Source organism: Tiliqua scincoides, chromosome 1 (genome assembly GCF_035046505.1).
Source record: "Tiliqua scincoides isolate rTilSci1 chromosome 1, rTilSci1.hap2, whole genome shotgun sequence".
NCBI lineage: Eukaryota > Metazoa > Chordata > Lepidosauria > Squamata > Scincidae > Tiliqua > Tiliqua scincoides.
In genome coordinates this window covers 55,466,610-55,538,698 of record NC_089821.1, presented here as the reverse complement: position 1 = coordinate 55,538,698, position 72,089 = coordinate 55,466,610, and the positions used below count along the sequence as shown (strand labels likewise).

At 43.9% G+C, this 72,089-nt stretch overlaps 1 protein-coding gene across 2 annotated transcripts; it reads right to left on the bottom strand.

Moving 5' to 3' along the window:
- Positions 1–21,646: 21,646 nt before the first annotated feature.
- On the bottom strand, positions 21,647–41,335 carry IGF2 (insulin like growth factor 2). 2 transcript variants are annotated; one of them, XM_066632247.1, is made up of 4 exons: positions 41,098–41,335; positions 30,057–30,219; positions 25,278–25,447; positions 21,647–24,399 (listed from the first exon to the last, which is right to left on the bottom strand). In XM_066632247.1, exons 1-4 carry the CDS (start codon positions 41,194–41,196, stop codon positions 24,160–24,162), a joined length of 672 nt encoding a protein of 223 aa, XP_066488344.1. In that variant the 5' UTR covers positions 41,197–41,335; the 3' UTR covers positions 21,647–24,159. The 2 variants fall into 2 exon arrangements, with proteins under 2 accessions (XP_066488344.1, XP_066488338.1); XM_066632241.1 differs by lacking the exon at positions 41,098–41,335 and adding an exon at positions 40,006–40,067.
- Positions 41,336–72,089: the final 30,754 nt, after the last annotated feature.

Below are 72,089 nucleotides of genomic sequence, written 5' to 3'. Positions count from 1 at the left end.
CCAGTCCAACCCGCTGGCCTCTGCCAGTGGAACACACATTTCACTCGCACAACTGCCAAGATCCTTGTGTGCATCATTGCTGACAAGAACAATGAGGCTACCAGGGCAGGGCAGGGCAGGGCAGGTGACTCACAGTTGGGGGCAGGCAGTAGGAGGGAAGGGGAAGGACTGAAAGGAATGGGGGCCTTTCTGGGTGGACAGGAACCAGGGGCAGATGAGAAGGGGTGGATCCAGCAGCAATGCTGCATGCCTGATCTTGTCCCCGCCTTTTAAAACTTCCCCATCTCATTCCTCTCCTTGGGAATAGGTAGGTGTGGCTGCACGTAAAAATCCTTCTGCTTGGTGGCAAGGGCATGAACAACAGAATGGATATGCTCTTGACCCCATAGATTTTGGGGGTAAGGAAGTGTAAACCTTTCAGAATTGTCACACAGGGCCTCAGAAGCCATGCCCTCTCCCCTTTTAATCTGCCAACCCACAACTTTGGTCAGCCTTTTCATCTCTACATAGATGACCCCTGACAACCTTCCTGCTTCGTGTTGAGCCAGGAAGGTAGTAGAGGCAGGTGATGCAGAAGAACACTTGGCATCAGCAACCAGATGACCCCAAGCTCTGGCTTGGCATTTGGCACCTGCCTCCTTTAATCTGCCCTTATACTGTACTCCTTTAATGGCGCTGAATCAAAACTGTGAGTAATGTGAAAGACCAATCCCTTAACAATAGTCTCTAATAATTTAATAAACCACTTGGTGTAGGCCTATTGACCTGTGCCAATGCTGGGTTTGCATTAATTAAACATATAAAGGGAAGGAAGCTAAACTGCACAACTTGGCTTTTTTCATGGCACTGGAAAACCAAAACCAGCAGGCTGGTCTTATCACAATGTACAATTCAAGGAAAATGAAAGGGCATTATTCATGAGGGTGGGACATCTGAGTGCTGATTCACCATCCCCACCCAAAAACATGCCTTTTATTTCAAGTGCTACAGCTGCTTTTAGATGGGTCCTTTTTTATAGCTAACTTCTTGGCCAACATGCTCCCTGCCTGCCACAAGTTATTGTTGAGGTCAATGGCTCAGATTTATTTAAAGATTAGGTTCCCTGGTTCTAAGAATAGGATCTGCAGTTAACATGTGCTGTAATAAAAATTATAAAGCCCAAGAGCCAAATGAAGTCAGGCTCCACTCCACCCTTCCCTGTAGCAACACAATTCCAAAATGTTTTTCGGATTTATCCCAAGCATTTTTTATGAGACAGAAGGGTCCAAGATATGCACAAGAGCTAGTCTAGTCAAGTAACATGACCTTCACCTATCAGTTCTAGTATATACATTCATAAGTCACCATCATAAGTGGTGTAGCTGCACATTTTAAAGTACAGATGCTCATCATAACCCCCCATTTGTTCCAATAAGATTATAACAACAACAACAACTTTTAAGTTTCTGCATTGAAATGTTGTCTTTTCCTGCCACTTTTTTTTATTTTGAAACTTACTATACATTTAAAGATCTAGCTCAGGGATGTCAGGCTTGTTTCATACAGAGGGCCAAAGTTAGCATTCATTGTGACTGCTAAGGGCTGGAAGTGACATTATAAAGCAGAAAGTGACACCATTCAGCAGATGATGGCTAGAAATAAGCACTTCATTCTCATATAGATACTCATTAGCTGCAAATAACAGAAGAGAAAAGGTGCAAATCTTGTTCATATTTTCAAGATATGAGAGAGCCCAATTATCATGCTTGGAGAGCCCAATTATCACAGGGGCTGGATAAATGGCTTCCAGGGGCTGCATATGGTCAGTTGCGTAGCTGAGGGGAGTCAAAGAGGTCACAGAACCCCGGGTGGCACTCTTCCAGGGGTGGCATTGCAGCCTCCGCAATGGCTGCCCTCATTCCGATCAGCATGCCGCCTCATCAAGAATGACTGCAGGGGTGGGCAGGTTCTCCTCCCCACCCCCAAAGCCTTTCTCAGCTTGGTCAGTCAGAGTGAAGCCGGATGCTCTGACTGCAGCAAGAAAGGCCGCAGTAGGCAGGCAGAATCTGCCTGCTGCAGTCTTTCTTGGCACATTCAGTCGGAGCGAAGCCGGCCACTTCCAAAGTAGCACCTGGCTTCACTCCGACTGCGCCGGTAGCAATTGCAACGATGTCATCCCATCACGGCAATTATTTCTGGGTCAGAGGGCATAGTAGGCTGACCAGTGTGCCCCCGGGTGGCACACCGGTCAGTAACGCAACTGCATTCAGCTTACGGGCCTTATGCTTGATACCCTTGAACTAGCTCATTTCATCCAAACTGTTGATGTGGGTTGCAGCAGTTCTATACCAAATATATATACAGTCATCTCAGTTCCCACCTGCCAATTTGTAGTTTTTAAAAGAGATGGTTTAAAGGAATTTCAAGATAATTTTGAGAATATGCAATTTTGGCTTTATGCTCGGACATAACCCATACGCCTTTGTTTTGTTGCCCCCATCTGGAATGGCTCTGAAGAGGAAGAGCCGCTTGCATGCTGTGGTCAGTTTCCCTGCAAAACTTTGTGCTTTGCACCCCCTCTAGCTATGCCACCGACTTATCCTGATGTAAGAGACGTCTAAGAGTCCCACTCTTGACTACATCTCTGGTCACAACTGTGCACCTTTAACCTTGAAAAACTGAAGAGAATCAGCAATTGATTACTTTCAGTACATGTAGCAACTTATATGAAACACAGGGTGCTGCCTATTTTATTCTGAGTTGCTTGAAAATAGTTGTTTTCAGTGACAGCTTTGTTGGCTACCTAAACCTTGCATTACTCTATTTGAAGTCCAAGCTTATTTTTGAGATAAGCCACTGTGGCTGCAATCCTAACTACACTTTCCTGAGAGTAAGCCCCATTGAACAAAATAGGACTTACTTCTGAGTAAGTCAGGTTAGGATTGTGCGCTGTATCTCCATGTACACTAGCACAACAGTTCCACCCACTGTAAAAACCTACCTACTGATGTATGTGCCACAGATGCCAGCACAATGCCAGAAAAATGTTGCACTAATATAGCTGGACATCACTTGGACACCAGCCACTGAAGAGGCCAAAACAGGGAGGATTTAGGGGTATGACACAAGAGGGATGAGGAATCAACATACACCATATCCTAACCTCTGTCCAGACTACAGACACATCTCCAGTGCCAGAAAAACATTATATCGATGGCAGAGCTGGCAGAGATAGGAGTAACCTCTTAAGGAACAATGGAGAAAGGAAAAGCAGCAGAATGTTGCACCTCCCCTACCCTACCTACTTACCTACAACAGAGCATAGGATACAGACTACATATGGTAGCCAGCCACAGAACACCAAAGCCAGTACTAAAACCCCTGCTAGGGAGACTGCATCTCAGATGAGATGTGTGGCATGGGGCTATACATGGTCTCTCAAAGGGGTAATTTGGTGGTGGGATCACTTGGTGCGCAAAGGGAGCACTTTGTCAGCTTGAGTTCTGAGTGATGCAGAACCACAGCTTACATGTTGGTTCAGGGAGCAGGTGCAGAGCAATGATTCAGCAGAATCAGCAAGCACCTGGGACAGGCACACCCTGGGTGTGACCAAGCCAAATACTGATTGGCTGAGCTGACTATATGAAGATAGTCAGGAGGTGCCTCAAGTGCAGCAGTAGGGGAGTTGATGGAGTAACTGTGAAACTGCTGCTAGTGACTGAAGAGACTGGATACTGTATGTATATGATATTACTGACTTATGGACTGAACCTTTGACTGTGTATTATTGGAACTGATTTGGATTTGTTATACTGGAACTGACTGCTCTCTGTGCTGACTCTTGGACTGTTAAATGACTACTCTATATATGATATCCCTTGACCAATACAACTGCTGAAAGTACTCTGCTGTAGTTGAAGTGTTGCAACCTGCTCATATTGGGACAAGACTGGGAACCTACACCAATCCTCTTATAATTTTATACAAGCCCCCCCTTAAACCTTATCACACTTTGCAGTTTTCTAGCTCAGTGAGACTCGGGGTGTAATTCAACAGCAGGTGGCCCTCTGCTCAGAGGCTCTGCAGCTTCCTTACTCCATGACTGCTTGGGGTCTGTGGGGGGGGGGGCACTTCTCAGTGATCACCAGCCCCCTCTTCCTTGTTTCCTTCAGTATATGTGGCCAGTAGCAGGTGGACAGGAGGGGCAGCATGCTAACAGCTATGCTAGCAGTTGCCATCAATGAAGCATGGTGTGTGTGGGGAGGAGTGTAGCTACCTGGTTGAGCCAGTACAGTCAATGCCTGTGTCCAATGCCAATCTGTGCAGTGCTGCATTTGGACTTACAGCCTCCCAGCCAGGTGTGCCTGTTTGTGGTGATGCAAGTTGTTAAATGTCAGAATGAAGCATGCATTGCTTGTCTTCTGCTGTGGCTGGGTAGCTAGAGAGAAGATCTTTTGTCCCTGCTGTGGTGCAACGCTAGCTACACTGGTGGCTACAGGGGATAGGGTTGGGCCGTAAGGCATTCTTGGTTGATATTAGAAACTGCTGCACAGGACAAGGTGAGCCTTACACATGTGGGGCACAGCTGACTAAGGAGAACTTGAGGAGCATTTCACTATCTCTTCTTGCAATGTGCATGATTTTCAGTGTAGCTGAAAGTTAACTGACTTTCTTATTTCTTAGTGGCTCCAAAGTTCCAAGCTCCAAAGACTGTATATAACTGAAGGATAATTAAAATCCATTTCTGCCTGGCCCACAGGTGTACACATTTGGTCCCTGTTGCATGTATGCAACACTGGGCAGAAATGGCTTTAAAAAAATATTCTCCTTTATATAATGCTTTCAATATGCTTTGTCATTAAATATTTGGATTTATTTTGTATCACCTGCATATTTGTTGACTCTGCTGTTCATATCCTTCCCAGGTCAATAATTAGTATGTGTTGAACAGCACAGGTCCCACCACAGATCCTTGGTGCATCCTGCTGTTTACCTCTATCCATTGTAAAAACTGGCCATTCATTCCTAACTCTTGCTTCCTACTGCTGATTCATTAAGTAATGATTTCTGAGCCTTCCTCATAGGGCAAAATTGCTTCATTTCAAGACCTTTAGTGGGAAATGGTTCCAATGCCTAAGTGAATTTAAGTTCACTCTATTAACCTATTTGCCATTTTTTTACATGTGTATGGATACTAGGCTCAGGGTGCAATCCTAACCCCTTACGTCAGTGCTTTCCAGCACTGGCGTAGTGGTGCCAATGGGACATGTGCTGCATCCTGTAGTTGGGTGTCACTCACGGAGGGCTCCTCAGAGTAAGGGAATGTTTGTTCCCTTACCCCAGAGCTGCATTGCCCTTATGTCAGTGCTGGAAGGCACTGACCTAAGGGGTTAGGATTGCACCCTCATATATATGCAATGGGCACACTAGCTTTCACACAAGGAAAGTACCACACTGCAGATGTCAACATGTTCCAGGGAGCATGACTATGATCCATGGGGGGAACCAGGTCATACCACCAGTACATGCAACAGCAAAGCAGAACCAGCCACATATCTTGTCATGGAAGCCCAGTGAGTCACTACTGGGCATAATCCTAACCAACTTTCCAGCACCAAGGTAAGGGTAATGCAGCTTTGAGGTAAAGTAACAAACATTCTCTTATCTTGAGGAGGCCTCCATGATTGCCACCAGATACAGCACACGCCCCATTGGCACAGCGATGTCAGAGCTGAAAAGTTGGTAATGATTTGGGCCATTGCACCATATCCACTAGGCATGTTGATCTACAAATAGAAATTGTGGTAAGAACATTCATTTTAGCATGATTGTAAATCTTGATTTTACACTCCGTTTCAGATGCGAAGCCATCTTGAGAATGCAAAGGCTCCAGTATAGAGCCTGTGTAAATATGCTGGGTTTTAGAATAATACTTTTTTGTATTTACAGCTTATCAAGTTTGAAAATACACATGGTGACATTTCTGTGGTCCTTGAGGTCAGAGAATACATCTGTAGACATTAGAATAAATTTTAAATGATATTCTCTCATATGACACTAAATTATAAAAGTTCCATATGTCATTTGCTTAGCTGAGGATACACCAAATCGCTATTCCTCCTCCCTGTTCCACACCATACCTACCACATGGGGGAGGGACCTAGCATGGAATATGATACTGTATGGAACACTGTATTGTACTTTAATCCTTGTATTTTAATTTGTTTTTTGTTAGCTGCCCCAAGCATCTCATTTTTATGGAGGAAAGGTGGGATATAAATATTTTAAATAAATATGCTGACTATGTGAGTTATGGATGTCTGTCTCAAGGCTTTCACATAATCATAGTCAGGGCCCATGAGAAGGGGGTAAAAGGGTTAATTTGTACCTGGGCCAAAAAGGGGGTCCAGGAGCCAAAGGAGGGGGCCCAGAAATTTCCTGGGATCTTATATTTTCTATCTCACCTGGACTTGCTGCCCATGTGGGATGCTGGGTGCATGATGGTGGCTGCTACCAAAAACCATACATGCTGGGCCAAGGAATGCATACATGACACTCCTGAACACAGTGTCAAATCTGGGAGGAAACTGGCTTGCTACAGTAGCTCTTTGGTTGTGGATCCATGAAGGAGTGTATGGCAGCTCAGGGACACAGCTGTGGGACTATAGCTGCTGCAGAAGTATGTTTTGCTGCAGATAGGGCACTTTCTATTCTAGTGCGAGCCTAAATACAATGATGCTAATTTTCTGCAATGATTTTCTATATTAAAAAGATTTTAGAGAGGCTTAGGAGTGTACTTGGTTTTCCATATTACTGAATCTAGGTATCCAAGCTACATGGGCAGGTGGGCTTTGCATTGGGAGGCACAGTAGACCTGGGCTCCAAAGACTTTTCTGTCTGTCACCATTGTCTCCCTGCCTTGTTTTGTCTCTTCCCCATCCCTGTTCTGTCCACCCTGGTCACCACCCTTTCCCACTCTGTTTCATCATCCCCTCCTTTGGGAAGGGGCCCAAAAGAAACTTTGTGCCAGTGATAAAATTCCACTTGGAGGCCCTGGCTGCAGTATGTGCTTTGGTCGATACTGCTGGACAAGCAAGAGCCAACTGATTCAACCGAGATATATTCTGACTTATGTACAGACCCCTACAACGTAACCTGTGTGTATATAGGGAACTTACACACCGATTCTATGCTTCCCAGCGCTGCAGACTACAATGGTGCCAAAATGGCTGCCGCTGTGTTCTGTAGGGCCAGGGAAGCTGCCAGAAGTCTCCTTGCAGGAAGGGACATTCATCCTCATACCTCGAATGAAGGTACAGGAGATGCAATTTTGATGCAAGGCAGGAGGTGCAATTTTGACCATAATAAAGTGGAATTTCCCCATCTCCAGGACAAGCTAAGATTGGTCCCTTGTTCTTCTCTGATTTTGTTTCATTTTATATGTTAAATTCTTCATATTTGTATTGGCAACTTTCAGTCTTGAAAGACTATGGTATCGCGCTCTGAAAGGTGGATCTGGCACAGCGTCTAGTGTGGCTGAAAAGGCCAATCCGGAGTGACAATCCCTTCCACACCGGGAGCAAGTGCAGTCTGTCCCTGGTCTGTCTCCCTGGCTATGGGCCTTCCTTCTTTGCCTCTTAGCCTCAGCCTGTTGGTCAAGTGTCTCTTCAAACTGGGAAAGGCCATACTGCACAGCCTGCCTCCAAGCGGGCCGCTCAGAGGCCAGGGTTTCCCACTTGTTGAGGTCCATCCCTAAGGCCTTCAGATCCCTCTTGCAGATGTCCTTGTATCGCAGCTGTGGTCTACCTGTAGGGCGCTTTCCTTGCACGAGTTCTCCATAGAGGAGATCCTTTGGGATCCGGCCATCATCCATTCTCACGACATGACCAAGCCAACGCAGGCGTCTCTGTTTCAGCAGTGCATACATGCTAGGGATTCCAGCACGTTCCAGGACTGTGTTGTTTGGAACTTTGTCCTGCCAGGTGATGCTGAGGATGCATCTTCATATTAAAGAAAAACAAAAGGATATAAAGAACAGCATAAGTTGTCGCTTACTGTTTCTGAGGGCTACATCTTAGATCGACAATGAGCTCAGCCTAGGAAAGCAAGCTGCCAATACAGCCATGCTACCTCTGCCCCCTGTCCCCTAACCATTCAATAGGATTTACCACCTCACCTCATACAAGGAGGGGTGGGGGCAAGGGTAGTCATAGTGGAGGAATTCTACAGCTGGCCACAAAACTTTCAAGAGGAGAGTAACTATTGACCTTGACAAGACGGTTGGTGAGGCAGACTCACTGACAAGATGACAGCAATGAAGAGTAATCCATTTTGCAACCAGATATGACAAGAAATGACTCAACATACCAGTGCTTGGAATGGGTGACTTGATTGTAATTGTGAAATTAAAACTGTCCCTTGAGTACTGCTTGCTGTTGCAAATATGATTCAACGCACTGGAAATTATGGCATTAACTCTTAAACAGCATTTCTCAACATTTGTCCCCTACTGTGCCACTTCATATGGTCCTCCAGTTGGAAGTACCATCAGAAATAACTGGTGATGATGTCATTGCCAGTTACTTCCAAATTGGGAGGTCAGACACAATGCAACAAACACTGGTAAGAGGCTCAGGGCAGCTGGAGAGCAGTTCTGAGTGTGCAGAAAGTGCACACTGGAGCACTGCCTCTCAAGCTGAACCTCCTAGTGCTGCTTGTCATTACATTGCAGGTCTTACTGGTGTCTGGGGTCCCACCAGACACCACCTCAAATACCTCCGTCCTACGAGTACCACTAGTTGAGAAACATTGCTCTAAAATCCTCTTATATCAAATGATCACAGCTTTTTGGGTTTTTTAACCAGTAAAGTTGCAAGTCAACAAGAAGCACAGTGAAACATCTGACTGACAGAGATCCTCCTTCACCCTTGCACTTGGGACTTGCAATATATGGAAAAAGAAGAAAAAACGAGATTGAGGAGACATTACATAGCCATGGCCTGTCAATCTCACACACATGCATACACACAGAAACATGTTGGAAATCTTGTCTTCTCTGTGCAAAACTTCAGTTTCAGGAGGAAAAACTTGTTTGTCCAGCAAAGTTAGGTAAGGAAATTCTGACAGTGGCAGCATTTGACAACATTTACCGCAGTCCAAGCAGCACACCAAAATGTTCCTTCCAGGGCACTAGTATATCCATATTTCAACAAGTTGCATCTGCATTTTTGGGAATGAAGAGATCACCCATAGTGCCATTTGACAGAATGAATCGTCAGCCATGAAGTGTACCTGAGCTTCCCAATGCATGTGCTCTAGTCAGGCAAGCATTTCTAAAAAATCCAAAAGTATGTTCTTAATTCAGATGCTTAATGGCATGGATGCTGGTTCGTAAGAAGGAGGAAACAGCATGGCTTCAGCAAGTACACAGTCAAAGCAAAAAAAAAAAACCTTTCAAAATACTTGCATTTCATAGGCAGGATTCCATGCCAGCAGAGCTTACAAAAACCAACAATCTGTCTGCCAGTTTCTTTCTGCCTGTTTTATGACAACTCTTCTTTAGTAGCTACAATAACAGCACAAGGGTAGGCATGGGTCTCCCTGATTTCAGTGGGACTTACTCTCAGGTAAATGCATATAGAACTGCAGCCTGAGACATATAATGGACACCATCAAACTTAGCACACATAGCATCTGAATGGAAGGTTCCAGGAGATCAGCCACGATACAGCTAGCCAAAAGTTATATAATGGAATTAGCCTGACAAGTATAGAGAAAGTTTCTCAAAGTTTGTAGTGCTTCCTTATCAAATAAGTTGTTTTTTTCAGCGGATTGTCAGCAGATGAAAGGAAGTGGTTTTGAAGCTGTTTTTGTGAATACTGGAATACACACCTTGGCAAGTGTAGTTCCTGCCTTACTGTAACGCATGTCACCATGGCAAGAAGATGACCTCAAAGAACTACTGCAGCATTTTGCCTGCTTTAACTGAAGCATATAAAGATGACAACTGAAACTGAGTAATAGTGTTCTACACAATGTAATCAGACTGTCATTTTGAAGTGCTGGATGACATATCTGAACTTCATGATCTTTTGATGCTTTCATCCATTCCCCGCCCCCCCCCCCAAAAAAAAAAAGGTAATTACTTTCTGTTGTCAGGACCCACTAGACCTGGGAACTCTGGATCAGCATTCTACTGCCTCATGTGGTTGGCTACCCAAAGCTATAGGTCAGAAAGTTCACTGGGTATGCTGTGTGTGTAGGCTGCTGAGTGCTTTGCTCACCCAGAAAACTCATTGCTTCCCTTGACCTGGTAGGGCTAGTCCAACTTCCTGGTCAAACCAAAAGTATGATATGCTTCCATGAGCTTTTGAAATGTGCTTGCAGAGAGAGAGAGAGAGAGAGAGAGAGAGAAGCCCACAGCTGCAGGTGATGAAAACTACTCTGTACTTTGATGTGCTCAGATGCAAACAGGTGCTCAGCTGTTGAATTTGATTTGCACATGTATTACTTTGATAAAACTTCAGAAATTACAGTTCTGTTGATTTGCAGTTTTCAGTGCATATGTGTAAAAAAAAATCTGTTGTATCACTACACATTATATTTTAGTGTGGCTACTTGCATTTTACCTGTACTATATTTTTAATACCTTTACTGAGAAATGATTCTTTAACAATCAAAATGATTTCCTTGTATACAAACTTCTACTTTTTTAGTAAGCTGAATGTGTTGATTTACATTTGTTCGTGTGTGTGTGTGTGTGTGTGTGTGTGTGTGTGTGTGTGTGTGTGTGTGTGTGTGTGTGTGTGTGTGTGTAGACATCCAACACATATATTAGCATAATTACATAAATATAAATAAGCCAACTTCTGTGTTGCACAGAATATTTTTTAATGTTTTCAAATACCTTAACTTCAGCTTGCCCCAGATATGACACCAAATGCATTCTAATATATGATGTGCAAAAACGTTTAAATATAAAAAATAACCACAACAAACCCAGCCATTTTTATGTGGCCACCATATTTGTATCTGTGTACTTTTCAAGATGGCCCATATCTGAAATTGATTGCATACCTATATTGTCTGGCAAATGCTAAACATATGAGTGGAAGTGCTATCATCCATTATATACATCCTCTGTCATATAATCCCAATTTCTTCCTCACCTAATGTTGGCTCTCCCCTATTGAGTCTTTATTTTCCTTTCCTCCTCCTGCTCCTCCCATCTTTGAGGAAGCATTAAAGCATAGGCTTGTCTGTGTATGCCATTAAACGCCAAAATTTGGGGATTATGGCACAGTGGCACAAAGCTTTTATTGTGCAATTTTGCAACCTTGAGAAATGATCTAATTGTCATTTCCCTCCCACGCCCCCAAACAAGTTGTTGGCAGAGAGGTTTGTTTAATTATATAACCACAGATAGCATGACTCCTAAACAGATCTTTGGAACGGCTTTTATCTCCTCTTATTATGGGTAAACAATAAATTGGGCTCAGCTGACACCTTGATGCTGTTACAAGAGCAGAAGCACATGTATTGGCAAAAACAAGGCTTTTGTAACAAGTAATGGCAGCCATTTGATTTGTTTTAGAGATCAATTCCATTTGAGGCAATAGGGCTTACTTCTGAGTAAGCATGCATAGGATCATACTGCACAGTGCTTGGCTCTTCCACTGAAATTCAGCAAGGCTAAACCCAAGGAGACAACAAACAGCAACTGTGCCTGGATTGTGCCCATCTTTTTTTTCCCCCTCTTGATATGAATTTAACATGAAATACTACATAGCATTTTTAAAAACACAGCTCTCTTGAAATGGCACAATAAAACGTGATCTGCAAGTTATTTGTGTCAGGGTTTTGGGCCAATTATTTTATGTATTTATTTTTCATGTTTTTATGCCACCCTTCCTCCAAGGAGCTCAGAGATGTATACATGGTTCCTTCCCTCCTTGTCCTCACAACAACCCTGTGAGATAGATAAGACTGAGAGATTGTGGCTGGCCCAAGGTCAGCCAGGAAACCTCATGGCTGAATAGGGATTTGAACCTAGATCATCTAAGTTCAACTCCTGAACCACTACAATACACCATCCCACACTACACAATCTGTTTTCCATGCCAACATAGGGTGCAATCCAACTTGTACTGAGGACTAAGTCCACTGAACCTAATGGTGGCTTACTTTTGAGCAAACATAGTCATAATAAAGAAACGTGCAGGGTGTTGCCACGTATCTTTTCTCGAATCCAAATAATTGGCTCTCACACACTTGGGATGTTTAGCAGGGCATCCAGAAGCAAAAACATTGCTCCCCGGGAAGTTCACCCCAGTACATTTCTTTTTAAAAATTGACTAGTGACTGTGATGTTGAGCTCTGTTACCTCCCTGGCTAAGCAAGAGAGGTTCTTTACAAGCAGTAAGCTGAATAAACCTAGTGAAGGTTTTGTTTTTCTGGCCAGCTCAAAATGCAAGATGGTACTTTCTGCTTTCTCAGACTGTTCTCATTGTATCTTCCAAAAGTAATTTGAAAGGGAAAAGAAAAGTTTTCATGGTTTAGCAATCAACTCTCCAGGTTTTCCTAGAAGCACTGGCATCGCTAGGGGGTGCAGGGGGTGCGAGCCCACCAGGTGAAGCGCTGTTGGGGGGTGACGCACCACACACCCCACCCCCTGCACGCTTACTAAGTGCGCGATGCCACAGCCACAAACCTGCAGCCAAGTTCCTGCCCTTCTGAACTCAGCTGCAGTTAGATCTAGCGTTGCGCACGAGCCTCGCATATGCGCATGACGCTAGAGGCACCTGCAGCCGAATTCGGAAGGGCTCGCAGGCACCTCTGAACTCGGCTGCAGTTAGATTTAGCGTCGTGCATGTGCGTGAGCCTCGCGCATGCGCACGACACTAGAGGCACCGCCAACTGCACAGGAAGGGGTGCACTGCACATCATGGGGGTGACGCGCTGGCCTCCCGCACCGGGTGATGCAAAGCCTAGTGACACCACTGCCTAGAAGCTCTAATATGCCAGAATTCGAAGCTTTCCCAATCCAGGTTTTATTTAGAACTCAGGTTCTCTGTCTACAGGAGCTTAGACCAAGCACTGAAAGTAGGTCTCACTGCATGAAAACTTGTTGCTATCCTTACTGGTCAATAAACTCATTCTTTTTTTTTTCTAATTTGCTGCAACTCGCGCATTGCTAAACTCTTCTTTGCGCCTTCTGGTAGTCATGTCATGCCAAGCTGTGATGGAGCTGCTGAGTATAAGATACTTAATAGCAGCTTTCTCCTGGACAGTGGCATGCGTGAACATGAAGCCCCCAAATAGAACACAGCCTGCCATGTCACATGCTGCAGCTGGTGAGGTTCATTTAGAACTACTCAACATAACATATTTCGGAACCAGCTACTGCAAAATAAATTAACACTGTTGCGGCATGAGAGAGCTGTGATGGGACAAAGGCCCTCCGGCTGTTGATTCTTCGGTGTGAAAATAGTTGGTGTTCCAAGTACATTGAAGAATGTATTCCTTGCCTTTTCCTCTTAAAAAATAAGATGCTCAAGGCAACTTATAATAACTGTAATGAAATAAAATCCAATATACTTGCAATAAAAACAACAATAAAATCATAATGTGAAAGGGGACATGACAAAAAGCCACATTCATATTCCAAACCATGTTTCATGCGTTTTCAGTATGACACACTTTTAAGAGTAGGTCTGGAAAGCGATAGTATCATTATAATTTTTATTCAGTGAAGCTTTTTTATGCTGACCTGGTGCTTTTTTATGAACTTGTTTTAATCAGAATCCGTTTTATTGTGTTTTATTGTTTTAATTGTTTTATCATATTTATCAATGTTTTAGTATTGTTTTATTGTTTATTTGTAAGTAGCCTGGAGTGCCCTTAGCAGAGTGAGTGAGTGAGTGAGTGAGTGAGTGAGTGAGTGAGTGAGTGAGTAAGAAAGTAAGTAAGTAAGTAAGTAAGTAAGTAAGTAAGTAAGTAAAAGCACAGCTGTGCTAGTTGTGTGAAGGCCATGAAATCACAGTCTCATTCTTAATGACTTGCAATACAGTGAATAAGAATTTATTTAAATGCATAATATTGCAATACATAAGAATATTTAAATCAAGAACTGCAACCTATGGCCCACGGGCCAGATACAGCCCACAACCCAAAGTCATCAGGCCTGCATGGAGCTCATCTTCCCACCCAATTTGCCATGGGCTGGACAGGGGATGGCAGAGCTGCCTGCCCAGGTTCATGGAGTCCCTGTGCTGCACAGCATAGGTACTCTGCGAGCCTCGGCAGGCGGCTCTGTCGTGCCCTGTCCGGCTCATGGCAAGCTCAACTCTGTGCAGCTGCTTCTGGGAACTCAGCAATCTGAAAGTTCGGCGATGACATGATGATGTCATCCCCAAGCATCTGGCCCCTTTGCCCCAAAAGATTACTTACCTTTTCTCAAGTGCTCCAAGCAATTCACGTAGCTTTTTTTCTGTAAATCCTTCCAACAACACAGTCCTGGAACGTGCTGGAATCCCTAGCATGTTCGCACTACTGAAACAGAGACGTCTGCATTGGCTCGGTCATGTCGTGAGAATGGATGATGGGCGGATCCCAAAGGATCTCCTCTATGGAGAACTCGTGCAAGGAAAGCACCCTACAGGTAGACCACAGCTGCGATACAAGACATCTGCAAGAGGGATCTGAAGGCCTTAGGAGTGGACCTCAACAAGTGGGAAACCCTGGCCTCTGAGCGGCCCGCTTGGAGGCAGGCTGTGCAACATGGCTTTTCCCAGTTTGAAGAGACACTTGGCCAACAGTCTGAGGCAAAGAGGCAAAGAAGGAAGGCCCACAGTCAGGGAGACAGACCAGGGACAGACTGCACTTGCTCCCAGTGTGGAAGGGATTGTCACTCCCGAATCAGCCTTTTCAGCCGCACTAGACGCTGTTCCAGAACCACCTTTCAGAGCGCGATACCATAGTCTTTCGAGACTGAAGGTTGCCAACAACCATATCCAATGTCCCTCCAAGGTCGGCCAGTATTCTTTCCAAATTAGAGAAGGAGGACTGAAGGTGAGAGATCACAGGCTTGTCCAAGGCAACCCAAAGGGTGCATGGCACAATAGCGAATCTTCCACATTCATACCTCACACTTGTAACCACTGCGCAGACTACACTACCAACTCTCTTCTTACCGTAGCACATTATTGTGAAAACTGAGCTTTTACATGAAAGAAAGAAAGTAAAGCACAGGCACTACATCTTTTGCTAAGGGTTCCGATGTTTTGTAAGGGCTTTTGATGGACTTCTGAACTCTGCTATGCACATTCCTAGAGCTACTGTTACCACTCTGGTCCCTTTTCTGTTCCTGGCAGTCCTGACCATGGAAGGGCATCCACCAGGTTATCAGTATAGCCTGTGCAGTTTACAATACCACCTTTCCAACTGCAGAGTGGTGAGGGAAAATATACCTCATGTATGGATTCCAGCTTCTCTCTTCATAGATCTTCTCCCTTTCCTGCACTTGTTCCCAGGGCCTTTGAGAGGAATTTTATCAGGGGGGTACAGAGTTTCTTTTGGGCCCCTTTGCAAAGGGGGAGGGGTGAAAGAGTGGGGGAGTAAGGTGATGGGTAAGCAGAGTAGGGGTGGGGGGCCAAAACAGGGTGGGGGAGAGGGTGAAGACAATTGGAAAAGTCTTTGGTGCCCAGGTTTACACACCCATGTGGCATCAGCAGCTAGATTCAGTAACATGGAAAACCAAACACGCTCCTAAGTCTCTCTAAAATCTTTTAAATATAGAAAATCATGAAGAAAATTAGCATCATCATATTTAGTCTCACACTCAAATGGAAAGTGTTCTGTGAGTACCAAAACTTGCTTCTGCAGCAGTTGTAGTCTTGCAGCTGTGTCCCTGAGTTCTCATATGTTCCTTCATGATAAGCAGATCCAAAAGTCAGAGCTACTGCAGCAGTATAGCTTCCTCCCAGACTTGACACTGTGTTAAGGAGTGTCATGTATGCATTCCTTGGCCCAGCATACATAGCTTTCCAATAGCTGCAGTAGCTGCAGCCACACACTAATGGTAGTGTCCCCAGCATCCCCTGAGGGCAAAAAGTCTGAGTAGATAGGAAATGTCAGATCCCAGGAAAGTTCTGGGCCACCTTCTTTGGCTCCTGGGCCCCCTTTTAAACCCTGGGCCCAGGTACAAATTACCCCCTTTACCCCCCCCCCTCTCCTAGGCCCTGCTTGTTCCCCCTTCCCACATACACACAGGCTGGCATTTTTGCACCACCCCATCAAATGTGGGTTCTGACGGCTCATTCTCAGAATTGTACTGTCCACACTAATCCACAGAGAACTGGAAGCTGGAGCAATAGTGTAATACCTATACAATCTGCCTGTCTCGTTTAGAAAAAAAAATTCCCCTCAGATGTCTAACTCCTCATACTGTCTTGCAAAAGGAAAGTATAGCTTTAAATACAAGTGTGATCAAAATTTTATTTGGTAGGTGAATGATAATAAATTTTGGCACTTAAGGAAACAATATAAGGATATACTTTATGGGAGACGATACTTTTTCAAGATATTATTGATTACAGCTGTTAATGTACAGGAGGCTCCCATATTCATGAATCCTGTATCCACAGTTTCACATTTCCGCGGATTGGGTCCACAGTGGCTTGCACTGTATCCAGCACAGAGTTAGGAGTAGGCTGGAGGTCACTTGGGGTTAATGGGATATTTTCCTCTTTACCCTGTGTCAAGCCCTAACCTGCTTTATGGGGCTTCTTGAATAAACACCAGCAATTTCACTGGTACAGATCTGAGCAGCCTGTGAAAGACTTCCAGGTCTGAGAGTGGGGGTTAGAATTTGGCACAAGAACATAAGAACAGTCCTACTGGATCAGGCCATAGGCCCATGTAGTCCAGCTTCCTGTATCTCACAGCAGCCCACCAAATGCCCCAGGAAGCACACCAGATAACAAGAGACCTGTATCCTGGTGCCCTTCCCTGCATCTGACATAGCCCATTTCTGAAATCAGGAGGTTGCACATACACATCATGGCTTGTAACCCGTAATGGTTTTTTCCTCCAGAAGCTTGTCCAATCCCCTTTTAAAGGCATCTAGGCCAGATGCCGTCACCACATCCTGTAGCTCAGCATGTTAAGCAGGACAAAGCTACAGTCCTTTTTTAAAAGCTAAGATCTAGAGCAGGGGTGTCCAAACATTTTGGCAGGAGGGCCACATCATCTCTCTGACACTGTGTTGGGGGGCTGGGGAAAAAAAATAATTTACATTTAAAATTTGAATACATTTACATAAGTATACATATTAAAGATGAACTTATATGAATGAATGAAGGTCTTGCAATAGGTATAAAAGGCCTTGCACAAAGCAAGGCTGGCCTTTCCTTTGCTGCTGCTACTGCATCACAGACACGAAACAGCAAGCAATGGAGGAAGCCCTCATCCCACAGCTCACGCGAGAAGTCAAACAACTGCTGAGAGCAGTTGCATCAGGCCAGTGTGGGCTCCAACAAATCTCCAAAGGGCCAGAGGCTCACTGGAGATTGGGGGCTCCCTGAGGGCCGTATTGAGAGGCCTCAAGGGCCTCATGTGGCCCCAGGGCCAGGGTTTGGGCACCCCTGGTTTGGAGGATAAAATATTGTCTATGCTGGCCCAGAGATTTTCTACCGACCTTGAAATGGAGGTTGCAGCAAATGTTCTGTGGGATGGCTTCTCCATGCCATATGGATAATATCTGTTAAAATGCCTTAATTAATCTTTGTTCAGTCCTCAGAATTCTTCCTGTAGAAAGATCTTCAGAATGAGTTTAGGGATGGAATGGAATTCCATTCCAAGATGGAATTTGTCCCCACACAAATAAGGTACAAGGCTCTTAGGTAGACTCAAAAAGAGCAACACCTTTATTTAATATAACAGAAATATAGCAGTAATATAACATTGGCTTTACTCTTCATCCTCCACCAGCAATTTGGGATGTTGGCTCAAAGGAATGTGTCAAGAAAATGCTATTCTTTCTGCCCATCGACTGGCCTTTCCTAATTCCTAGCAGCTGACCAGGCACTACTTGGTCCCTACTTCTCACTGACAACCTGAGGCATGGTTAACCCTTTTCTGCCCAGCCCACAAATGTACACATTTGATCCCTGTTGCATATATGCAACATTGGGCAGAAATAACTTAAGAATTCCCACTGATGGCCTTTGAAAGTGTGATGCTGCCTGTGCCTAAAGGAAGTGCCTCTCTCACACACTATTGAGCCTCAAGTGACTAGCAAGGTACACTCCCTTTGCTCTTTTGAATGCCTTTGAATGTCCACTGATCTTCCCTTTACCTGAACTGTTCCTGTTAATTGCAACCAAAATGCTAATGACACACAACCTCTTTGCAAACAGAATGAAGCAGTTGAACACCCGCCCCTCAGCATTAGCCAATTTAGTAAGGGAGCCAAAGAATCTTCTCAATCCTGAAAAAGCAAAGAATCCTCAAAAAGTACTTGCTTGGTGAGTGGATGGGCTGCATCTTACCTCCACTGAAGACACTAGGTGGGACAACTGTCCCAATGGTCACTCAGCTCTGCCCCCAATATCCTTCAGATTGCTTCAAATATGCTCCCATTCATGTACTCTCCAAAGAAAGTAGGGCAGCCCCCTGAGCTTGGAGAATGGGCAGCAATGTAGTCAGAAGGTTCTGCTTCAAGAGTTTCTTGGCATTCTTGTTCATGAATATACTTCAAAGAAGAGGGCTAGAAAGATGTATTCTCAACCCATGAATCAACAAAGGGAATTTGGTCATGCCTTAGTAGTAAAAATTGATATCAGATAGCACAGATTGGATAGGGCCCAATCCTATCCAATTTTCCAGTGCCAGAGCTGCTATACCAATGGGGTATGCACTGCTTCCTGTGTTGGGAAGTCAGTCATAGAGGCCTCAAGGTATGGGTATTGGGGCTGCATTGTGGTTGCACCAGTGCTGGAAAGTTGGATAGGATTGAGCCCTAAGTGCTTTTATAATCTCATGTATAATTAGTACCTGTGGGCATCATCACACTTAAAGGCTTTCCTAACATATTACAATACAGATTTGGGGGGAGGGGGTCTGAATCTGTTAGGATCAGCTCTCATCCAGTGAGCCACGTCACTGAGAATCCACACAGTATTCAGCAGTTAGTGGGCAATAATGCTTAGTTCCATGAAAAAACCTTTGTTACAGCACAATCCTATGTATGTCTGCTCATAAGTAAACCCCACTGAGTTGAATTGGATAACTCCCAGATAAGTGTGTATAGGATTGCAACCTTAAAAGATAATGTACCTGGGCACCCCAATCCTATTTGGGGGCATAGACATCAGTATATATATCCAAATGACAGCATGAGAGTCACCCTTTCATTCTGTGGGCTGTAGTTGCCAGGGCCAATAGCCAGAGGCTGTGAATGAGCAACAATGGCCCACTGAACCTTCTCCATCTTGCACTGCTGCTGGCAAGTCAGCAGAAGCAGAACAGGGGAGACTGTGGGATGTTCTGGCTGGGAAATGGGACAAGCCAGGGGTGGAAGGGAGATCTCAGCAGCAGTGGCACACACCAAAGATCCTAACTCCTCTTTCTTGTCTGGACCCCCCCCCCCAGAAGTTCCTTGGACTTACACCAGCAAAAGAGCTGGCGTAGATCCAAGAAGACCTATTGAAGCAGGTGGCCTATGGGGAAGTAAGTAAGAGTTTTACTTACTGTTCGGCTGTCGATTCACTTGCCCACCATTGCATGCAGCATGCACTCTGTCAGCACCACTGCATCATGCAGGCTGGCAGGAGATAGGACTGGGCCCTATGTATGTGCTAGTAGCATTCTGGAGGTCTGTATGGAAGTAAGACGATATGTAGCTCAAACCACCAGCTCTTGCTGGCCCAGCACTATTGTGCATAGTGCAAAAGTACCATAAAGGAAGCACTGTTCCTGTGTGAAAGTGCTTGTGTAGCTGCCCATAAGTCTCATATCTGAAACTCAAGGAGCCAGTGCACAGGCCAGGCTATTTGATTAGCACAATCTTAGCTCTTTGAAAGATAGGTCAGATTTCTAAAAAGTAATAAAATGTGGATTAAAATAAACCAGATTTTACAAAAAGTCATCTGAGGCCAAGTAACATGATAGTTGATTGCTTTATTGATACTGTATTACGAATGAAAAGTACAATAGGTGCAGAATTCCGGGCAGTTTGACTCTTGCATATTGAGTGCACACAAGTGAGATATTTCAAGATACATCAACACCCATTTCCCCCCTTCCCCATTCGCCCCCCGCCATATAAAACTTGAGCAGACAATAATACATACAACAAAACAAAAAAACCATTTTTTTAAAAACAAAATACAATTCTTCCCTTCATTTAGTGCAGAGGCAGCTAGGTCCATCACCAAAAGACTGAGCCTTTGCAATCAGGCAGGATGAAATGAATGAAGCTGTTATGGGACAGTAAGACAGTAGAACCAGTTTGGGAGACCGTGCTCCATCCCTCAGGTGCTATGGCCATAGCCTGAAGGGTGGAAGAAAACAGACCAGCATGTGTTCCAGGAATGTTTTTGTGTTCTTTTTTAAAGTTGGCTCCCTCTTTACCCCACCCTCCAAGATACTAATTTGTAAACTTTTAAATGCCACAAGAATCAGTTGTGCTAAGTCAGTAACATGATTTTACATTAATGTTCACTGGATTGTGTAAAATTAGTCATCTCCTCTTCCCTGGAAAGTACTATCATGACATTGTTTTTCCTTCCATAGGAATTTATTTCTATGATGAATTTTGTGGTACCAAAGAAAATGCACCAAATGTCATGGCTTTGCTTACTACAATAGAAGGCCTGAAGATATCAACATCCTTCTCACCAGTCACTCAAACACTGCATTTCTTAATAGATTTTTCAGGTCTGTCGTGCCAATTTATTTTCAGCTTAACCTTTCCAAGGCACCTAGGTGGTTTGAACAGCCAATTCAGTATTTCAATATTCCTAAAATACATATCCCAATTGCATTTATGCATTTATTTTGCATAAAGCAAGTCCCCCAATCCTATGCATGTTTGAAGTAGTCCCACTTCATCTTATAAGGTTTTTCTCAAGTACATTTGCATAGGATTGACGCCTTTAAGAGTTAATGTAAGCCTAGAAAGGGCAACCAACCAAGATATACCCATTTCTTTATAGTTCTGAACATGCTAGAGCTTCAGGAATCCTCTTGCACACATCATATGCAACTTAGCTTCCTGTATAGGGTTGAGGTTTGGATGTACTCATGGAAAGAAAATCAATGAGGGCTCTGTCTTGAATCAAAACCAGGCCTCTTTAGCTAGACCCTTCCTGGGATTTATTAACCTGAATTTTGGGCCTAGCATTCTGATTAATTTGGCCTTGCATCTGTATTTGCTTAACTTTATGAAAAAATAAGTATGCTAAAAATTTGACCTCTACCTGAAACTAAGGTAAGTGACTGCAGGGCAGAGAGGGGGAAACCATAGACTGGGCTCTTCTAGAACAGCAAGAGGGGCTGTGAACCAGCTTCCAAGATACAAATATTCCAAAGCCATTTACAAGCATACACTTTTTCTTTGCGGAGTACTGTATTGCACCCGCCCGCCCACCCATCAACTACTAAGAATTCCCCCAGTTGGCAAGCTCTTAAGGTTGTATTTAACTTTACGGACATTCCATTGACTTTTGACTAATATTCCGTAAGCTCAAAGCAAGCACATAACTTAACTGCTTTGCGATATCAACGGCCAACTCTCTTAAGAATATTACAAAACCGAACCCAGGCAAATGCATAAGTTCCTTTTGCTCTTTCATCAGTGTTATACTTTGTTCCCTCTTCTACCATAGCATGCATAAAAACAATGTTTTTAATAAAAATTGTGGGGTCTTTTTGGTAAGGAGCATCTAAAAAAAAATGCTTTGTTTTGCAAATACAAATTTTAAAATGACCTCTTGTTCTTGTACCACTTTTACTTCCCCATCACTTCAGAACTGGTTAATAGGTTTATTGCTGTGTTTTGTAGAGTCATGGAAAACAATAAGAACAACAACAACAAACCCCAAAGGCTTCATGGCTCAACAATGCAAAGGTAACAATTTGTTTTAAAAGCTGAAAACAATAAAAACCTACCCTTTCTTTAAAAAAAGAGAATACAATTCAAGTAGTCTTATGTTCTTTATATGTACAGATATATAAGGCAAAGTGGGTACAGAACTGAATAATGTCTCCCTATTTTCAGCAATGGAGTATATAGGATTCAGAGTATTGGTTTCCCCTGTTCATATTGGTTTGGAGATTCAGACAGGTGATAATGTAAAAAAAATTGTCACCTTCTGCACACCTCTCCAATCTAGTCTTGGAAGAAAAAAATGCTTTAAAGGATTTGGCTTTCAAACTTTGTCAATTAATTAGCTCAGATTCTAGTTTTGCACTCTCAAGGATGGGGATATGGAAAGGTCTCTTGCACCTCTGCAATTATGAGGCAGTGCAGAGGCGGACCAAAAAACTTCCCCACCAGAGATGCTATCCTACTCTCTCCCTCCCTTGGAAGGCAGGAGGAAAGCAGGGTATTTTTAGTAGGTTACCTGTTATTGATGCCATCATGGGATGGCATAAAAGAGCCCTCAGAATAATTGCACCTTCTCTTTTGACATGGAAGGAAACAAAAGAAGCAACAAGATGAGGAGATAGTCATTTGAGCTATTCTCCCTGAGGAGGCTCATTTGAGCAACAACAGCAATTTGCCTTTTTGTCAAATCTGAAGCCTATGAATATTCATTTAATTATGGTATCAAGTCAGAGAGAAGGTGGCAGAGAGAGACCAAAAAGACAAATCTTGGTACAACAATGTGGACCCTCATTCTGCAAAGGCTAATAGGTGCTCTTTGTACAGTGAATAGTTCCATGGAATAGAATGGGATTACTCACAAAGTACATGCATGCGCCTTTGCAGTAGGCATGCTCTAGATTTTCAACATCACAGAACGCGTGAAGGGCTTAAGGAAAATATTGTTTTGTTCTAAACTTCATATAGATGTACTTATGTGTTTCTGCATGTGCGTGCGTTTTATGTATATGAGTGAAAGGCAATTAGCTCATACGGTCATGACCAAGCTATATTTCAGAAGAGAAAAAAAAAGAACACACTTATCACACTTTCCTAAAACGAAAAGCTAAAAATTTCAAGTTCAGTATTCGAGATCTTGTCCTTCCCACCCCACCCTCTTGTAATTTTCTGGGTTTGTTTTCCCCCTTCCAACTTACATTAGCACCATAACAACATTTAAACATTACAATCCCTCTTCAGTTACTACACAAAAAATGGTCCCATTAAAAATAGTGCTTTTCTGCCAAAAAAAAGTTATATATAATATATATTTTATATAATTCAACTAAATCCGTGGCAAATGTGCAATGCAGACGCCTCCTCCATTAAAGTGAACCTATGTTCACACTTTCTCTTCTTTCTCTCACTTCATCGGTGATTTCAAAGGTGCAAGTACATTTGGAACTGTGTAATTAAAGAAAACAAGAAGGTTGCAGGCCTCAACAATTCTTCTCTGGTTTTTTAAAACGTGCAACCCTCCCTCCCTCCCTCAAACATATACTGTGGTTGTGAATTTAATTAAAAAAAAAAGTGGGGTGGAAAGGAGGCCAGAATTTAAAACCCTCAGATGTCACCACTCCCCTTTTCACTTTTATTGTCAAAAAAGACACAAATTGGGCTTCTTTCGATTTCATTATCTTCTCTCGCTCTTTCTTCTGTGGTTGGAAAATGGACTGAAAGGCAGTGGCCCAATATTAAATAGTTCAAGTGCCTTAACTGTCCCTTTTAAGTAAAGGCTGTAAATACTGGGTAGGAAAGGAACAAAACCAACACATAGAAGATTAAAAAAAAATTAGGAAATGCCACAGAAATGCTGCTGCTGACGTTGTAATCCTGTTCTTTCTATGTCAGTTGTTTGGTGTTACGGTGCCCCTTGTTGTCGCTCCTTGGTGCGCAAGGGCATTTGCCCTCCCTCCCCACCTTGGTTTGAGAGACAGAAAAGGGTGTGGGGCCAGACCTGGGAAATGCATCCCATGAGACTGAAAAAAACAAACAAACAAACAAAGAATCCATTGCAAATTGTTCATCACAGTTCACTTCCGGCTGCCTGATGTTTCTGAGGTGGTTTGCACAACAAGAGGTTTCTGGGTAGGCAGGACAACCAACGGATGATGGACCTTGGCTTCCTCTGATTCTTGCAGTCCTTCAGTTTGCCATCGATACCTGCGGGCACGGAGGATGTTGGGGACCCCTCTTTGCAGACGCTGCGAGCTTTTCTTTTGCCATATGTCATATTTTGAGTACTTGGCAAGAGATGGCTTTTCAAAAGTATCCTGAGGAAAATATGGGAGAATGAGAAAGAAAGTGAGGGTCTGTAGGCTAAGAAAAGTTTCATCATTGATAGTCTGCACTAGTAAACTCACCAGTACAAAACCTGACCAACTTTTGGCTGTGACATCAAATAATTATCTACTCAGCAAGGTGGTTCCTTTTTTGTGACATCCCCCCCAAATACCGTGGAATTTTACCTACACTCCAGTACAAGTTTACCTACACTCCAGTATGCTTCATTCAACCTGATGTATTACATGTAAAAACATTAATGTGCTTCTGAGTGTCTGACCAAACAGAACTGCAGCAGCTCCTCACTACTTGCCCACACAGTGGAAAACACATACTGGCTAATAATGTGTAACATATAAATGGCACACTAAGTTAAATAAATCCCCCATAGCTACAAAGAGTCAGAAGCAGAGGCCAGCAACATTGTTTAAGGGTCAGAAGACAGTTATCAAACACTCTTGGTCCAATAACATTCTACACTAACACTGAAATGTTTTGCACAGACACTTGGATGTACATGATATTCAACTCAGTGGAACTTCATTCAGGTAAATATAAATAGGATTAGCAGAATGTAAAATTCAGCTTTCTAGGAAATGGCACAGACAGTTTAATCTATGCCCAATTCTTTTTCCCTTTTTGGTTTTCAGGCTTTGATGATTAGCTCTGTTATAATTGCTGATCACAATTGCTAGAGCTTTTCAAAATGGATGTTTGAATATCAAAAAAAATTATCTATATCTCATAGAGATGACATTGTTTTGCTGTAACTGCAAAAGCAGCAGATGCTGGAGATAAGGGTCCTGTTGTCCCATGGGATTTTTTTTCTCTTAATGCACCCTGTTATTCAGATAAGACCTTCACTTACCTTGTTTAGTGCTGGTAAGACTACAACAGAAGAAGATGATGAGAGGTCGCGCTCCGATTTGACAGATTTTGCACAGTAAGTTTCCAAGAGATTAAGATCACAACTCCGGAAGCAGCATTCCTCCACAATGCCACGGTTAAGTCTTCCTCTGTTTCTGCCCACTGGTCTACCTGTGATAACAAATATTTCATGTTAAATGTTAGAAAAAATATTTTAATGGAGACATTAGCTTTTTTTTTTGCACACAGCTTATTTTTAACTTAGAAGAAAAGCAAAGGTATTTATCTCTTGATCAGATGCACTTTCCAAATAGCTCACTTTTAACACTCCAAAGAAAGTTCTGCAGGAAGTGGAAACATTTTATGGAGTAGTTTGGACAGTCCAGAATCAAATACATATTGTGTGCACAGCTAAAGGTTGCATATTCTAGGTTCTGCACAATTCATGTCCAGGGTGCATTAAGAGAAATACCATCAAGGCTGGTATTTCAGCCTTTCCTCCCTGAAATAAATATTAACTTTTTTACATGAGTAATCATCTGCTGCTTTCCCCTTTCATGGCTGGTGTCAAATATCTACTGTGATAAGCTACATTTTAAGGGACATGATCCAGCAGATTTGGCTTCGCCCAAAATCCAGTATAGCCTTTCATGGGAGATGCGGTTGCTTTCTCCCCCACCCCCCAAAAAGGAGGAAGAAGGGGGCAAGAATATTCCACATTTGAAATTGGCATACCAGCTGAAAATGAATTTCTAGTTAAAAGGTTTATAACCCTGATTAACTTGAGCACTCATTCCAGGTGCAGTCATTACACTATCAGAGGTGAGCTTCCCCAACTATCAGGAAATGAGTACCCCTGCCAACTGGGTAAGAGGCACTTTTTCAAGTGGATGCTCCTCTTTTATTTAGTAGGGGGAAAGTAACTGGCCTGCCTCACCCCAGCAGTGTCTCTTCTCATGGCTGTCTGCTGGTGTTCTTTTGCATCTTTTTAGATTGTGAGCCCTTTTGGGACAGGGAGCCACTTACGATTTGATTTTTACTTGTAAACCGCTTTGTTGTTGAACTTGTTGTTGAAAAGTGGTATATAAATACTGTTAATAATAACTAATAATACTGAGACACATGTGTCCCATGCAGATAAACTGTGAGATTATCCTTCTATATAAAGAAGGTAGTGTGAAAAAATAAAGCCTATGGTAGGACCATGGCATAGTGATACAATAATATGTAGCATTTATTATAGCTTCTTCACGTGTTCAAAACACTTCACAATAATTACATCAGTTCAGTAAGAACACCAGGGTCTTATCTCCCATATTTCAGATGGGGAGCTGTGGGTGAGAGGAGAATGGATTGCTGGTGGATGAGTCTGCACCTGAAGTGAGCAATTAAGCAGGGACACTACACTACACTGACACCAGGTGTCAGTAGAGAAGAGGTTGCAGTCTTCTCAATTAGTGTAAGCTTGAAATGTCTGTCTTCTATTGTCTGTCTTCTGACTTCTATTTCTGCCTTAAGAACCCCTCACCCCCTTGGTACAGTTCACATGGAGATCTCCTATGCAGGTACTGGCCAGGCTAAGACCCGCTTCTTTCCAGTCATAAATTACACCAATCACTTGAGTCTGTTCTCTGTCATAGAATCTTTTGAACTTCCTCTCAGGCGAAGGGCTAGAGGTCAGGTCCACCAGTACACTTGGCTCCTGCATCCTACACCCACTGCTGAGGACAAGACATGGCTAGACTTGGGGATTTGTTCCAGAGTCAGAGTTCCCCATTCTGAGTTAGTGTGTTTTTTTTCTAAACAGGAATTGCAACTAGCCTGTGTTTGTCTGGGGTTATTCAGTTGCGCAAATACACACGTGCATGCTGAGAAGTGGTGTGTGTGCGTGTGTGTTGCATAGGGACTTGCGTGCCACACTCCAGAATAATTATAAGATCCTCCAAAGCCTGCACCCCCTTCCCTCACACACCCCGAACCACCACTTCTGTTTGATCAATCAAGCACCAAGCCAAGCAGAAGAAGATTTTGGGTGTAAACAATCCTCTCTTCCCCTGTCAAAGGAATGTGGGCACCAACAAGAGGGCCTTTGTCAGATGGCTGGGCAGCAGCAGTCATTGTTCCAAGCCCTTCCCCCAAAATAGCTCCTCTTTCCCCCCCCCCCTACTTTTTCCCTAACATTATTCTGAGAGAGAGAGAGAGAGAGAGAGAGAGAGAGAGAGAATGTGCTTTGTCAGCATAAGTGGCTGGAAAGAGCTAAATTCTTATCAGCTGTTGGAAAGGAAGAAACAGGAGCTGTTGTTTACTGAGAAGTCAGACGCCTCTCCCCTCTCTCCCACCCCCCTTCCCCCATCAAACCCCTCATGTCTTCCTAGCCCATGAAGACAAATCTATGTCTCTCTTTTTCCCCCCATTTCTGAGAGGTGTTTTTAAATTCCCTCAGAGAAGGCATCATACATTCCAAGTGTTAGCCACTGTACTTAAATGCCTGTCGCTGTCCCATGTCTTGTACCAATGGTTTTATTTGTAAGAAAACACTAGAAAATGTTACTTCTGCAGTATTTCCCTTCATTCTTCTGCCCTGGTTCAAGTGACCACTTTTTTTTGCAAACGTTGCTGAAAACAAACGTTAATAGGGTTTGTTTTTGAGTAACTGCTTCCTACAGCGTTGTATTTTTAGCTCATCTGCCCCCCTCCTCGCTTCTGCTGTCAGGTTCACCACCCCCACCAAATAAGAAATAGCACTTAAACATCTGAGAGCTGAGCTCTCTCTGGCTCAGCATTAAGTCTGACTTCAATGGGGCTATGATGAATTGCCCCAGCTGGAGTCCTGACCTTTGGTGGTTTTGGACATAGCTGGAGATTAAAGAGTCTAAGAAGCAACTTCTCTTCTAAAATGTTTTCAGAAGGAGAGACTTCAGACCACCTACAGCATGGGAAGAAGGGGAAGACATCATGTCTGGTGACACCCAAGGATAGGACAATGAGTTGTGTGCAGCTTTCACCTAAGAGGATGCTTTCTTTTTATTATGTCTATTTGCGCTGACATAGGGCACGCCAACATATTCTCCATTCTCTTACTAAAAGTACCTCACATATGCCTCACTGACCAGCAAGCTGTGTAACTTTCTTTTAATCCATGAACCAAAAAGTTTGTAATATCAAAAAGGTGACAGTTCTAGAAAGCAGTATGAATACAAATGAGACACTCCCCCCCTTAATTTGGGCTACATTCTAGAATCGACTTTCAATCTAGGAAAATTGGAGAATGCCTCCAAAGTGTGTATTAAACCTGCTTCCCTCATCGCAGAACACCGCAGCACTCGGTTACACAGAGGATTAGGGAACAAAGCATCTATAATGGAGGGTTCAACTGTCGTATAGGCTTTGAGCCCAAGCATCTTTCTCTTTAGAAGTTAAACCACATGCTTCTAAGACACAATGTTAATGATGAAAACATCCTACATAGACCCTGTGGGAATTACCTTACTAATCATTTCTACTACAATTTTCAATAAAATATGAGTGCAAGATTGCCATGGAAGCACAGAGATGGAAAACGAAACACAAGCTGGCTTCCAAACAACGACAAAAACTCTTTGTCTATATATGTAACACAAAATGCTTTACAATACAAACAGAATGTTAGACCTAGGGATGGATTCTATCTTATGTCTGACATAAACCTAGTGGCTGGCCTTGGGTAAATAACTATCTCAGTTTCAATGAATGAGTTCACAGGGTGACTGAGAGGATGAAGGAGGTAAGGAAATATAGCACCCTGAACATATGCCAAATAAATACACCCTCTTCCCCATATCTTGTGGACTGGTTGGCCCATTGTAAACTGGTCACTGAGGCTGAGAGACAGGAGATGTTATTTATCTGCGGCAACTCGCCATGGATAGAAGTGTCTTGAGCACCCTAGTAAGTCACACCCCTGACATTGTGATTGTTATCCCACCTCCAACTCACTGCAGGGAGAGAATGTACACACAAGTCTGGAACACTAGAAGGGAAGAGAAAAATTGAACCTAACTTACTTTCTTGATCGGTTTTTAGTTGTGTGCCTAGACAAACCTAGGTCTAGTGGCAGCTTTCAGACAACTGTGGCCAAGATGTAAACAGCTGGTAGAACCATGCTAACTCATCATTTCAAAAATATGTTGTTGAGGGGTTGTCCTAATGCTGACAATATTGAATAAACTTCTGTCTTAACAGAAAGGTGTCCTAAGATCCTCCTTTCAATCAATGCCAGGTATTTTTTTTCCTTTTGTTTTCAACACCTCCTGCTTTTAAGGACCAGGGTCAAAAGAAGAAACCTAATGCAAATGCTAAAACTAATGTTTGAAGGAGGAATCACAAAATGTTATTTTTTTTTTTCCAAAGCTGGAATTTGTTGTAGCTTGCACATTGTGATTTAGAGACTACACTTCAAAATGTAAGTTATCATCTTGTGCTATATAACTGGGTTGCTAACAGTGCATATCAATAAGTCAATGCCATTTAGCAGTTAAATAACTCGTCATCATGGACTCAACAGGTGGACCGAGAAACTCAGCTACTTCTCTGCTGAGAAGGATGCTGAGAAGAATGATCTGCTCTCCCTGAATGATAAAATTGCATTGGTTAATCTTCCAGGTTTGAGGAGGCCTGCTTAGATACTGCTTTTCAAAATCTGAAACACACCCAATTCATGAGAAGTACAATTACAGATGCACATGATAGTTTGAGCGTGTATGTTTTCCCAGTGAGGAAGTAGTGCCAAGGACATACTTACTGAAGTAAAATCCCCTGTCCCCACAGACGAACTGCAGTGTGTCCACCAGCTCTCCACCGCAGAGGGTTTCAGGAGCGCCATATGCAAATGCTGAATCAACTGTGTATGCCAAAAAAGTGAGTGCAAGCAGCAGTATCCGCCTTGAGGTACACATCTTCTGCACCTGAAAGACAAGTATTCAAGAAGGGTAAGCATGAAGTCTTTCTTTGTAATCCAGTTAGCTATGAAAATGGAATATGACAGCAAACTTAAATACCACAATTGATTGTTAATTTGGAGGCTATTCTCAGGACACATCTGTTTAAAAAAGAGCACCCGTGCACTGACTAAAGAGATGGATGGGGTCACAGCTCAGTGGTAGCACCCTCGTTTGCATAAAGCATGTCCCAAATTCAATTCTCCAGGTAGGACTGAGAAAGATCCCTGTCAGAAACCCTGGAGATCTGCTGCTACTCAATGTCGACAACACTGAGCCAGATGAACAATGTTCTGACTCAAGAGAAGGCAGCTTTTGCTTCACCTCAGCATGTGTAAGGGAGAGCGCATCCCTTAGCTATTATTGTTCCCCTCATACTTTGGTATTAGTCAGTCACAAGGCGGTCAAATAACAGAAACAAGGTTAATGATAGATGGCTTTTTATACCAGGGTTCATCAGTATAGGACAAACTGTGTACATTCCAAGAACCATAAAACATATGCTGAAGAGGAAAGAATAACAAAGCTTCCTGCTGTAGCCACTCCAGTTAACTCTGTGGAATTTTAAATCAGATACCAAACTTGTTTAGATGTTTTACTGGAGGGCTCAAAGGCTCAAGTCCAGATTCAGACCTACAAAAGAGGGAATTGAAACCTATTCCATGCAAGAAGCTGTCACAGCCAGCATCAGGTAAAGCACCTCATCACAAATTCTTTGATGTACAAAAAACAAAATGAAAAAACCCACAAAAAATGGAAGGGGGGAGCAATGCCATAATAAGTCAATGCTGAAGAGCATCAACAACCCTTTCAGTTGGGATAGATTTCTAGATTCTTGTTTTGGACAAGTTTAAATCAAATTTAGCATCATTTTAAGAAAAAAAGTTATAGTCCTCTAACTAATGTATGGCCATGACAATAGCACAAGGCAGACAGGGTGACCTTTGGTAGAGTTGGAATGAATCCCACCAGTGATCTGTTGGCAACCTTCAGTCTCGAAAGACTACAGTGATCTAGTTCAATCTATTCCTGGCTTTGCCCCAAGCTTTCTAATGTGACCCTAGACAGAGTCCAAGGCCATGTTTGTATCCATTAATCTGTATTACCTATCCTGGATTACCAGCTTTCCAGTAACTTATGGTATGTACAGTTTCCAGTGGGAGAAGCAATCTGACTTTCAAAGAAGTTACTATTCCCAAAATACAGGGGGGAAAATACTTGCTATACTAGGCAGGGAAATCACAGTGATGATCCAAAGATGTTTCTACTTTTTTGCTTAAAACAAATCATTCAGTTTGGTCATGTACCAAGAGTTATTTCAGAGTATTCACTTAAATGTACAACTCTCACTCCATCTTTTTCTCTACACACAGCATCTTATGTTTTCAGATGAAACAGCAGAAAAATCTATGTAACTCATAGGCCATTTAACAGCTAATGAAAATACTGTACTGTCTTTGTCCAAGGGAGTTTGAGGCTGCAATTCTATATACACTTACCTGGGAATAAATCCCATTGTCCTCAATGAGATGTACTTTTGAGTAAACATGCATGGGATTGTGTTAGAACAACAAAGAAACTGGACCCAAGATGAAAAAGTATTTGTAATTGTTCTGGGGAAAAATACGTTTTGCAAGATTTCCCGTTTTACCTCTTACATTCTCCTGAAATAGCAGGAGGGGGGATATGTACAGTGTGCATGTGAGAAAACTTTCTGCCTCTTTTAGAGTCACTTACAGCACAATCCGCTTGTTAACTCAGAATTATGCCTCATTGTGTTCAATGGATCTCACCCCCTCATAAGTGTGTTTAGGATTGCAGCTTTACTAATGCTCCAGTGCAATCTTACGTGTTTTTACTCAGAAGTAAGTTCCATTGCATTCAGTGGACCGTGTTTTTACTCAGAAGTAAGTTCCATTGCATTCAGTGGAACTTACTCCCAGGCAAGTATGTATAGGACTGCAGCTTTAGTGTCACAGTGTATTTAACCTACACCTATATAAATTATACAACTTCTATCAGACTACAAGATCTATTGATTTGGTTTCGTTGCATTATTTTAAGCAAGTTGTTCTGACTGGACATAAGATGCTGCTTGTTAGTAATAATATAATAATAATACAGGTCTTGGTCTTTATTCAAGGCGGTTTACATAGGCAGGCTATTTAAATCCCCGAAGGATTTTTACAATTGAAAGAAGGTTCTATCTTCCAAGAACCACAACATTCAGATGTTTCTTTCTGATCTGGTTTCACATTCTGGCCTCCATCCTCCCACGCTCAGAGCAGATGGAACAACTCGGCTCAGCTTGTCAGCTGCTTCAAGGTTGCACGGTGCCAGTGGCCTCAAACTGGCGACCTTGTGGATGTTATCTTCAGACAAATGGAGGCTCTACCCTCTAGACCAGACCTCCTGCTCAGAAGTAACTGCCTAGTCCTAAAGCTAGTGGCTCTGCCAGGTGTAGCAGTGCCAAAAATAGCTACCACTGCATCTAGCGGCACTGGCATGTTTAATGGGACTCAGAGTTAAGGCTCAGTGCTGGTGCTGAGGGAGCTCAAGATTGGCCCCTAATAGCCCAAACCTATGCTTTTCTACTCAGAAGTAAGTCCCACTGAGTTCATGGGACTTACTCCAAGGATTCTGTGCATCGGAATGCAGCCTAAGTGGTCCCTGAAACAAGTTTTGTAAATGCAGCGAGATCTGGCTTATGTGAAGTTATTGCCTATTGGCAGAATCAATGGTATAAATACATTGCCCATATATTAATCCTAGAAGGTGTAATGGCCTTGCAGAATACTCAGGTTTTTCCAAAATGGAATGCGGGTAGCAAGAAGTTGTTTACAAGTCACTGTATTAGCATTATGTGATGTTCTTCTATACAGGTACTACTACTAACTTTTCTCTCTAGGATTGCCCCATCTCCTAACAAGACATTAATGTTAATTAATGAGGGTTGATTTTACATCTTGGGGTATTTTAAATTTCCCATTGGCTTTTGGCCAAATTAGAAGTGAAGCAGAGGCAATGAACATCATCTTGCACATCTCTGAAGTGTCAATAGCAGTCAGGAGCAGGTGGGATCCATACAGACACCATGGCACTGGGGAGGGGAGCTAACACTTTCTCAGATGACATTCCTGGATTAAAAATTGAACTTCACTTCAAGGTGCTATTTGCCTGGGGCAAAATATTCAGGTGCCTGCATCTATCACCATGCTCAAGATTTGGCTCTTATTACACCACCCACAATATTGCTCTTCCAAGTGTTCATGGTAGCGTGCCAGCAGCTTCTATGTACCCAATGAGTGTCTGAATAGACTCCAGTCTGAAGCTGAGTAAGGGAAATAAATCTACCAGGTGGTCCCAAAAAGACCAATGAGTTAAACACAGTGATCAATGCTCCCTAACACTGTCTCAGCATTACTTGTGCTGCTGCATCATTCTTACTGCTGATGTAGCAAAATTACTGCTGAGTTACCTGTGCATTTGCAACTCATCTTTTAGGGCCGCAGAGCATGCAAGCTGCAGCAGTGTGTGCTATGCTTGATTATGAGGTTTAAGGACAACCAACAATCCCAACCCCCAATTAACTTCTACCTCATGGGCAAGCCTCAGATAGTTAGTTTAACCACTTTGCCATCGACCCTGGTTGCAGTAAATTTCTCACAAGGGATTGCTTAATCTTTATGTTTGTCAAACTCTGACTAAGCATATGCGTTTCCAGGAGGTCTCACATCTGGAAATTTATCTATGTCTGAGACCAACAAATTCTTGGAAAAAATTCTGATAAGAACTGATCCCCACTCCTCTAAAAATGTTCTCACCTCCCTATCATCCTGCTAAGGACAATGCAACAGCGGGTGATGTGGCACCTAGAAAATCTCCTGCCCCTCAATAGGGTCACCCACACAGACCACCAACCCACATAACAGCAATATCTTGGCATTGCTCTGAAAGGCAGCTCTACACAGAGAAATCCTGACTTATCTCCTATCTTGTGCAATGCAAGTGGTGGATAGGGAGTGATGTGCCACCTTCTCACAACAAAGTCTGCTTGACTGTTTTCATCTTGTCTCCATTTCTCACTTGAAATAGAAAGCAATTATGTTTTAAAATATTGCTCCAACACTGGTTCCCATCCTATCTTCAATTCCATTCATTCCAACACATTGTTAAACTGTCTTCTCCTACGCAAACAATGGCCTAAGAACTGACACACAAACAGATATAGATAAGGAAGCAGCTATTTTGTCATCATGATAATATCAGATATTCCCTAGTTCAGTGGCAGGGGAAAACATCTTCAGTTTTTTATTAGCATAGACAATATCTGCATTTCTGAAATTATGTTTTTGCTCACTCTCCTTGCAATGCAAAGCTACTTCCCTCCCCTTAGCCAAGAGGGAACAAGCAAAATACACTTACATTATTACTTTGTCGGCGGGATTGGATAGGAAGGCTGTTTTTGAAGTGTCCTATAATAAATGTTGCCCAAAGGGAGTGACGGTTCTTATGCTGTAATCTAAACCAACATCAAAATGGACGCCTGTGCATTCCAATGCACAGTTTAGTCCTGTGATCTCTCCTCCCACTTCTAAATGCTGGCTTTTCAGATGCCACTCAGCAGTGATATTCACCTTGAGGTTCCCCCCCCCCCCCCAACACCAGCAGCCAATGTAATAGGAAACCAGGCAGAGTACAGCAAAGGAGCAAAAATGCTTGTTTACTACCTGGTGCTGAACTTCTCCCTCCTTTTTCCCATTCCCAGTTTAATCCTTTGCAAACAACCAAAACTTTTGCGTTTATTTCACTGGAATCTCTAGACAATGGAACTGGAAAGATAAGAGAGGCTTAGTCGCACACTTAAGAGGCAGTGTTGCTGTGTGGCCCACTTGCCACCAACCCCTCTAATCTTCCCAACCCCAGCATGGTTTATGCTGTTGAGGGTTCAGATCTGGATCCATCCACCACTCCCACTGTTAGAACAGCCAGTCTGAGGACTTGCTACTTAACAGCAATTGCTGCAACTGTGACAGTGGGCCTGGTGGGATTCAGCATGAAAAAGACTGGCTACAGCATGTCACTTGTCTTGATTAGAGATTTCTGCCTCTGGGATTTGTTGAAGAGGGCTTCACCTGCAAGCCATCAAGTCTGAATGGTGAAAGGTGGGTCTAAAACCAGGGGGCGCTCTCTTATTTGCCTGAGACTGCAACCTTAATAGGTAGCAGGGCCATTTAGGTAGATGGCAAGGAGGGGTGGAACAGCATGCTTCAGACTACATGTGGTTATTTCTCAGGACCACCTATATATCTAGACAGTTCACTGCTGCTACACACTAAGGCTGCAATCGTATTTACAGTTACCTGGAAGCAAACCACATTGACTACAGTGGAACTTAGTTCTGAGAAGATGTGCAAACGATTGATTTTCAACCTTTTCCATCTCAGGGCACACTGACAAGGCACTAAAATGGTCAAGGCACACCACCAGGTTTTTGACAATTGACAAGGCACACCATGCTGCCAGTGGTAGGGGGAAGGCTCACATCTCCCATTGGCCCTACTAATAAATGACCTTCCCCCAAATTCCTGTGGCACACCTGTGAACCACTAGCGGCACTCCAGTGTGCCATGGCACAGTGGTTGAAAATCGCTGGATTGGACTGACTTTCCCATACAAAGAAATGTACCTACATATTTGTTAAGCATGCCAAAGACACAAATTTGCTAAAAAAAACAGCAGGGGATGAGGGCCTGTTTCTCCCATTCTGCTATGATTATTGCAAGCTGTCCTTTTAAAAAACAATCACACTAAATTCTCTTAATATGTTCTTTTTGGAAACTGTCCTGTGAATGTATCCCACAGCAGACCTTGCTGATCCTATCCACACAATCAACATGTCTTGGCTCCCTACAACTGAAATCTGAAATGATACACCTGTTAATAGTATCCTGGCCCTAGACATTGCAGGCCAAGGCACAAACTAGGTAATAGGACAACATGACTCATGTATCAGAGTATGAGTTGTGCTGATTTCCTATAAACCAGGGAGAGCAGATTCATAGCAAAGGATGGGGAAAGCAAGGGGCCCTGATACCCCCCCCCCCCAGAAATATCTTTTCCTCCTCCTGGTTTCAAAGCCCCACTGGAAGAAAAATGGCAGGAAAGATGTCATCTTGGAGAGGAGGGAGGCATAGATGAGAAATTCAGCCTCCTGCCCCTTGCCCATCCTGTGATTTAAGTTGTCCTCCACCCTGCTTTGTTTCTTAAGAAACATTGGTAGCAGCCCAGTCATGACATCCGGGCCTTCTGCCATCATGTCTAGTCTGCTCCCTGATGCTTATCATTTAACCAGTTAAAATAACACACACAATTCAGCGAAGAGCTTTTCTGTGTACAGCATTATAGTCAGAGAAAACGTAAAGACTCAGCTGAAATAGCACGACAGCAACAAATGCAAGGCAACATACACAGAGATGTGTGCTTTTACTAGATGCTTTGATTCCAATATGTGGGACTGCAGTGTGATGAAGGGTTCACAACAAAACCACATGCTCAAAAAGCAGAAGGCCAGTAATAGCAGCCGTAAGTCAGATCTGTTATGACTGATGGTGAAGCTCAGGTTTGCATGAAGCCATTTGCTTAGTTTCCTGTGGTGGGTAAGAACTGTCTCCAGATGACCAGGCAGGGGGGCTTTTTTGGATTCGAAGAATGCCAGTTCTCCCCATTTCAGGTCATCAGCGTGATAAATGATCAAAGGAAGCAGGGAAGTAAAAATTATTGTGGTCTAGGAACTAGACTGCAGCATTAACAGTTGATTAAAAATCCTTTGACTAAGGGGGTGCCTCCAATTAAAGGCTGCAGACAACAGATTTTTTTTTATTTTTATGAAACTGTAACTACTGCTCATTTAAGTTCTTACAAACCATAGGTGGCAGGTGCCTTATTTGGATAAGCATTCCCCCTTCTGTCACACACAGGAAGGAATGTCTCTTCTGAAACACTGCCTGCTGTGATACATACATGCATCTTAAAAACAAAAAAGTACATGGCAAAATGTGCAAGTAGGTAGTGCCAAAATTATTTGCTTTCAGATGTGTGTGATAGCAGTGCTCTACTAGAAAATGCTGCCTTTAACTCAGGAGGACCCTCCCAACACCAGAAAAAAAAAATCTCAGGCTGAGGAGATGCTTCCTTCTGGCTAGCTTCATTCAGAATTTAAATCTGAATGGCACAAAACAGGAGCTGCCATCTATAGAGCTTTCATTCACATGTATGCAGCTTGGTCTTCTCTTGCCTAGGGTACTGATGCACACAAACACACTTTCAGGGAACAAAAAAACACTGCAGCAGAGTCATCTGGAGGGTTTGTTGTTTCTCTGTCAAGTTGTTTTTATAAACATTTTCAAGCAGTCTGCTTTAAGACTCTAGAGGGAATGGGGGGGAGTGGTCTCCACCTAGCTGCAAACTCTCCCTTTAAACTCTTGTGCCAGACAATAGACACCAACCTTCCACCAACAAGCCTTAGTGTCTGTGGTAATATTCAAAGGGGCTGCTAGCAAACCAGCATAATAGTTATGGGGGGGGGAGTGCTAGAGAAAATGAATAGGCAGAGAAGGAAAAGGGGCAGTCAGTTCTGTTAATCCACACCTCTAGGATACAAGAGTACAGCTTGAAAGTTGGTGTGCAGCCCACGGGGGAAAATGATTTATTACATAAAATAAAAAAGGAAACATAATCTTGCTTAAGTTTCTAAAGGCATCTGGCTGGAGACAGAGGAAGGAGATTTAAAAGCCTCTCTCTTCACACAGCTGACTAGTCATTTTTAGTTGTCCATGTTAACAACTTATTCTTTATTGCCCTGCTTTCCTTTTCTACAGTTGCTTCCAAAACCTGAAGTAAATGGGGGGGGGGGGGAAGAAGAGGTCTCTCAACTATATGTGAAGTCAGAGCCCATAATGGCTGGAGCACGACAGCTCAGAACACACTGAATGTGTTATTCTTGCTGGCAATAGGCAGCTAACCCGATCAAACCCTGTGGTAAGATGTTTCCACCTCCCTCGGCTACTGTTTGCCTGCTTTAAAACCATCTTGTCTCCTTCACAGTTATCAGAGAGGATTTGCCTCTTCCTCAGGCCACTTCATGCAGCAGATGAACCTGTGGCTCTTGCCACACAACACGGGAGACAGTCTTTAATCTGCCATCTCTTTCCAAATGGTTTTTAAAAACCCAACAAGATAAAACATGCAACTCATTTTACTGGTCTCAGGAGGCAATGTCTCTGTGGCCCCCATTCCACAGGGTGTTTTAAAAGTCACTTGTAATCACTGGACACAAAGCCTGGCTCTTCATGCCACACAGAGACCTGTGCCTTGACAATGCCATTTTATTATGCAGCGAAAGGTCCAATTGATCTCCCTGGGCTGCTGGGGGGGGGGGGGGGATCATTCAGCAGATTCAAGGAACTATGACAGTGAATGACCTTCTGTGCAAGCCACAGCTAAAAAGCTTTTCACTTTAGAGAAAATCACTTAGAAAGCAGCTACAAGTTGTGCCAGAACTGGGAGGTTACAGTTGTCAAAATCTTTGTGGAGGGATATAGGATACATTAGGATAGCCTCCTCTTTCCACTGCCTTCCCCTGTTTACATGGTAACCCTCCACTATCCCTTCCTTTGGAAAAGGCTTTGTGCCAGAGATGGCGTGCAAGTCTTTGTAGAAAAGTTTTCCTGCTGTTGACAAGCCCTTGTGATAGCGAAGGAGCGCAGAAATTGTAAACAATCATATACAGTAGTGCACAGTGAAGTGCCAGGCTGCCAGCCTAAGAGTTTGACGCCTCCACCTAAGTGTCTTGCTGCAAGTCACTCATGTAAACCTTCCTTTCCCTCTCTGCACCCCTTTTTAAATGCTCAGCATTCTGAGCCATACAGATTAGGACCCTGTTAAAGTCCTACTGGCTGAAAGTGGTTCAGACACATCTGCTGGTACAGTTATGTGAAAACTAGTTTCCTCATGTGCCCCAAATCCCTCCTGCTAAAACCCTTCCAAGTTTCTCAAAACAATTACTCAAGGGAAAAGAAGTTGGAAGAGGAGAAAGAAGGGGAAATAATATTTTTTTTTTAAATCCATGCAAAGTAGATGGCCCAATGCCAACCGTTAACTCTCGCTCAGTTTTTGGCTCTGTTTGCCTGTTTTTTCCCCTCCTTCTCTGAGTTTTCAGTCCTCAGAGACCTAACATGCTGCAGAGTTTTCAGAAGTGAATTTAACAACCACCAGAACTAAGTAACTGTGTGTTCTTCGCACCAAATTCCCAAATCTTCAGAAGACTTTTTTTTTCCTAAGCAGCTTGGGAAAAAAAAAGCAGGCAACCACTGCAATGAAGACCAAAGTTAGCTGAACACATTCCATCCAGCAACCAGTACATGACCTTGGATGTCCTCAGACCAGCGATTTTCAACCTTTCTCATCTCAGGACACACTGACAAGGCACTACCATTGTCAAGGCACACCTTTGGTTTTTTTGACAATTGACAAGGCACACTGCACTGCCAGCTCGGGCTCACATCCTCCAATGGCCCTACTAATAAATCACCCTCCCCCAAACTGCCATGGCACACCTGTAGACCATTTGCGGCACACCGATGTGCCATGGCACACTGGTTGAAAATTGCTGCCTTAGAAAGATGCAATCCAAGTCTTTAAGCCTCTCACATCTACATGGGTTCCAGAATACAGGCAAAGACAAACGCTCACCTTCAGTTCCGTTCACACCCAAGCTCCGAGCACTGTGTTCCATGACTACAGCTTACTGAGATGCCAGCGCTACCAATGTGCTTAAGAACTTAAGCGACACACACAGCACTGCCCTTGGGTGGCTTCTGAGTTTGCAAAGAAGACGCAGGGCAGGAAGCAGCGCACTCATTCTTAAAAGGCCACCGGCAGTGCCTGGCCAACCCCAGCCTCTCCATTCATAAAAGTGAGCTGGTACTTGCCTCCAGTCCCCTTGGACAGAGCCGGGCTGTACACACGTCGCTGCCTTTCGGTTCAGCCCCAGCCCCCCCACCCCCTTCCCCCTAAGATCTTTCCCAGCGCATCGTTCTGGGTGCTGCTGACAGACAGGCAGCCCCAGCCAGGTCCGTGCACTGTGCGTGCAGGGGATGCCCCGCGCACACACACACACACACACAGGCGCCCGGCCACGCTTTGTGTCGGCTAACCTGGCGAGCCCAACCCCTCCGCTGAAGTCAAGCGCGCTCCATTCGGACCCATCGCTTGGGGTCCCTCTAGTGTCAAAACGCACCAATTGCAGAACGGACAACTTAGTTTGGTTTTCTGCGGGGTTTTTTGCCCCCGTCCCGCAAACCCCCAAGTCTGCACACCCCGGGCGGGGGGAGACCCACAGCTGGCTCCGTTGTGCCGGCCACGCACTCTTGCACGGATCCAAGTTTGGGAGTGCTGAAAGGGGCGAGCTGGGCAGGGGGAACTGCCCTGGCCTCTTGGAAGTGGAGCTGGGAAACTTGGCTCACTCGGACTCTGGAGCAGAACTGCAGCTCCGGTGGAGAGGCAGGCTCGAGTCCCCCACCCGGCACCCGGACAGAGAGCTCCGCTCCCGGCTTGCAGGCTGCGTCCTTCGGTGAACTCCAGAGCACGCGAAGCGCCAGCCAGCGAGAGCGAGGGCAGAAGCGAACTTCTGTCCTGGGCTGGACGCGCCGACAGCCTGCTCTTGGCACTTGGGATGCTGCTGCCGCCGCTGCACTCGCCGCCCTGCTCCCTCCTCACCTTGCCCTGCCTCCGACTGCTTCAGACCGGCACTGAAGTCCGGGACGGCTTGTTTTCCCCCCTTACCTTTGAACTGCCACAGCTGCTCTCAACTTCTTGGGTGCAGATTTGGAAGCAGGCTGGGTGGCTGCAGCACTCATCCATGTGGCTCTGTGCGCTTGACATGCTGATTCTGCTGGCTGGATTTCTGGAGCTATGATTTGGTAGAGCAAGTCCCTTTTTTATCTAGGCATATATAAATATATACTGTTTTGTTTTGCAAAGAGGATTTCTTTTCTTTGCTGCCTCCTGTTGGACTCTCTTGCTTTCCAGAGACAGGGCTAGTGGGGCTTCGTTCTCCCAGTAACAGCTATAGTCTCAATTAACTGCTCCACAACCGAGGAGACAGAATGAGAACATTGACTGTCCCTTCTTTTATACAGCATCCAATGGGCATGCTCAAACTGAACCATCAGGTACCTCAGCCAATAAAATTGCAGAGGTTATCTAACCCCTCTCTTCCCCCCTCTTTTCACCTCCTCCCTTTTTTAACTCTCCTGAGTCTTTCACGTGAAGAAAAAAAGTTTCAATAGCATGGCTGGTTTCATAGAATACTTTTCTCATAGTTCGCTTCATGCAGAACATTTCCCCCCCTCCACCACCACCAGCCACACACAATGCAGAGGGTGGGTTTCTTCTTATAGTTAATATTGCTTTTCAAAGGTGGCTCAAAGCAAATTCCTCTTCATGAAACATGCTTTTTCTCTTTTATTTGGGGAACAATATTAGTCCCATTGGGATTGGAAAACGCCAACACTTTAGGACTACCACATGTGAGATATAGCCCTTGATGTCATTGACTGAATGAATCCTGCTTTTAATTTAATCAAAGCCCAGATGAAAGATGCCTCTGAGAAAGATTTCTCAAGTCATGCTGGTCATGATCCGGTTTCTCAATGTCTATTTCCCTCCTATCCCAAGATTGAGAAGCCCTACTGCTCTAAGAGAAGCCCCAAGTGCATGTCAATTGCTTACCTTTCTCTCTCAGCACCCTTGTCTAAAATTGTGACATAACCTGAAAACAAATTAGACAAAACAGCCAAAATGGTTACTGTACAATCAAAATTCCCTTTCAGAGCAAGGCTAGGCAGCAGACAAGCTGAATGAAATAGCCTCATCGAGTTGTCAAAAAATTCAAACACTCTGAATCATAGCCCGCTAGTAGTGGCCAACTGGGACCCACAGAACCTGGATGGGTTAGCAGCCACCCTGAGGCAAACTGTGCCTGGGCCAAATGAACCAGGTCTTTTGAAGGAGGAGGCATGACCAGATCTTGATCATGTTGAACCAAATAGCCTAGGTGACATTCAAATGATCCGCAAATTTTCCTGCAGTCCTGATCTCTTCAATTGGAGGGAGACAAACTAAACCCACAACAGGGCATTTCAGGGAAGGACATTACTATAATTTTAAATTCAACTGCGGAAGAAAAGATACCTTCTTATTCTTTATAATTTGGGGGGGAGGGGATGAAAACATGCCATTATGCCCAAGTTATGTTCTCCTTGAAGCTATTCCAATTTTTTTTATCAGTTTCCTTTTTTCCCCCATTAAAAATATGATCAATGGAGTTTTAAGCAGATAAGCTTTCATCACTTATACTGAAGAATGGTCTTTCCCCCCTCAAAATAGTATAAAGGTTTAAACATTCTTTTTGTCTTTGAGGCAACATATCAGTGAACCAAGATACTTAAAAAAATCATTTGAAATACCAAATCGTAGAATTAACTTAAGTTGGACCGAATGGTATACCTTGACACTGCTACTTTAAAGTAAAGCTGCATCCTCTTGGCTTTAGTGCTTCTTGGGACTAGGTAACCTTGAATTATTAACCATCTTTATTTTAGAGATAAATCCTCAGTGCACACAGAGCTTCAATCACTCAATTAGCTGGGCTGAGTAACACACCATTAATATAAAGCCTACATATTGATATGCCTCCATTTTCGAAATCCGGTGTAAATTAATCCATGGCGGGATTTGTTCCTTGTGAGTAGTGTGCTTGTTAATCATTCATAACTTCATTCATCATTGTCCTAAAATGTGAATCTTCTGTGAAGAGAGAGATAGTATAATCCTTATTTACCTTGAATTGTATGCCTGGTCCTACATATTACATTCACATATAAGAACATAAGAACAGCCCCACTGGATCAGGCCATAGGCCCATCTAGTCCCTTCCTGTATCTCACAGCGGCCCACCAAATGCCCCAGGGAGCACACCAGATAACAAGAGACCTGCATCCTGGTACCTCCCTTGCATTGGCATTCTGACATAGCCCATTTCTTAAAATCAGGAGGTTGCACATACACGTCATGGCTTGTAACCCGTAATGGATTTTTCCTCTAGAAACTTGTCCAATCCCCTTTTAAAGGCATCCAGGCCAGATACCGTCACCACATCCTGCGGCAAGGAGTTCCACAGACCGACCACACGCTGAGTAAAGAAATATTTTCTTTTGTCTGTCCTAACCCTCCCAACACTCAATTTTAGTGGATGTCCCCTGGTTCTGGTGTTATGAGAGAGTGTCTCTATCCACTTTATCCTTCCCATGCATAATGTAAACAAGCAAACAAGCTTTCGCTTATGAAACTCTTGATCCTGACTAGGGCTTAGTCATATACAAATTTATCAGTTAACTAAGGATTTTTGAACAGGTCAGTTTAAGTTATGCATATAAATCTCAGCATGAACAGAATCTAAATTTTCTGGTAATACTATCTCTTATAAGACTGTTGCCACCGATCAAATGGATTATGTTGCAAAAACACACAGTGCAAAACCAGAAGAGCATCATAAAAGTGCATCCATGCAGTAAATGCTTACCTGTTGGTAGTTTACATTGTCTTGAGGAACAGTCTCTAAGTAAACTAGATAATCAAAAAGTAGGTGAGAGGGAAAAGAGACTCAATGCTGATATAGTGTATCAACAAAACAAAACATTTTCTAATACTTACTCCTTTTCTAGAATACATGTGGCACAGAGAGAAGAGGCCATATATTGATATGTTTATTTTGTTTCTCAGATTGCCATCCCACACTTTTAACATTTTTTGTAAGTCTTTCCGTGTGACTCCCAATATACTTTGTGGGATCCTTGTGCTGGGGTTGGAGGGAGGAGCCACCCCTGACATACTTTATCTATAATGCTCTTTTTTTTAATGGATCATGATTTTCTAATACAGACCCAGAGTTCTATAGTAAACACATCAGGTAGAGAAGAAGACTGGCCTTCTTAAATAATAATCTGACACAGAAAAATATTGTGTATACTCACATGGGAGGTTCTGTTATGTAACGTGTTTAGCTAGATATAGATGTCATCAGCTATGTGATAGACAGGGTCACTTGATCTGTAAGCAACAGTTAAAGAGAGCCAACCCATTGATTCCCTTCCCCCTCTGCCCAGACATATCTTATGCAAAGATAAAGGAAATCTAGAGAGGGTGGGGGTGGAAGAATGGTGGTGGCCCGAGCAGAAAAAGAAAAGCAGACTTTGAGTAAACAACTTCACCCAGTGAATGAAAAGTAGCACAGCATATTCCTGACCAAAAAAGTGATACTCCTGTAGGTAAGTGACAATTTCCCTGATTCAGTGAAAGTAGCCAGCATTGACAAGTGTTCAACAATAGGCCCCAACACCTAAGCAACCCCACAAGTTGCCATTGGGTCTACTTGTGTTTGTTTCTTTGATCTTTTAATTGCAGCTTATTTATCCTTGAGAAACATTGTGTGAGGACAGAAGGCACAAAAGAAAGAAGGACCCAAGAAAAGAGCTGTTGGTCAAAAGGGACAGGTTATTTTTCCTCTCAAATAAAAAGACATAGTCTGCATCTGAGGGTGGGCAAGAATCGAATAGGAACTTAAAAAAAAAAATCATGGTTAATGCATGAGTACGTTTAAGTGTTTGATTGAAGATGTTCATAAAGATGTCACAAACAAGCTCTGAAACAAATGTCACATTTACAAGATCACACTATTGTTTCTAGCAAAATAGTGCCCCTTATGTTGTTCCCACCATAGTCAGTAATGTCAGATCAAATTCCTGCCTCATCTATAAGGATACATTGAAAGATTTGGGGTGTTTGTGTAAGGGAAGAGGTTTTGCTTAATTACCTTGGTTATCAGTGTTTTAATAGGTATGGATCATTACACACTTGTAAGTACCAGTTTTTCATGAAGTAGATTTCTAGCTCTCATTATCTGACAAGCTGAGACTGTTCCTATAGATCTATTTGTATAAACTCATTTGTGTTTCAAACATCTACTTCATTCTTTAAGGTCCCAAACCTATCTCCCATCACATTATAGCATGCAGCCGCACCAACAGTGGGGGGTGATTAGACAGCCTGCAGGATGTATTTTTGACTTTTTACTTCTGGTTTACTGCCTGATCGCTTATGGGTCTCCTTGGACAAATGCCAGTCATTTTGGCAAATAAGGAGAGAAAACTTGGGGAGGTGAGGAGGTTTTAAAAAGAGGAGATAGGATCCAGCATGCACAATCGCTGCTGGGGATCCACATCTCCCTCCAATGATATGACCCTGAAGGGTACCCTGTAGAGCCCGGTAGGCAGGGTTGCCTTGATTGCTTCCCACCTCAGCTCCTCCTCGGCATCCTCTGCCCAAGGTAGCACAGCAGGTGCTTTCTAGGTAGCATGGGAGTGCAGCGTTCCCGGTCACGTTGTTCACCCAGCCCCATCCAAGCACCCCTTCCGCCCCCCCCCCCAGCCTGATCACAACTAGGTCTTATTTTCGGAATAGGTCTTATATTTCAGCAATTCTCAAAAAACACACTAGGTCTTATTTTCGGGATAGGTCTTATTTTTCGGGAAACAGGGTATACAGTGCAACCTCCATGGGATCGAAATATAAAAAACAAAACAAAACAGGTATTCTCATTTGGTTTGTTTATAGAACGACTTATAAAGAAATCTTGTAAAGAAATCAAGACTTGCTCTGCTTTCTCAAAGCTCTATGTATAATCAAGAGTTGCTCTGTGTATACACCAGACTTCTGTGGAACTGGAGTACTGTCCAGCAAAAGGACAATGTATTTCAATTACTGTTCAAAGTTATCTATATATTTTATGTCTTTGAGATATTGCATTTGCTAGTGGACTACTCATTTTATGGAATGCATACAAAATACACTTTTGGGGCCATAAAAGCTGGGTGGAGTAGCTAGAGATGCAGCTGGGTTGTGAAATTAATGGCTTTTTAAAAGCAGAGCATGTTGGCTGAGATGAAATACCTCTGAAGAGCGCTGGAATTCCAGGTATGCATCTAAAAGATATTTTCTTCCACAGTGATGTTTTACTGTTATGTGCAGGGTAACAGTGAAGCCTAAGCACCTTAGCTGACAGCAGCCCACATGCATTAAGATTACACTGTAGAATGCATCCTAGCATATTGCAACACCCAGGGTTTCCATGGTAAAAAAGTGTTCCTGGAGGGTATAAAGTTTGAAGAGCCCTGAAGAAATCATTACTGGGAGGAAGGCAAGTTCTATTAATTGCCACTGCAGGTCACTGGCCTGTCTCTCTTCAATCTTTCTACCACATCAATTGATTTATTCATTTGATTTATAGCTAGCCTTTCTCCAAAAAGGGCACCTTACATGGTTCTAAAGAAAAATAATAAAGGCCTGGGCCGTGCCCATATGGGTAGTTTGCTGCAGCATACAGTATTTTGCATTTTAGAACTTATGAATTTGGATTCTAAACAGGCATACATTAGACCAGAAATTTACGGCCCAATCCTATGCCAGCTAGTGCCGGTAGAATGGGCGTGTGCGCAGTTACAAATGTGCCTTAAAGCATGTTGCGACCATGCAGGGGCTTGCACCGGCAGTGGAGAGGTCTCTGCTGGCAGGCCTCTATTGGCACTTGAGCTGACCAAGGTAAGTGAACTGCTGGCAGCAGGGAGGCGAGGGTGGAACTAGGGTGGGAACAACCCAGCTGCATCTCTAGCTACTCCACCCAGCTTTTATGGCCCCAAAAGTGTATTTTGTATGCATTCCATAAAATGAGTAGTCCACCAGCAAATGCAATATCTCAAAGACTTATAAAATATATAGATAACTTTGAACAGTAATTGAAATACATTGTCCTTTTGCTGGACAGTAGGAAGTGTAACTGGGCAGGGGAAGGGCTGCCCAAGGGGGTGGTTCAGGTTCAGGAGGGGGTGGGGATGACAACAGAGGCTGCCACTATATACTCCCCTTCCTAAGCCTCAAAGCCAGACAGGGTTCTCCTTGGTGCTGGACCAGCCTTTCCCTTGCCAAAGCAAATGCCCAAGGCAGCTTACAAAGCTTTCATAACCATAAAACAATTAAACCATATATAAAACAATCAGGAGCCAGGAAATTCAGTTTAACAAGTAATGCAACTAGGAGTGAAACCAGATTCAAATTAAAATTAGACCAGATTCAGGCTATGCCCCTATGGTTGCACTTTAGTTTCACACCTTTCATTCTGAATCTGTTCTCTGCCCTGGCTGTGGAATGCTGGGCATCAGATCTGAAATCAGTCTGATTTTTAACGAATGAAATACTGTATCTTAAAAAAAAATAGCACATCTGGAATTTAAAATTAGAAATCAATAAACTGAAAATTCTGGAGAAGGGCAAGCACCCACTTCTGACTTTGGAACCCATGAAAACTCTGGTCATGGTATAGACTTAGTGACGAGGTTTTAGATATTTATCCTCTGCTCACACAAAGGACAGAAGATGAGAACCAGGATGGGTGTGAGGAGTAAGAGCATTGCATTGGCAACTTCCAGTTGCATGTTTCAGACAAAAATATTCTCATAGAACTAGTGAAAAAGTATCTCGTACCATTTAAATAGGCTCAGGGAATGAAGGAGTAGGATAGGAGGATTTTGAATGATTTGTTTTCCCATTTAAACAAAACACTATTTCTGTCAAAATCATAAGCAAGGTGGGAGCCAACAGCCCTTGGCAAATAACCATCAAGTCTAAGTGCATTTTCCTGGAAATGTTTATATTCCACAGCTGAAAAAGTATGATGTGGGAGGGAGAAGAGACAAGAGGGAACATGGGTTGAAAAACATGGCACCCAACATGTGTTGTACTTGAAGAGGCGAAGTAAGTTCTCTACAGTGAGATCTTTGGGATGTTTTTCCTTTTCAAAATTACTGTAAAAAAGAGAGAGAGAGAGAGAGAGTTGCCTGACATGAAGTACATTCCAGAAGTGTAAAACAAACATCAGTGAATATCTTTATTTCTAGGTAGACTTTTGCTGCATTGGCATTCATATAACAGAGATTCAAGAGGGGTAACCTTTCTAGACCTGGGGATGCATTATTGCAGTGGTTCTCACACATTTAACCCCAGGACCCATTCTTTAGAATAAGAATATGCCAGGACCCACTGGAAGTGATGTCATGACTGGAAGTGACATCATCAAGCAGGAAAATTTTTTAACAATCCTAGGCTGCAATCCTACCTGCACTTACCCAGGAGTAAGTCCCATTGACTATCATTGGTAAAAGAATATACATTGTAGCTTGTTAAAAGTACAGGTCTGTAACATTTCCCCCACTGCAGTCATATATCATGGTAGCATCAAGCCTAATATATTCAAAATAAAATATTGAAATGAATGGGAACCCACCTGAAATTGTCTCACGACCCACCTAGTGAGTCCCAACCCACAGTTTGAGAAACACTGCATTATTGGATTGAGCTGTCAAGTTCCCTTACAGAAATGGGGTGGAAATATTGACATGATCATTTAACATTCTAGTGGTTCCTAGTAGTTTGATTGTGTGTGTAGAAGCCCTTGAAGGACCCTCGCCCTTAACTTCTTGTTGTGAGGCAGGAGGCGGGGAAAACTCTAGCAGTGGAATTAGGGAACAAGCTGAGCTCCTGAACAACCACCATTTAACAACTTGTTAAAAATATACAGCTGTGTCATTTACAAGCCATTTAGAGGGTTTACCTCCCTTGTAGTACTAAGTAAGCACTTCAATGAAAACTCAAAAGGAGAACAGCCTGGAGGGCGAAAGACCCCACTGATTAGGTGGCTCCAGGTGTGACTCATCCCTCAGTATTTAGAAGCCTCTCGCTGTCCTCTGCGTGATGTTGTCAGCTATTTGTTTGTTTTACAGCTCATCAAGATTGATTGCTTCAGAGCAAATTACAGAATTTTGCAAGCCTTAGAATCCAAAGGCTTGTGCACATTCCCTGGCTGCCACATGGGGGAGGTCATCTGCGATCACAGCGAGCAGTTGGTGTGTGGTGACTTACTGTGCAAACTGAATTACTCTATTTTCCGCTCACCACTAGCCAGTGTGCACTTGTGATGGCAAGGAGAAAAAGACCTTATCCCTGTGACAAGCGACTGATGTGCAGATGAATGGCTCACCACATGGAGAGGCATAAGCAACAGCCATGTGAAGTAATGAAACAGCTCCAATGTGGCAGCCATAACGTTCTAGCCCTCACTGAGGTAAAACTTTCCTTTCTGTTGGTCCTGCCAAACAGAAATTGAAAACAAGCTGTTTCTTTTTGTTAGAGTTGAGCCAAAAAGGGGAGGCACTTTGTGCCTCAGCTTCTCTATGTTATGAAAAGCACCCCCTTTTGACAATTGTCATGGTCCCTTGCAAACGGAGGTAAAATCTTCCCTGTTGGAAGACAACCAAACCGAAGTTCCCTTTTTTGCCACGTACAATGGCAATGAAACTCCCACAGTGCAGCACAGCAAAACAAAGCATTGGCCCTGTAGCCATTATGCCATTTGCTGACATGTTTGTACTTTTATCAGAGGGCACAGAGCCTTTGAAAACTTTGGGTACCTTTTTATCACTGAAAGTTGAAATTCCATGTGCTTCTTTATTATTTATTTGGTTTCTTTATGAAACCTATATCTAGCAAATGTACACTCCAAGAAGTTCAATGCGACCCACTGGCCCAAGGCACACTCAGGATTGCACCCTCAGTTGTTTTTATGAATCTTAACATAAAGATGCTGATTTACTCTACAAAACTTGGAACTTTCCTGGTTTTTAGGATGGTTTCTCTTTGGACCAGCCCTTCACTTCTTTTGATCTTGTTGAAATGGGCCTTTGGTACCTGGGGCTCTAGCAGAATGCAATTATTACCAAGTTCACACTGTTGTAGTCTTTGCACCTCAGGTGGAACCCTCCTAGATGGAACTGCCTCTGAGAAGTAATACAAAGGGAGGGGAGGAGTGCAAGTGTACCCCCCCCCCTTTCAGAGCTGGAATTAGACAAGGTGCCTCTCATCTTTAAGGTGAAAATGACATCATGTATTCACTTATTTTTATGGTGGTTATTGTTTTCCTAAGTGGTTTCCTATGGTAGTTACCACTTTTCCTGAAGCATTTTCAATGTTCAATGGAACTCCTTTCTTTTTAAGCTACAAACTGCTCCCTCGCTGTCAGTGTTTTAGGGGGGGGGGGGCTGAAGACTTTTTTGTTTTGTTCAACCCTTTTGGTGTGACTTTTAAAGATGATGTTTCTTTGCTTCTTTTATTATGGTTATTTTTGCTTTATATTGTTATTCTATTCTGTGGTATTTTATTTTGGTTTTAAGGTTGTTAGCCACATTCAACGCCTTTATATAAAGAGGAAAGGGAGGTTATACATGTTTTAAAATAAAAAAGATAAATAATCAACAGATCCATAAAAAGAATACAAGCACCCCAGCCACAAGCCATCACTCCAACCCAAATGCTATACTGAAAAACCAAGCCTTCACCATGGTTTTCTGCTTCCACACTATGCTATACTGTGGTTATATCATCACCTTGTGTGAGCATAGCAACAAGTGGGTAGATGTAAGGGCCAACAGATTCTGCTCAGGAGCTGCCTGTTAGAGTCTTTGGAATCACCATATCATTGTACAAATGCATTTCAAAGGAAGAATTAAAAGAGCAATTAGCTCATTTTGCTAAAGATGTTCAGTTCATTCCTGTCATGCATAGAGTCAAGCAGTATGGAGAGAAGGGGCGGAAAATGCACAGCAGATGTTGGGAATCCATATCTCTTCAAAACAACATGGGAGAAAACAGGATTTATCAGATTTCACAATTTCTGCAGAATACACCCTTTAAAAAGTTGTGAAAAGTTTCAATTCCCAGTGTAAACTTTCCTTTCTGAAAGAATTGTGTAAGTGCTGACTGTAAGCACTTAAAATGTTTTGCGCATTTTCAACACATGTTGTCATAAGGGATTTCTTCTGAAATGCTATGCCCTGCTCATCCAGTAATACAAGCCGCCTTGGGTGCCCTTCGGGGAGGAAGGAAGAATACAAATCTAAGAAATAAATAAATAATATTTACTGACATCTAATTTATCCTTCATTGTGGGGGAGCAAGAGAACAGCAGGTTCAGGGTACCCTTCGCCCCAAGTCTGCTCCTGCCTCTGCCTCCCTCTAGCCTGTGCAGGTGCAACCCACACTGATCCACCTGCTGCTCATTAAAAGAGAGCAGAAAGTGGATCATCCACCTCCTTACCTTGCTCTTCATGTGGTTTCTTTAAACAGAAAAGTGCAGGATTTCAGGCTTGATTTATAGGCACCGTGCAAAGGAGCTGCTTCCTTCAAACGGGAAGTCCTATATTTCAGCAACTGAAGAAACTGCACAAGGAGTACAGTAAGTGGATGCTTTCTTGTGTTTGTTTTTTGTACTTATGGAGAGGCAGAAGACCTGAAGCAGCATCAGACAGTGTTCCAGTCACACCACCGCTTTTAGTTTTCCCTGGAATAAATGGGACATTACCAGTATTATTACACATACCCGCAGTGCCTTGTGCAAGGAGTTAGGAGACCATGGGCTTGATCCAATGCAGCCAGTGCAGGCACCAGCGCTGAGCATCACAAATGTGCCATAAAGCACTTCAGAGACACTCTACACTGGGCAGGCACTGGTGTTGGCTTAGCACGGGCCTGCACTGAGCCAGTGCCAGTTGGAGGCTGGTCGGATGCTGCCTGGCACTCCAGGTGAGCTTCAGGTGGTAAAACGGTGAGGTGGGCATAGGAGTAGGCATTCCAAGGCGGGGAGAGGGCAGGGGTGAGATGGGGAATGGGGAGGGAACAGGGCGGGAATGGGGTGGGAACAGCAGAGCTCTGCTCCACCAGATCCCGACAAAGGGCTATTTTACACCAGCTATATAGTTTGCACAGAGTCAAGAAGCCCCTTTGCAGGGCTTCCCTTACCTGGGAATGTCCCGTTCCCCCAAGGAGGCTTTGGGAGCCACCGGCAGCTGCCTGGCATCCATTGGATGTAGCTTGCATTTTGGCGCTGCTTCAGCCCTGGAAAAGGACAGCATAGGATTGGGCTGCATGTCCCTTGGAGGCAATGGGGTTTAGGAAGAGGAAGCAAAGCAAAGGACTTCATTGTGACAACACAATTGTCTTTGATTAACAAGTCCTTCATGGTTGGTGATTTGCTTCAGGTAAGATCAGTTTACAGCCTAAGTCTTACTGAAACCAATGGGCTTATTTCTGAGTAAAATAAATAACACCGTTTTCAAACACCTCTAGTGATTTCATATCTGTGTTTGAATGAATGCTGAACCATGAAATATACATATTTTAAAAAATTCTCTGGTGAAATAAATCCCATTCTCTTCTAGTGTGGTGTGGCCAGAATAGAACTAGTCTTTGGAACTGAAAGGGTAAAATGGGATTTTTAAGTCAGGGTGGAGAAATGTAGAGAGAGATTGCAGGGTGGGGGTCTTAGAAAGGAATCTGGGTGATATCATAGCCAAGCTATTTAAAAGCAAAGGATGGTGGATTCCTCACCTAATCCAACATCCCAACAGCTTAAAGGAAAACTATGATGTAATAAAAGATAACACTAAGATTGGAGCTGTACTTCATAAAAGCCTCCCCATACAAACTACACCCTGCAATCCATTCCATTAACATTTCTCCCCTAATGCTATCATTTAATGCTTGTAATTCATCAACTGTTTTTAAATTATAGGAGGGAGAGAGAGGGAGAGAAAAGCCCACCTCATCCTCTGATCAAAACCTATTTAGGAACACAAGTTTCCACTCACATCTGGTGCAAAGCAAGCTTGAAGAGATGATGCATACCAACTATTAACAGATATGAAAATGCTGAAGACATTTTCTGTTTAAATCATTTCTGGTTAAAAAAAAAAGAAGAAGAAAAAGTTGTTATTTCTTTATTCATCATATTAGTTTAAGTTTCAGACAACTCTGATTCAAAACACATTTTTGCAACTTTCCTCTATAACATGGGTCTCCAAACCCTGGCCTGGGGGCCAGATGCGGCCCGCAGCAAGCCTCTATCCGGCCCGCGGCCGGCCTCTTGTCCCCTGAAAGCCTCTGGCCCACTTGGCCAAACATGGCTGGAACTGTGCTCTGGTTGCATCTGGAGGGTGGGGCCAGAGAGTTTGAATGAATGAGCCCATTCATTCATTTATTCACTCAGCTAAGTTCCATCTCTAATTTACTTATATAAATTTTATATTTAAAATTTTTCCGGCCCTCAACACCATGCCAGATATTTGATGCAGCCCTCTGGCCAAAATGTTTGGAGACACCTGCTCTATAATCATGTGGGCTAGAAGCTCAACTTAAAACAAAAACAAAAAACTAGGCTTCTCTAGTTTGATATGGTAAGGTGGTTGACATACAGAATGACTTGGGGGTTCATGCCACCCCTACTAAGTCTTTGGATGTGGGAGACCTGCATTCAAATCCTAAATTTGTGATATGGATTGCAAACCCAGTGCACAGACCTTTATAGGCTGCGGGCATGCCACTGCACTGGGACTATCCTTGATGATTCTCTTAGTACTCAATGTTGTTGATCACATCCTATCCAGTTTTCCAGTGCTGGTGCAGCTGTGCCAATGGGGTGTACACTGCGTCCTGTGGTGGGGAGGCAGTCACAGAGGCCTCCTGAAGGTTTGGGAACATTTGTTCCCTTACCTTGGAGCTTTGTTGTGGCTGCGACAGTGCTGGAAAGTTGGACAGGACTGTGGTTGGCAACCTTCAGTCTCGAAAGACTATGGTATAAGCCTACAGCACCCGGTATTCCCAGGCGGTCTCCCATCCAAGTACTAACCAGGCCTGACTCTGCTTAGCTTCCAAGATCAGATAAGATCAGGCATGTGCAGGGCAACAGTTGCTGCCAGTGGACAGGACTGGGTCCTTACAAAATAAAAAATAGAGATATAACTTCTACAAAAGATTCTCAGTGCTGTTGTGGAGTTGGTTTGAAACAGTGACATGCAGTGAGATCCAGGCCAGGGAAGGCAACACACACTCACTTCCTCCCTCCTTCCCCCCATAAGCTCAGTCTCTGCAACACATGCACACCCCTCCCCAAAATAAATAAAGCCCACTCTCTGGTACACTCTCCCCCACCCCCTCATATGTATGTATGTATGTATGTATGTATGTATGTTTTAGGGTCCAATCCAATGCCAGCCATGCTGGCCCAGTGCCAGCATGCACTGTCACAAACATGCCTGTGAGGCGTGCCTGTGACAGTCTACACTGGTCGGGAGCTAAAGCAGGCTCAGGGGGATAAATGCTCTCGCTATTCCAAATGGTTCTGCTTTACACTGACGTTCAGGCATCAGAAACAGTTAGCGTTTTGCCCCCCTCCAGGAACACCAGCAGATTGGGCCTTTAGGAATACTCTCTTGAATAGAAAGGGAAAGAGCACTTTGACGTGCCCTGCAACCACGTTTTGCATATCTACCCTAAAACACTGGTTCTCACACATTTAGCACCAGGACCACTTTTTAGAATGAGAATCTGTCAGGACCCACCAGAAGTGATGTCATGAGCAGAAGTGACTTCATCAAGCAAGAACATTTTTAACAATCCTAGGCTGCAATCCTACCTACACTTACCCAGGAGTAAGTCCCATTTACTATCATTGTTAAAAGAATATACATAGTAGCTTGTTAAAAGTACAGGTCTGTAACATTTCCCAAACGCAGTCACATACCATGGTAGCATCAAGTCTAAATATATTAAAAATAAAATATTGAAATGAATAGGGACCCACCTGAAATTGACACGTGACCCACCTAGTAGGTCCTAACCCATAGGTTGAGAAACACTGCCCTAAAAGATCATGTAGGTTGTGAAGACCCAAGGAAAACCTATCCTTCTGGATACAAAAGCCCCTCGATAAGGTGAGAAAAATCAAGGATATTTCAGACTTCTTATCCCAAAAGGAATAGGAAATATCAGGTACAGGTTAATTTTCCAGTTGAGAGGATAATCTGTAGTCAATAATTTACTCGATGAATTGAGCTTCTGTTTGTGGAAAGTCTCTAAGCAGCTTGGGATTCTCTTTCTTTCTCCCTCCCTCTCTTGGATCCCTCCTCAGCCATTCAAATGTATTTACTTTTTCTAGCTAAGGCAGGGATAAAATACAGATCAAAAGTGTCTTTGGTATTTCCATGGCCCCAGTGGCATAGTAATCTGAGCACTTCAAAGTCTTTCATGCATTTCTGTGAGGTAAGGAAGTACCATAATACCCATTCTGAAGGGGAAAGGGGCAGTGTAAACTAGGTGAAAAGGCACACTGGAAAATCTATGGAAGGCCACAGAACCAGCTCCAAGTCATTCTGGGGCTGCTTCATGCTTTACATAAAACAAAGCTGTCTTTTTGTACTAATATATGCTGCTTAAAAAACAAATTCTTTTTACTATAGTCAGGCAGTTAAGAAGAAATGTTTCTTCACATCTAATTTGGAAAAAGGCCCGGTCCAACATCCAAACCACTCGGAGGCCGAGGGTGGCTGGCGTTCAGATGCAAAGCCCCAGTTATCCACAAAGCACTATGCCTGGAAGCACCCAAACCTGCATGAAAATATGCGGTGCAGCTTTCTCATGGGCCAATATCGCCTCAAAAGCTCCTTGTGCAAGGAAAGCAAACAGGGAGGCTGCTTGTAGCGGAGCCTCTGAATGTGCTGGGCTTACACAAGCAGGAAGATTTTGATTTAGAGGCTCATCGAACTGTATATGCCTCAACCATATGCAGTGAGATAGTATAGTCATGTGAGGACTATAATGTTTGAATTGGCTCTAAATAGAATAAGTGGAAAGCAGCCAGGCCACCAAGGACTGCTCCAATCAACAATGGGCGAGAGTGGGTAATAGATTATGTCTTGAGCCTAATAAAAGCTCCTGATCAAACTTGCTCTGTGTTTTAAGGTGCAAGGGGATTGCTATTGTTCCTTGTAGTGGACCACCCCTGCCACGCTCCCCAGCAAAAGATATCATTCCCCAATCAGTACAGGGTGGATGTGCTAGCACAAAAATGGGCAGAGGGAGAGTCCAGGAGTGGGTCCCTACTGATGCAATTTGGCAGGGATGATGACAGCCCCAGAGTTCTATAGCAAAACTTTTGCTACATTTGTTGTAGCACATTTTTCACATTTGTTGAAAAATAGCCCTCCTCACCACATCATGCCAAAAACAATTCAAAAGCAAACGTACTTTTGTGCTGCCTTCATGCTGCCAGGGAATGTTGGGAGCTGACAGCAGCGCAAAGGTGTGAACCAGCTCAGCTGCTGGAGCTGGGACTTAGGTTGAAGTCTTCCACCTCACACATCTTTAGGTGCATGTACTCCAAGCTCAATTTTATCCCAAACTATTCAGCAGACTGCAGAATTTACCCTCTGTACGGAGGAAGGAATGAGATAAGGAAGATGGCTTTAGGTGATCCATTTTCACTAAGGTCAATTCTCCCTTTCTTCAACTTCGGTTTTTCCCCTATCGCCTCATTCCTTGTACTAAAAATATCTAGAATATTCTCCAAAATGAAGGTTTTAGAGCAGCAATTTTCAACCACTGTGCTGCAGCACACTGGTGTGCCATGAATTGTCCACAGTCGTGCCATGGGAGTTTGAGGGAGGGTCATACATTATACAATAGGCACACAATATTCAGCTGCCTCCTAGAACTTCAAATAAGTGTGTGCAGAGGAGGGAGTTGGCCTAATAAATTACACTGATTTAAAATATGTAGACTCTCTGGAGTTTGTTTTACAGCTTTTCAAATGATTCTTTTATCCTTTTATATTAGTTTAATTAGTCACTTGACATTATTCGGTGTTTGTGCCTGTGTTTCCACTGAGACTTGAATGTCTGCTTCCATGCATAGGTATTTATGGTTCCTCAGCACATTTTTCCCATTGACAGTCACAGCATTCTAATAGTTAACTGATGCAGGGTTATGTGTGCAGGTGTTGGAAACTTACAGCCCAATCTATGCATGTCTACTCAGAAGTAAGTCCCATTGTGTTCAAAGAACATATGGATAGGATTGTAGCCTTAGATGCAGGCCTTGACTGGTTGTTTCTTTAACCCCCCTGTCCGTCCGTCCCCCCCACAGTGTCAGTTGTTTTGAGAGTTCATCTGGGCTGGAAAATGTAGGTTAATTATATTAAAAATAAATAAGGGAGCATGCTCTTGCTGGTTCGCACACCTTAAAAACTGCCTGAACATCAAAAACTAGAAGAGTACTAATCTAATCTTCTCTCTAGCAGTCTTTAATATGTATGCATTTTCTTCCCTATGGAGAAGCAAGTATACATTCTGAAATTGTACAGTTCAGGAAACATTAACTTACCACATGATGCACTGTTTGTTAGAGAGTGCACCTTGGCTCCATTTCTGTTATGCCTCCTGTGTGATCTTAACAATTCACTATGCCTCAGTTTTCTTATCTATAACTACAGCAGTAATGAAATTTTCTCTCCAGACATCTTCACCTTTCGTGATAAAGGCTGTTAGCGCCAATCAGGCACTAGCAGCAGATTGCCCCCTCCCCGCCTCGTGCATCGAGGCTGAGGCTTGAGCCGCGATTGGTCCATGCGGCTGGGGAGGTGTGACTAGAGCCCTGGCGCGGAGTGCATGCCCCAGCCAGGCTCAGAGCGTTCCCGGCCGGCAACCCCGCCCGCCCGCCCTATTAACCAGTCTGGGATTAGCTGGTCGTTTTTTAGGGCCAGGTAGGAATTTTTTGCAGTCAAACTGATTGGTCTTGGTTGGCTGTTTTTTCGCCTACCTCAGACTGGCGAACAAGCGGTGCGGTTTAGGTTAGGCTGGGCTGGTCACTCCCAGTGTGGGCAGGGTACTTGCGGGGCTGGGTAGGTAGGGACTTGGCTCGGTGTCTATCCAAGGCAGCAGGGTGAGGGGTAAGTCTGAACCGCTCCCATGATACCTGACCGGCTCCAGGAGGCAGGCAGGCGAACCCCTGGCCTGGACAGACAGGATGGTGCGACTTGGCTGTCTAGCCTGGAGTCCGGCTGCCTTGCCCCCATCGGGGGTGGCGTTGAAGGTCCTAAGCTGGCGATTGACGGCTGGGGTTTTGAGCCAGGTGGTACGCCCAATGAGAATGTAGGGGGAGACAGACGGCTAGGACCGTTTCCCCCATATTGCCCCGCATGATTGATGTTCAGTGTTATTGCCCTGCTGCAGTTGAAGTTCAATAAAGTGGCCCATTTTCATCCAAGCCGAAGTCTGGTGTCCTTATTGCGGATGTGGGGGTAATGCATCATCTCCAGTGGTCCCTCCCATCACATACCACTAACCTCAACATTTGGCTCTGTGACCTTTCCACCTCTCTCCTGTTGATTTTAGCATGTATGTAAGCAACCGTCCTGCTTCTACCACCTCCTCCTTCCTTCCTACCTCTCATGTTTTTACTATACCTTCATCTCTGGACCTATTTCTTCATACACTTCAGTACATAATCTTCAGTACATTATTCTAAATTCTCAGGAAACTCTGCCTTGGCTCTTTGTGCCAGAGCTGAAATAAAATTTCACACAAATTCAAACTTTGGCCACATTCCAAAATCCAAAGGCAAAGTGTAGAGTTTTCAGAGTTCAATTTTCAAGAACATGTTTTAAAAGTTATAGTTTAAGGCTGCAATCCTATAAACGTACCTGGAAGCTTTGAATTCAATGGGACTGACTTCTGAGTAGACATGAATAGGATTGCCCAGCTCATGCGTGGAGTCTTGGGGAGCACCAGAGTGCTGGTGCATGCATGAAGCGCAGTGCTGAGCAGATGGCAGCCACTTATGGTGAGCTTGTGGAGCCACCTCACCCAGCAAGAAAACACACACACACACACACACACACACACCTTTTGCCTTTCCCAAGCTGCTTCTCTCTACTGAAGCACATTTTTGAAGCAGCGTGTACACACACACACACACACACACACACACAGAGGGAACAAGGAGAGCTGCCAATCTGCTCAATTGCTATGGTAGCTTGCAAGGGACAAAACAACCAGGGATGCCTGTTCTACCAGGAAGAGCCACCTCCGTCTGCCAATTATAAAGAAGACAGTGCTTGGGTCATCAGTCCCTGGGGAGGCATCAGAAAAAGTTGCCTCCAGCAGGTTGGGCTGCATTCATAGCTAGCTACCAAAACAAACAAACAAACTAAAAAAGCAGGACGGCTGGCTAGCCAATCAAAAAAATAGCAGGACATCTTCATCAGCAAGGTCTGGTGAGGCAGCTGGAAGAGTTGCTTCTCCTCTGTTTAAAAAAAAAATCATGAAAAAACAGGGAGGAACGTGCACAATGGACCAGCCCTCTAACAGCTCAATCCTATGTTTCCCAGTACCCAGGACTGCAGTGGTGCCAAATGGCTACCACTGCATCCAGTTGGGCTGGGAAGCAACTCCAGGGCTACTCAGGGTAGCCATGCAATGATCAGGCAGCCCCAACGGCTCTCCTCAAATCTGTGCCTTCTATTGAGTGGACGCAGATTCGAGGAGACCAGTGGGATAAATTGGTGATAAATTCGTGGGGTAGGTTCAACAAGGTGAGTGTAGGCAAAACAGGGCAGGTTAGGGGGAGGGCTGGGGCATGTTGGAGGCAGGAGGGGGTGACGCATCGGTGTGAATGACTTGTGACAGAAGCTATCTCCACTGGAGTGAGCCAACATGCCCCCTTTGTCTCCTTGGACTCGTGCCCACTAAAGAGCTTGTGCAGGTCTGAGGAGACCCACTGGCAGCAGAGAGGCTTACAGAAGGGTAGGGGAAATTATTTTTTCTTTCCCCTCCCAGGCCTCCTGATTGGCCTCCCTACCATAACATGAGGTGCAGCCTGTTTTGCTATGGCTGCATGCTATGGTGGGGAAAAGCTGCTAATATATTAAAATAAAGGTCTTCAGCCATCTAGCCATTATATATAATTTATGAAAAATGTCTCTAACTAGAAACAATAATAAACAACAGTGCTGTATTCACACTCATACATAGATGAGCATGATTCTGTGCATATGTACTCAGGTATAGCTGGTGACCTGCTTACCGCATGATTGTCACATGCAATCTTCCCACTGTACATATGTATCTATGTGAGAAGTTGGCTGTCTGTCTCTGTATCCAGCCATGTGGATGAGGCGACCTTTACTATGCATTCACAACAGAGAAGTGAGGGTGGCATCTTAACATTTGTTTCACCACAAGGCTAGGTATGCTTGGTATGACGGGATCTCCTTTCTTTTGCATACTCCCAGAAGGAGAATTACAAGTAGTTGCCCTGAGGCAAATGGAGGCCTGAGGCCACTCATGGTCTCAACCCCCTTCCATTCCATTCAACCCCCTTCCATTCCATTCCTCATCTCAGTTCTTTTTTCACCAATTAGATCATTTCTGTGAATAATGAAAGGACACATTTGTGTCAAATATTTAATATGCAAGACCTTGACCTGTTTGGAAGTTTACTATTAGAATAATAAAATTGATCAGTTTTGGCCTTTCCCAAATGACTTAAAAGTGTTACCAGCAGCTGATGGGCAGCTTGATAATTGCATTTCAATTAATTTACAGTAATTCAGTGATCAGTGGTTTGTTTTTCAGATGAACCATTTACACTGAAGGAGTTTATTAAACTATTAAAGTTTACAATTTTGTCTGCGGGGGGGGGGGGGGTTCCAATATGAAAAGGAAATATGCAAGCTCACAGAATGCCAGCCAACAGAGTGCTGTCGTAAACCCCTCTGCCTGACAGCCCAATTCTAGATAGGATTGGATCATAAATGACCAAACAATTGTTCTTGGCACTAGTAAGCCATATAAATAAGTGGATAGAAATGAGAATTCTCATTGTAACTCCTTATTTCTGCTGGTAAAAAGTGGCCACTGGAATGACGTCAAGAATTTGATGAAGGTGGCTGGAAAGAGACAGCTTTGTCCTTGGATTTGCCACTGTCTCCATAACTCTCTCAGACCTTGATTCTTTTCCTATCTGACCTTTCAAGAAAGCCGCTGTAGGTCAGATTGTTAGCATGTCTTGATCTGAATGACCTCAGCTGCAGTTCTAGTTGCCCAGAACTCTGATGAACAGGTAATTCTTACTGTATCTGGGTATCAGGCCACCCACATATTAAAGAACAATTCCACCTAAGGCAAAGGAGAAAAGTTATGTTTTGGATTTAAAGAGTGCTTAAAAAAGAAAAAAACTCCTATTGAAAGATGCAGTGTTATGCACATTGTAATATCTTTTTTACTTACCAAATGCTTTTCTTAAGAAAATAGTTTGCTGCTACTTCTTCGAGGTCACATAATGTGCTTTTGCAAACTGATATGGCATGTTGTGTGTGTCCTGTTTACCAAACTCTGAAATCTGCTGTGTTCTTTATCAGAAGTACTGCATGCATTTATGCGTAATTCCCTTCATTGTTCAGGTTGTTGCCAGTTACTGTTTTGCCCTCCTTTGCCCTCCGTCCTTGGGGTTAGCACTTTATCCAGTGTCATGCGCAAAGTTATTGTTACACAGGCACCTCCACTGGACATTTTGATTTTGTTTTGAGTTGGTACTGTAAGCACTGTGTAGTAACAAGTTTGCTTTCTCAGGGAGAAACAAGTGATAATGATGTTTGCTGATCACAGTGACAAAGGGTATGCAGAAGGGAAGAGGAGATGGAAGATCATTGTATTGGCCAACTAAAGGAGATCTTAATCTGATTTACTTTCTACTCAGTGACAGAGAGGAGGAGGTGCATACCACCATCACTCTGCCCAGGATGCATCCATTACTGTTTCAGCCCAAATTTGCTATCCCATGAGAAGTTCCTTATACTGAGGCTGGAGAAATACAATCATTTTCTAGTTAGCTGTTCAAAGTGGTTTGAGAAAGGCATCACTGCTTATTGTGTATGCACATATTTCTTTTGTCCCACTGTTGCTTCACAGGTTTCACAGATTCAAGAGTGTGAGGTGGATAACACAATGAACCTCTCACTTAGCAGCCAATCCCAAAGGCACTTCTGTCCCCAGGGAGCCTTCTTCATGGGATAATGTTGATAATGCCATTGACAATGGCAGAATGTTATACTGACCATTAACAGGAGAAGGAACAAGTAGGAAATGCCTGCAGTGTTGATATGATTTTCTATGGTGCTAATCATGCCAGTATCATTGTAATGTTGTAACAGAATCAACACATTATTGGCAGATATATTTGTTCACCTCATCGTAAGCTTTCCATGGCTTTCTAGCACATAAACACAGATATTTAAGATCTGTATCATTCTTTATCTTCCTTTTACCCCCAAAGTCTTCTCTGTGTTTTCTTAAGCTTACAATCTAGAGGAGACTACTTGGGAGATCACCCATTTATGTTATCTGCTAAAACAATCAACACTGTAAGAGTTATATTTATTACTACTATGAAATCAGTTTAACAATGTCTTGTGGGTGTGATCTCTATTGTTTCAGGCTGTCTGCAGACTCCAACATACCTCATTGCATCAGCTACACAGAATTCACATTTGAAGGACCGTCCTTTTATAGTTACTTTTATTGCAATGAAATTTGAGATTGTGTGCAATTCAGTTTTTATATACCCTAAATCTACCTTTACTAGTGGAAGGATAATGATGTTAAATAGTAGGTAAGGTGAAAGAAAAAAAGCAAGTAGGTAAGGTGAAAGAAATGAGCCTCATGGAGATCATTGTGTGGATACTGAGAAATTATTTAAGAAAAGCATTTGGCCTAGTCCTTATAAGATTTTGAATGTTCCTCTCACATCAGATATTCTTACATATGGATTGCTAGCATATCTGGGAAGGCTACGTAAGGTGTAGGGACTAGAAAGTATTATGATTATTATTGTCCTATTTGTGTGCATGATGCCTCATCACTGGGCTTACAGTCTAGATTTAGAAACAGACACAAGGGAGGCAACAGAGAAGGAGAAAGGGAGTCAGGGTAAACAAGTGAAGGATATGTGACTGTTTCATGTAGGGATTTAAAGGACGTAAGAGAAGAGGTGATCTAGAAAGGAATTCCAGACGCAGGACAGCAAAATAGAAAGGACAGAAACCTTCTGAAGTTTGACAGAGCAGGAAACCTTTGAATGTCTTGAGAGTAGCAGAATGGGAGAAACAGAATAGGAGGATTTTACAGTGTGTTTTTTTTCTTCTCAATGCTATCATTTTCTTTTATCACATTTGACTCAATATGATTAGTCTCAATCCATTGATGCTAGAAGATCTCTGCGCTAGGCCCGCCAACCTTCTTTGGAGGTCTTTTTTGTTGTTGTTGTTGTTGTTTTAAAAAACTACTGCAGCCTCACGTTTTTATCAATCAATGAACAGAATGAAGTCTGTGTCCAAAACCCGGTAGCAACATTACCCATATGCTCTGGGTTTGCGTGCAGTGTGGTCGCAACCATTTCAGGTGGAACTGACATGTTCTACCAATTCACTGCTTCCTAAGCAGGTGTGAATTAACCTTCAGGACTTATTTGTGGGTTTCTGGTACAGACTTCTAAAGTCTTTCTTTCTTTCTTTCCTTCCAAGACTCTTTACCTCATTGAACATTTCGCCCACTGTTAACATCTTTGTCCCATTACCGAAATCTGCAAAGGAACACCTGTTGATAAGATTAACAAAATGTCTCAGTGTGTGTATTTGCACGTCCTCAACTTTGCCCAAAATTAAGTCAAAACATCTGAGGAATTGAGAGAGGGAAAAAGAAAGTCTGATAAGACTAATGAAATTTCTCCGAGGACTTTTGCATATCCTGACTTTTAACTTATTTTCTTGCAACAGCAGACATTCACCCCCAGTCCTGCCTGCTACATCAGAAATATTTTTGATCTCAAAAAAAATGTTTTGCTGTGTGACAGAGATGGCTCTTTGCCTGAAAAACACAAGTTCAAATGAAGTTGTGTGGTTCTCTGAATTGTGGTCTTTGCGCTTATTAGTGGCCTCACACGGATGGCAATAGGCCCATGGAAACACATGCACACATTGTCACTGGCTGGTTGTGTGACTGTTTTATATAAAATGTGTTCATGTGGCTTGTGCTGCCAGATGTCAATGGTTAAATAACCATTTCAAAACACAATGGAGATGAAACCATGGCCAGAGATTAGAAGTGGTGGATGAAGTGACTGTGTTGTCCCTCTAGGCAGGTAAAGTGGGGCCAAGATATACCTTTGAGGATCAGTTTGGGATTTTGAGAATAGAAGTGATGGGCTAAGGCAGTGGTATTCAAACTGGGGCATCGCGACGCCCCAACCTGTGGGTCCTCGCCTCTGCCCCCTTAAGGGGCGGGGGCAGCCAGGAGACAGGGGCGCGATCCACAGGATCACACCACTCAGGGGGCTGCAGGGGCTTGTGTGCACTTGCCCAAGCCTCCTGCATCTTCCTGGGGGTGCGGGGAGCCCTGCGCAATCTTCGGCAGGGCTCCCCAGGTCAGGAAAAGGGAGAGTGGAGCGATTGCGCCCCGCTCCGCAAAACCGGAAGTGGAGCACGATCGCTCCGCTTTCCCTTCTGACGGGGCCGCAGGGACTGGGGTGCACCCTCCAGTCCCTGCAGCAGCCATCCCTGTGTGCGGGGAGCCCTGCGCGAGTGCCTGCAGGGCTCCCCAGGTCAGGGAACGGGAGAGTGGGGCAATCGCGCTCCGCTCCCGCTTTTGCAGAGGCAGAGCAGATCGCTCCACTCTCCCTTTCCCTGACCTGGGGCGCCCTGCAGGTGTTCCCGCAGCGCTCCCCACACACAGGGACGGCTGCTGCAGGGACTGGAGGGTGCACCCCAGTACCTGTAGCCCCCTGAGCGACGCGATCCTGGGGTTCGTGTCACTGCCTTCCCCCTGCCCCTGTTGCCTCCCACCCATAAAGACTTATTGCAGGTTTCAAACTCCCAGAGAGTTTGAAAACAACAGGGCTAAGGGACCACATCTGCCATACTTGTGCAGTGGTGCTGTCAGTATCATCCCCTCACATTTGGTAACCATGTACATACAAGAGGGCAGTTTCTGCATTCATGGCAGATTCTCAAAGTATTCAGAAGCAAATTTCTTTTAAAATTATCCTTTTAAAAAAGAGGTGATTTTTCAAAAATGGATAGAGGAGGAGTACACATGCACACCACTATCCTCATACCTTCATTCAGCTCACTGACCATTCAATCTATCTATCTATTAATCAATTGCTGTGCTCTGGGCTCATGGCAGATGCGCAGTGGCTGCCTTCTGTTCAGTCCTTTACCTGGCCTGCCCCTTTATGCCATCTGAGAGGGCCCTCCTATATGTGCCACCCCTGTCAGAGGTTAAGGGCAGTGGCTAGAAGAAGGGCTTTCTCAGTGGTGGCACTGCAGCTGTGGAACTCACTCCCTGAAGATTTGGGAGCTGCACCCTACCTTGATGGGTCCCTTTAGGGAGAAGGGCGGGATATAAATAAAGTTTATTATTATTTATTATTATGTGTTCCATTGGGGAACTTTTAGAAGAATGGTGTGTGTGCGTGTTTCCCCTCTGCTTTTATATCTCCTGCCTTCATTTGCAGGATTGTTTTAATGTGTGCTTCTATGTCTACTGCTTATATACTATTCTCAAGATTTATCTCTTAATGCTGCTAGTTTTAACTCAAGGAATATCTCCTATTGCTTTACAATTTTTAGGCTGCAATCCTGTCCATACCTTCCTGGGAGTAAGACCCATTAACTATAATGGCATTTACTCTTGAGTAGACATGCATAGGCTTGGGCTTTTATTGCTGCTGCTGTGTTCCTTGCTGTTTTGTTCAATTTCTTTTATCATATGCTAGCTGTATTCACTTTGTGAAAGAAAGTGAAAGTGAAATCTACAAATAAATTAATAAATTTATGGGATCCCACTCCCAGCAGAGAAGAGGCAGCCCTATAAGACTGACAGCCCAATCCTAACCCACACTGGAAGAGGCTGACCAGCTGGCCTGCCCTGTATTCAGCATGGGGTTGGGGCTGGCCATTGTGCAACCCAAGGCAAGGGGAATAGATTCCCTTTACTCTGTGTAACGCAGCAGCAGCCCAAATGGGTCTACTTGCACCTGCGTTACCTAAAGAGGTGGCCCAGATCTAAGTAGTGCGAGGCCGGACCTCCAGGGAGGGGAGTCAGGATCCGATCTATGTGCCGGATCCTAGCTCCACCCTCTCCCGGGCCTGGCCTGCTCATGGAGCTAGCTAACACTTGCCCTCTCCCTGTCCTCCCCCACCCCAGAATATCCCACTTCTGCCTTCCTGCTGCCCTCTCCAGGACCCCATGCCACCAGTGTGAACTCCCCTGATCCAGAGCTTGCTCCAGTGTGGCGAGGCCAGTGCCTTTGCGTTGGCTTTCTGGCTCCTAAGTTGTCACCATGGCATGCTTGCAACACTTCTCAGCAGGCACAAGGGACTCGTGCTGGCCAAGTGCTTGAGAATGCACTCTGTCCCACTTCTGATTTGTGTCTTGTGGTCATGACTGGCTGGCTGGTGGCTAAAAGATTGCTCAGAGGTGGAGGGGGCACCTCCATGTCCCTTCAATCCTAACCACGAGCAAAGGAGATTCTCTGTTTTCTTCTAGCTTGAAGGAAGGACAGGGACATCTCCCACACTGGGGCCCAGACTCAGAGATCCTATGCAATAGGTGTGGCAGCAAACCCCACCTGTGTGTATCTTGTGTGGCACTTGTGTGGCAAATCTCCAACATTCCAGCATACGCTTGATTGTGAAGAAGCAAACTTAAGACAGGGCTAAGGCTAAGCAGATAAAAGTGTGAAACTGTAGTAGGAAGAAGCAGTCCTTGCTCAAATCACCTGAGATTGTGGGGGCAGGGCATAGTCTTAATCCCAACCCCAGTGGGATCCCCATGTACACCCATTTTATTTTCCCCGTACAAGTTGATGTCCCTGACTCCTATGGGGAACGGTAGGCAATGCTGCAGTGGGGACAAAATTTGCCCACCCAGCCCTGAGTGGATCTCAGGATGACTGTGATTTATCCTGCAGGAATTAGCAATAGGTCTTTGGGTACAGTATAAACACAAAACTATAGATCCTAGCAGGGCTGGCCACCCATGAAGCCAACTGAAGTGGCCACCTCCAGTAGTAGATTGGCAGGGAGCACTCACTTCTGCCCACTCGATTGCCTCTACTGATCCTCCTCCTTCCTGGATTGGAAAAGGAAGTAGGGGAGAGAGTAAAAGTCTGGAGGAGAGGAAAGCAGTGAGCCAGAATGTCAGAGGAGCAGAAACTGAAAACTATCAGGTAAGGGGGCCAGCATTTGGCATGCTTCCTCAAGCACCAGGAAGCCTGGTGCCTCCCAGCATGCCTTGCAGCATACAAGTGCTCTCTTCCCATACCCTCACCCTTTCTGTCAAAGCATCAGGCATTTTGCTAGTTACTGAGGTCAGTGATTTGTACCATTATACCCATGTTCAATGCCCACTTCAGCAAAAGGCAGGGATAATGTTAAGGCCAGCAGAGAAAGACTGCTTTACTGGAGTGTAAATCTATTGACATCAGCGTCGCTGCTCTGAATTTATGCAAGTGTAAACAAGGTCCAAGCTGAGTTTAATAAGCCCAGCTTGCCAGTCATGCTTCCTATGAGTTTTGGCGTTTCTTTTTTTAAAAAAACAACATGTTTTTCCTTTCATGGAGCATGGGTTTTATTTCCATTTGGCGAGCAAATCCATGTGTCACGTCATGCAGCATTTGCTACTGATCAGGACTCAAAATGGCCATGGCACAAATATTAGCTTCAGCATCCAAAAAGCCTAAAAAGCCAATTGCCTCCAGGAGTTTTCAGAGCATCCTTTTGGTTAACTTTTCCTCCATCTGGTGGCTGCACTTGGGACTGCAAGAATAGACCTGTTCAAACAGCTTTGCAGGCTGGAACATTTGCTCGAAGTCCTGAATTGATAGGCTGGTAGCAGAAGCCAGTTGCTTCCACTCTTGCAGCAACATGCAGCAAAGATCTCTGGCTGTACCATCCCTTTTAAAATCTAAATCTAGTTATGGGTAACCTTGCCTGGGCAAGTTTAGTTCTGGAATGTTTTATTATAGTCTCTTGTTACTGTTGCATAGCTGACCAATGTGACTGCTTTCTTAAATATACTCTGTGTTAGAAGACTGACATGGCATGGACCACAAACAACAGATGGGATCCCAAGTGTTTTTGGATATACTTTTCTTGGGGCAACTTGTATTGGTAGGGCAGAGGTAAACAACTTCTGTGGGTGAGGAAAGGCTATGATCTGATCCTTGGAAGATTACTAGTGCTTTTCTTTGCTGTTTCCACCTCATAAAGTGCCTTATGGCCCAATCCTAGAAGAGCCTTACAGTGCTGGAATTGGTTTTCTGGCAGCTTTAAGTCCTTTACAGCTGTAGCAAAAGGCTACATGCTGTTCAGAGGAGCCAGGCCACTGTCACAAGTAGCCAGCAGCAGCAGTCCACCAGCACCAGTAAGTCAGTGTGAAGGGCAGGCAGGAGGCTGGGAGGGGCAGAATGGGGAGGGGACTGGGGTAGAATGGGGGAGGTGGAGCAAGGGCTGGGACTGGTATTGATGACAGTTGCTCCATTGCTATCCTATCTTCCTTCCAAGCCTTGATCCATCTTCCTGGGTCCACTCAGACATGCGCCAGCTAAACAGCTTGAGCAGGTCCATGTAGACCCATTCTGGTGGCAGAGGCTTAAACTGCACAAATGTCCTCTTAGCAGGAGGAGATCTTTAGGACTGCCCCCATCGCCAGATGCAGCACACAGTCCCCCTCTCAGGGGAGGGAAAGGATAGGATTAGGCTACCCACAATTTAATTTGTAATCCAATGCTTTAGCCACATTGATTCAATGTACTTTCAGGTTTGTATGCTTAGGAGGGCACGCATAGTTTGCCATTACAGAGGCCCTGATTGGCCTGGTGGGCCCTAGCAGTTAAGCAGCTCATTTGAAGAAGCAGCAGAATGTGCCCTGCCACCCCTAGCCGTCCTCATCAAGGTATCTTACCTACAGGCAGTGGTCCTATCTTCTCACTGGCCAGCCAGGAGGGGAAAAGTGGCAGTAGGACAGAGCAGCCACTGATGTGCCTTTCTCTGGTCTGTGCCCTGCCTCTCTTTTCAAATGATATGAGCAAGTATGGCTGGTGAATTGGGTGTAGGACAAGTTGCTGAAGAGGGGGGCTTGAAATTTGGGAGGGTGAACTTGGTTCAGGGGATTGTGGTGTACTTCATGCATCAGAGGTAGAAAATGGGGCTGGAGAAGGTGACTGCCATAAGATGCTGACTCTGGTCCTGAGAGGACTTAGGCCGGACCTGCCTGTGATATGGAGAATAGTGCTATTTGAGATTTCAGTGTGCGTCAAGGCCAACCTCTCCATGAGGCCGACTGAAGTAGTCACCTCAGCATCCACCTGCCGACTCACTGACTCACCCTCACTGCTTCTCCCCTTCCCCCTTTCTGTAAATTGAAAAAGGAAGATGGAGGTGGAGTGGAAGAAGAAATGTTTGATGCTTTTGAGCCCACCACTCTCCTCTCTGCGACTCTTCTTCAATCCCCCTCTTTCTTTTACAATCCAGGGAGCAGGAGCAGCAGATACTGGCATATCGCCAGGTAAGGAGGCGCAGCATTTTGTTGCATACTGCCTCATGCACCAAGGGTCTTGGACTCGCCCTGGGCATCAGTTTCCTCAGACAGGGGCAAAGCTCAGAACAAAAGTTAGTCCTGACCTTGGTGAAACTTAAGTTTTCATAAAAACAACAGCAACAAACACACCCACACACACCCACACCCATATGTTTTAAGAGCATGATAATAGCTTTCTTATCTCTTTAATGCCTCATAATGATATGGATGCTCCTGCAGAATAAACATGTGCTTTGAGCCTCAGAGGAAAGATTGTCCCCTGCCCTCCTTAAGTGGCACTGCTTGATATAGCCAAAACTAGCAGGAAGTAATTTGTTCAAGGCCACAAAATATGCTTCCTAGGGACTGAACCGCATTTCCACGCTCTACATGCCATGCTCAAAATTAGACTGACCTCAAATAGAATTACACAGTTGGCAAATAAATAATATCTTGATTGTAATATAATTCATTACTATTTTTTTTAAAAGAAGCTTCATTCAAGACTCCCAAGAACTAATTAAAGTTGCACACAAACTAATTATGATCTGTGGTTGTGCGACAACTATGTTAGGAATATTGAAGGAATGTATGTAGATGCGTGTGCATGTGAATGATCAATTGTGCAGATTTCAAAAGCCATGCTCTTAGGGCTTCTTCAGTTCTATGTATGTGAAGTTTTCTGTAAGCCTAACAACTTGTGCAGCATCCTGGTGCTTCTGAGAATGGCTGCTTTTATAACAGCAAGTTTCTAACTCTCATTGTTGTGGAGATATATCTAAAAAACTTGCAAGTTTCAGCAACCATCTCCCAATTCAGGAAAAGAAGGTTCTGTTTCCTGAGGATGCCATTCAGGATAGCACACCTCTGTTCAGAGGTCTTTCTTTCTTTCTTTCTTTCTTTCTTTCTTTCTTTCTTTCTTTCTTTCTTTCTTTCTTTCGTGCTTACATGTGCATGCATACCACCTATGGTAAAATAAGCAATATTGAAGAAAGCCTATTGACTTTCATAAATAATTTATTTTGATCACAGAATTTGAGCAGTCTTAACAGTGAACAGATTTGGATTTTCTTGCTTCAGAACCTTAAAACTGAGATAGAAAAAGCCACTAAATGCAACTCTTAGTAGATGCCTCTTGGATTACAGCATGGCCTCTCAAGAGGGTGTGCCAAAAGCTACATTGTTGAGTAATTTGAAAAGTAAAGTGCAAAGGGAGCAGAAGAATTGTAGCAACCTAAGACATACGCTTGGTGTCCCCACTGTGAGGTCACAGATCATTTCAAAGAAAGGGGAATGCTGGCAGGGCGTTTTCTGTGATGGGCTTTAGACTTTGGAATTCAGTTCCTGGGCCCTGGTCTGACACAGCCCTTAATCCTCTGCTGGAAGTCTGGGCTCTGTGGGAAGAGATTCTGGAGCGAAGGAGAGAGTTGCACAGTGATGGCCACATGTCACGTCCAGTCTTTGAGATGATTCTACCTTCCAGGGCAGGTTGCAGTCCACGTGTTCACAGATCCTGCCTGATCTTTGCAGCTCTGGCTCCAGAGGGCGGCGTTTGCCAGGGCTCCAAAACTGGCCACACAACCACCAGTCTGAGTGTGCCATTACTCTCGCTTTGCATGGTACACATAAGAAGTTCAATGTGAGGACATCCTCAGTTTACATGTTTTGCTTTTTCCACATTAAGGGATCCACTGATGGTCTCTTCAAAATCCTGAAGTCTACTGCTGATACTCCTCAGCTGAGGAACAGGCAAGAGCCCAGCATAGTCGAGGCAGCCAGGATTATAGGCCTGAATTCAAGCCCTGCCCAGGCCAACAGATCCTCCTGGCCTGGCACAGGTGCATCATACACACATCCTACTGCCTCTCTTCCTGTAGCAATCATGCTGCAGAGTGACCAGCCAGGAAGCAATACTGTCAGTCAAATTCCTGCATAATCCTCCTGAGATGAGGGGGTCAAGAGGAGAAGGAGCTAGGATTCATACAGCCATAGGTACTTTTGGGTAAGATGTCCCTCTTAAATTAGACAAATAGTTAGCCCAGACACTAACTTTCAGTCTTACCTACCTCACAGGGTTGTTGTGTGGACAAAAGCAGGGAAGGAACTATATACACCACCCTGAGCGCCTCTGGCGAAGGGCAGTAT

Excerpts from the sequence above, each read along its gene's own strand:
- IGF2 (XM_066632247.1), bottom strand. The coding sequence starts at position 41,196 with ATGTCAAGCGCACAGAGCCACATGGATGAGTGCTGCAGCCACCCAGCC. Across the intron at positions 25,448-30,056 it reads GGACAGGGGATTTTACTTCA|GTAGACCAGTGGGCAGAAAC; the intron begins GTAAGTATGTCC and ends TTGTTATCACAG. Across the intron at positions 24,400-25,277 it reads TCTTACCAGCACTAAACAAG|GATACTTTTGAAAAGCCATC; the intron begins GTAAGTGAAGGT and ends TATTTTCCTCAG.